The sequence below is a fragment of the Lynx rufus genome, unplaced genomic scaffold (assembly GCF_022079265.1).
Source record: "Lynx rufus isolate CCGP_SWC_20201006 ecotype Redwood Valley unplaced genomic scaffold, mLynRuf1.p SCAF_10, whole genome shotgun sequence".
In the NCBI taxonomy this organism is placed as follows: Eukaryota; Metazoa; Chordata; class Mammalia; order Carnivora; family Felidae; genus Lynx; species Lynx rufus.
This window is the reverse complement of record NW_025814824.1, coordinates 86,614,854-86,678,193: the sequence shown is the minus strand read 5'-3', so window position 1 is coordinate 86,678,193 and position 63,340 is coordinate 86,614,854. Positions and strand designations below refer to the sequence as shown.

General features: G+C 50.5%; 2 protein-coding genes and 1 long non-coding RNA gene across 5 annotated transcripts; 2 read left to right on the top strand and 1 right to left on the bottom strand.

Annotated features, from left to right (window-relative positions):
- Positions 1-3,156: 3,156 nt before the first annotated feature.
- On the bottom strand, positions 3,157-38,747 carry SLC25A25 (solute carrier family 25 member 25). 3 transcript variants are annotated; one of them, XM_047070111.1, is made up of 10 exons: positions 38,415-38,747; positions 11,166-11,292; positions 10,987-11,074; positions 9,928-10,039; positions 8,601-8,759; positions 6,698-6,850; positions 6,311-6,418; positions 6,030-6,197; positions 5,359-5,509; positions 3,157-5,255 (listed from the first exon to the last, which is right to left on the bottom strand). In XM_047070111.1, the coding sequence occupies exons 1-10, from the start codon at positions 38,667-38,669 to the stop codon at positions 5,071-5,073; spliced, it is 1,506 nt and encodes a 501-aa protein (XP_046926067.1). In that variant the 5' UTR covers positions 38,670-38,747; the 3' UTR covers positions 3,157-5,070. The 3 variants fall into 3 exon arrangements, with proteins under 3 accessions (XP_046926067.1, XP_046926076.1, XP_046926084.1); XM_047070120.1 differs by lacking the exon at positions 38,415-38,747 and adding an exon at positions 20,545-21,391; XM_047070128.1 differs by lacking the exon at positions 38,415-38,747 and adding an exon at positions 13,955-14,184.
- A 1,097-nt stretch (positions 38,748-39,844) lies between these two features.
- On the top strand, positions 39,845-44,588 carry NAIF1 (nuclear apoptosis inducing factor 1). The gene is made up of 3 exons (XM_047070098.1): positions 39,845-40,381; positions 42,068-43,769; positions 43,853-44,588. The coding sequence occupies exons 1-2, from the start codon at positions 39,871-39,873 to the stop codon at positions 42,538-42,540; spliced, it is 984 nt and encodes a 327-aa protein (XP_046926054.1). The 5' UTR covers positions 39,845-39,870; the 3' UTR covers positions 42,541-43,769; positions 43,853-44,588.
- Positions 44,589-51,296: 6,708 nt separating this feature from the next.
- On the top strand, positions 51,297-52,553 carry LOC124526856 (uncharacterized). Its single transcript, XR_006965756.1, has 3 exons — positions 51,297-51,383; positions 51,729-51,947; positions 52,516-52,553. It is a non-coding gene; the product is annotated as an uncharacterized LOC124526856 (long non-coding RNA).
- The last annotated feature ends 10,787 nt before the right edge of the window (positions 52,554-63,340 follow it).

The following is a 63,340-nucleotide window of genomic DNA, read 5'->3' as shown; positions in this document are numbered from 1 at the left end:
ACTTTTTGTTATTATTATTTTTTTTAATGTTTATTTTTAAGAGAGAGAGGGAGAGGGAGAGAGAGAAAAGGAGACACAGACTCCGAAGCAGGCTCCAGGCTCCGAGCTGTCAGCACAGAGACCGACACAGGGTTCAAACTCAACAACCATGAGATCATGACCTGAGCCAAAGTTGGACGCTTAACCGACTGAGCCGCCCAGGCACCCCTAATTTCAACTTCCTTTTTAAAAGAATTGTCATTGGGGCACCTGAGTGGCTCAGTCGGTTAAGCATCCAACTCTTGGTTTCAGCTCAGGTCATGATCTCACGGTTCATGAGTTTGAGCCCCAAATTGGGCTCTGCATTGACAGTGCGGAGCCTGCTTGGGATTCTCTCTCTGCCCCTTGCTTGCTTGTGCTCTCTCTGTCTCTCTCAAAAGTAAATAAATAAATAAATATTTAAAACGATGATCATTGAGGGGCACCTGGGTGGCTCAGTCAGTTTAGCATCTGACTTGATTTTGGCTCAGGTCATGATCCCAGGGTCATTGGGATCAAGGCCTGAATCAGGCTCTGAGCTGAGCCCAGAATCTGCTTGAGATTCTCTCTCCCGCTCTGCCCCTCCCCCTGCTAGTGCACATACACCCACTCTCAAAAAATTTTTAAAATGAGTATTTTTAAAATTTGAGTATAGTTGACACAATGTTAAATTTCATCCCAATTTTATTTTTATAATTGATGTCTCACATTTTTTTAAACAATTTGCTTTCTTTTTTTTTCTTTTCTTTTTTTTTAGAGAGAGAGGGCACCAATGAGCAAGGGTGGAGAGAGAGAATCCCAAGGGAGGCAGAGAGAGAGAGAGAGAGAGAGAGAGAGAGAGAGAGAGAGAAAGAGAGAGAGAGAGAGACAGAAGCAGGGCTCGTGTTCACCCGAAAGCGGGACTCAAGCTCACGGACGGTGAGATCATGACCCGAGCCGAAGTCAGATGCTGAAGCAACTGAACCACCCAGGCGCCCAAGATTTGATTCTTAAGTAATCTCTACACCCAGCCTGGGGCTCAAACCCACAACCCTGAGCTCCAGAATCGCACACTCCATTGACTGAGCCAGCCAGGCCCGCCCCCCCCCCCCCTCCCGTCCCTTTCCAGCTTTCTAACAGCCCTTCCAGGCAAGTCTTAATTCTTTTTATCTAACAGACAGACAGGCTCAGACAGGTGCTGTGACTCTCCCAAGGCCAACCTGGGCCACACTGGGGCAGGGATTTCCACTGTCCCACTGTCAACCCATGAAAAGTCAGACAGGCTTTCTATATTTGTTCCCTATTGCTGCTGTAACAAATTAGCACAGACATAGTGACTTAACCAATATAAAAGTATTACCTTGCAGTTCTGGAGGTCAGAAGTCTGAAATGCGTCTCACCAGGCTAAAATCAAGCAGGGCCGTGTTCCTCCTGGAGACTCTTGGTGGCGAATCCATTCCTTGCCTCTTCCAACTCCCAGGGGCCACCCACATTCCTTGACTCGTAGCCTTGACAACGACCTTGGGCCGAGTCCTTCCTGTGCCGGCTCCCTGACTCTCCCTGATCCCCCATTGAAGGACCCGTGTGATTACATGGGGCCCACCTGGGTAATCCAGGATAATCTCTCTATTTTAAGGTCAGCTGATTAGCAACCTCGATTGCCCGGTGCAATGTAACCTAATTCACAGGGTGTGGGAATTAGGACAGGGACCTCTTTGGGAGGGGGCGTAATTCTGCCTACGGCACTCGGGAACATTTATTTGGTTGGGAGAGCAGGTTCTGGGTGAGGGGACCCACTTGCCAAGACCTACTGGTCAGGAAATGGTTTATGCCCGTTACCCTGGCAATGAACAGCTGAAGCAGGTGCCATATTAGTTTCCCAGCTGCTAACAAATCACCACAAACTTGGATGACCCCGAACAACAAAAATTCATTCTCTCATAGTTCAGGAGGCCCAGAGTTTGGGATCCAGCTGTTGGCAGGGTTGGGTCCTTCTGGACAGTCTGAGGGAGAAACTGCCTGCCACTCTCTTTGCCTTGGGTGGCCCCCTGCAATCCGTGGTATTTCTTGGCTTGTAGATGCATGCCCTGTGGTCACATGGCCTTTTACCTCTTTCTGGGCATGTCTGTCCAAATCCTCCTGTTCTATAAGGACACTACTCATTGGGCCTGGGGCTCACCATAATCCAGGTTTTGTTCTTTAATAAAAATTTTTTAATGTTTATTTTTGAGAGAGAGACAGAGTGTGAGCGGGGGAGGGGCAGAGAGAGAGAGACACACACAGAATTCGAAGCAGACTCCAGGCTCTGAGCTGTCAGCACAGATCCCCACACGGGGCTCGAACCCACCAACTGTGAGATCATGACCCAAGCCGAAGTCGGATGCTTAACGACTGAGCCACCCAGACGCCCCCACTGTAACCCACTTGATTACATCTGCAAAAGTCCTATTTCCAAATAAAGTGACATCCTGAGGTTCCCAGGGGACATGAATTTGGGGGGGATGCTATTCAACCCAGTACAAGTGGTATATACCAGTTTCAAAAATGGGCACACTTCCGTGCCTCCCTACAGCCTCTGAATGCCACAGCCCCCTGATGGAGTCCCCAAGCTGCTTCATACTGTCCCCTGCTGCCCTGACATACCTGGGGCCATCAGGGACAGAGTGTGGATTGTTATTTAATGAAAATGGTACCAGGCACGGTCTTAAGTGCTGGAGATAATGCTACAAACGCATTCCGTGCCCCAGAGGGCCTCACCCTCTCCCGGGGAGACAGGCAGAAAGCAAATCGAGAACATCAGGCAGGGCCCCACAACGTCTCTGTGTGCCAGCTGGGTGGGAATGAGCGGTGAGGCTGGGGAGGGGCACCCAGGGCAGTGGATGATGGCACTGCAGCACCTGGAGGGGCTTCAGGGGCAGGGAGTGACCAGCTCTGCCCGAGACTCAGAGGAGGCCTGAGGAAGAAACATCAGGCTCAGGGGGCTCTGGTGACCTGTGCAGAGCACCCCCAATCCCATTTTAAAGAGGGAGTGCCTCCGAGAAGCCCGGAGAGGGTAGCTTTCTCATTTCCTCTGATGAGAAAGGTGGATTCTTTCTCAGACGTGCAGTTGCCCCCCCACCCCCCCAGCCCCTACCAGAAAAAAGTCACGTGGCTCCATCATCAGCTTTGAAACAACTTTATTAGAAGGCTGTTTTAAAGGACAACTTCCAATTCTGTCTTAATTTGCTTTTTCACAAATTCCAGTTATCCCTAGATTTAGATAAAACAGTAATTTTTGCATTGATCTTTGCATCCTATTTGAGTTGTCCTCACCAGGCCATTCTGGTGGAACAGAAGCGCGACCGTGAAGTCGCCAAGTTGACCAGCATTGCTGAGCAGGAGTGGTGGGGGGGAGGGGGGGCCTGGGGGGGAGGGAGCCCACTTCACAGGCGGGGGCGGGGAGCTGGCCGCCCTCTCCTGGAGCCCCCACCCCAAACTCACAGTGATAGGCCCCTCAGCGCCTAGTCAGTCTAAAGGCTGAAACAAGAGATCCTCCCAGCCCAAGAAATGATCTGGACTTCCACGCTCAATGGAGTGGAGATTTCTGCCACTCTTCCTGCCCCCGGTCAGACCCTCAGATCCTAAGGCTCTTCCTGGGTGCAAGCCCTGCTCCAACCTGCCAGGAGCCACCTCCCCATGACCAGGGCCCTCCTGCCCTGACCTTTCTTCTGTCGCCAGTTCCGAGGCATTTCTTTGGACAGACTTGACGACAGTGCGGCCAGCGGCGGGAAAGATCACTCCCACGGCCCCTCCTTCCTCTCCCCACCCCACCTGGAGGGTGCTAGGAAGGTACAATCAACCATGAACATAAATATGAATACAAAATGAACTTGAAAATGACAGGCTATTAATTAAACAAATCTATAAAAATAGTTAGGACAGAACTCTGTTCAAATAAATATGAAATAAATAGGCTCCAAGCACTGTGACGCCCTGCATCGGTGGAATGTGAGGCTGGTCCCACTTTGCCCCGATTGGGATTGGACACAAATCCCCAGGGGCGTCAGAAACAGACTTTAATGCAGTCGGCCAGGCTTTCTACCCCCTTTGTCTTCCCTCTGGAAGCACAGAACTTGCACATTTGTCCAGTGTGCCCTTCTGAACAAAACCCTTTTCCCAACGATACATAATTAAGGCCTTTAAAAACCTTTTCCTTCTCTCCCCAGGACGCGCGGACCCCCGGCAGCGGCTCCCCTTCCCGCAGCTACATGACGCCTCACCGCTCTCACTCCAGAGCAGGGGACGGGGGTTGGTTCTGAGTTGGTGCCAGTCCTGACGGAGTCTGGGGCCAGCTCAGAGCACCAAGACACCCCGGCAGCAGGAGCAGAGGCTTTCTGCGTTGCGGGACCCAGCACGTGCCTTCCGTGAAGCCATGCACCAGGATGCCAGGCGGCCAATGGCGGGGCGTGGCCTTGCCCCCTGCATGCACACGCACACCCAGGTGCCCGTCTGTTGGTGAGCTCAGAAGCCAACAGCAGGGCTCAGATGAGGGTGCGCACAAAAGCCAGACTCCTCCCTCTTCCCGGCACAACCTGGCCAGAGGTGACACTGTGGGCCAGGAAGCCAGGTGTGAGGTCCCCACGGACTGAGGCGAGAGGAGCAAGCAGTAACATGGGGAGTGGGCTGGTAGCCCTCCTCCTACCATATTAACACAGCAGCGAGGAAGGAAGGAAGGCGGGCGCGGGGTAGGCGCCCAGCAGGCCAGGGGGCAAGGCCCGCGGCTGGTGGTCTGGCTGCAAGATGGAAGAACCAAGCCGGTTCCGAGCCCTGCTATCTCGGCAGGCACCGCAGGAAGCGTCCTGTCCCTGTGTGCGTGTGCCTGTGTCCTGCTACCCCCCCGCCGGAGCGGACGTGACAGTCGGCCAGGGTCAGCGGGACACAGCCGGTGAGCGGGCGCACCCCAGGCTTTTCACAGCTTGGCTTCAGTCAGCTTAGTGTTGGCACATTCACAGAATGAGACGGCTAAACATCCCGGGGCTGCAGGCCCAGGATCCGTGAGTCTGCCGAGCGAGGCGGGGTCGCACCCCCGTCCCATCACCGCGACTGCACGCCCAGGGTGATCTTCAGGTTCTCGTAAACCACGTAGCTGATGCTCACGGCTGGGATCACCTTCATGAAGTTGGGGGCCAGCCCCCGGTACAGGCCAAAGGCGCCCTCGGTCCGCAGGATCTGTCTGAAGAGGCTGCTCATGGTCACCTCCGGGGCGCCCTCGATGGAGGCTGTAGCGAGAGAGGCACCCATCAGAGGCTTGCCAGCTCCTCCCGAGAGCCTGACCTGCCCTGGGAGATGGGCCCCTGGGCACTGGCCCAGGACCAGCATTACCTTGGGCCTGCATCCGGGTCCTGACCAGGGCCAGTGGGTAGCTGGCCAGCTGCCCACAGGTGCTGGACATGGTGCCACAGGCCAGGAGCACAAATACACCAGGGTCGGCGCTGTTTACCGCATAGCGCTGCAGCCAGGCGTTCTTGAGCGTCTGAAAGGGGAAAGGGGAGCAGGGATGAGCCCAAGTGCCTCTGAGCCTCACAGAGACCTTGTGAGGCCACAAGAGACAGGGGCGCTGGGGGTGGGGACACAGTTATTGGATCCACACAGGAGGCACTTCCTTGTCACATGGGATCCTCGAGGCTACTGTAACCTGATTCGCTTGGCCTGCCTGCCCTTTGTTTCTGCCCTCACTGGGGGCTCCTGGATAAGACTGGGAGCAGGGATGACGCAGGGGCAGCAGCACCTTCCCTACACAGAGGGCCTGACTCCTGGGGTCTGAAGTCTTCCGGGGGCACAGTGGACCCCCACAGAGTTGTGCTCTGACAATGTGCCCACTGAATCCCTGAGGGCGTAGGACTTGGGGGCTGCAGTGTGACAGGAGACCCTTGCAATGACTTGATGACTCTGGGAGGAGACACTGGTGTTCCTTGTCGCAGTCATCCCCAGTGTCTTTCAGGAAGTGTGACAACAGATGGGGGGGGGGGTCCTGGCTACTAGGGGTTCCTCACCTCGTAGACGGCTAGGTCTATCCCAGCGTAGGGGATGATCCCCAGCATGTTGGGAACATAGCCTTTGTAGAAGGCGGCCATCCCTTCTCTGGCCAGGATCTTCCTGGCACAGTCCAGCATGCCCGAGTACTGGCCTGTCTTGCGCAGGGCCATCCGGGTCTTCAGAACCTGGAGAACCCAAAAGGAGCGACGGGAGGGTGAGCATGGTCCCCTCCTCGCCCTCAACCCCACGCACACTGCTTGTTCTAAGAGGCTCTACCACAGACCAACGCGGCCCTCACCTCCATTGGATAGATGCTACTCTGCGCGATGGCCCCAGCCAAGGACCCTGCCACAAGTCTCTCGTGAATCCTCAGAGTCTCCTGGTCACTCCCCACAAGACGCTTGATCTAGAACAGAGAGCAAACGGACTGATACACCCCAGAGATCAGCGTACTGGCCCCTGCCCCACCGTTCCTCCCAGAGCCAGTCAAGTTTAACCAAGACCCGGTGTCCCTGGCACCTGTGACACCGCCCCAAAATAGAAGGAACTGACCCACAGTGGAGCTGGCAGCAGGGTGGGGGCCGGACCCAGCCGCCTGCCCCGCCCTGCTGTCCCCAGTGACTGGCTCCAAGTTCCAGGGCATCAGCAGGGCAGGGACCTCAGCCCAGGGAAGCTGGGTCCTCACCTGTTCATAGGCCATGAATTTGATGGCCGACTCAGGGGCAATTTTGAGGACATTGATGCCGTTGCCCCGCCAGAGGGATTTGGCCCCACCTTCTCGAATCATCTGGGTGAACCCGCCCACGATGCACATGTTGTTGCTTCGGGAAGCGTGGACCTGAGGAGGGAAGGACAAGCGGTCAGAAAGAACCCTGCGGCCAGAGGGCTGCCATTGATGGACAAAGAGGCTCTATCACAGGCCAACACACCGAGGTCAGCGGGCAGCTCTCTGTTTCTCGGTTTTCAGAAGGGTAACGCAACACCGTGACAATCAAACACGGCTACCCCAGCTCCTCACTGTGCACCCACTGTGTGCCAACATTGTGCTAAACACCTTCACAATGACTACCTTAAAACGTTTCTTGGGGCGCCTGGGTGGCTCAGTCGGCTAAGCGTCCGACTTCGGCCCAGGTCATGATCTCACGGTTTGTGAGTTCAAGCCCCACGTCAGGCTCTGTGCTGACAGAGCCTGGAGCCTGCTTTGGATTCTGTGTCTCCCCCTCTCTCTGCCCCTCCCCAGCTCATGCTTGCACTCTGTCTCTGTCAAAAATAAATAAACTTTAAAAAACGATTAAAGGGGCGCCTGGGTGGCGCAGTCGGTTAAGCGTCCGACTTCAGCCAGGTCACGATCTCGCGGTCCGGGAGTTCGAGCCCCGCGTCAGGCTCTGGGCTGATGGCTCAGAGCCTGGAGCCTGTTTCCGATTCTGTGTCTCCCTCTCTCTCTGCCCCTCCCCGTTCATGCTCTGTCTCTCTCTGTCCCAAAAATAAATAAACGTTGAAAAAAAAAAATTAAAAAAAAAAATAAAAAACAATTAAAAAAACAAGTTTCTTAAACTGAGCTTTTTCTTATCGCAAAATTTCAAACACATGCAAAAATGCACAGAGATATCATGGGCTTTCGTGAGCCCATAATCAGCCTCAACAAGCATGAAACCACGGCCACTCTACATCTGCGTGCGCTCCCCACCCCCACCTGTTGGATCGCTTTAAGGCACATCCCAGGCACGATCATTCCACCCACGCACCGCTTTTCATCCCTACCTCGTTTCCTGGGAATTCAGTTAAGAAACACAAATCGATGAGGCAATTTGCTGGAGCCCCTTGGTTTTTATTTTTAGAGGACCTGGACGTCCCGGCACTAAAGTGACTTGCCCAAAGTGCCACGGCTCTGAGGATGGGGGACCCCCTAAAGCTCTTCTCCCCACACCATTCTGCCTCCCCACTTGGGCACAAGAAGAGAGTTCACATTTAACAGGCTTCAAACCAATGCAGGCTCAGGAGGGCAAGGAGAGGGGCGCGGGGGAGGAAAGGATGGCACCTTTTCTGAGCAGGGCTCAGAAACACAAGTGTCAGCACACAAGCAAGGGGACAAGCAGGTGACTGGCCATATTCAGGTGACACTAAAGTCCAACAGGGCGTCCTCGTGCAGGTCGATTTCACAACCCTGTCCCTGACACGGGCCTAGCTTATCTCTGCCCTGTGGACGTGGAGTCAGGCACCCGGCCAAGGTAAAGGTCTCCGGGCCAGGTGGGGGTCCACTTACTCCGACCACGTGTGATGTCTGTGCAGGATGCACCCAAGGAAACAGGTTCCTGTCACACCCGGTTCTTGGTGGCCTCACTTGCCCCCATCACGGCCCTGTAACGTGACCCCTGGCTTGCTTGACCCAGATAAAATGAGATAAACTATGTGCAAAAGGGCACCTAGATCTGGACCTTATGCTACCCTGTCTGAGCAGTAATTCCGATCTAATTTAATGGGTTAGAAAACTGTAAGCCAAACAGGGTTATACAAAGGAGGGGAAAACCAACCCGCTGAGGAACCAGGGGATAGAACCCAGGCAGTCTGAGGCCCGCTTCCCCACATACCTGCATAAGCACCTTGAGTCTGTCCAGGGGTGCCGTGCAAGTTCTGGACACGGCCCCTGCCCCGCCTCCAGCCACGAGGTGTCTCCACCACATCCCCGTCTGCCTCTCCTCCACTGTGAATTCGTCGGGGACCGTCAGATTCTCACCCACATCGAAGATCTGCGAGGAAGACCAACAAAGATAAAATAAGCAGGCTCCCGACTCTCGTGGCCAAGCTGCTGGCAGACAGCTAGGTCCGTAACGTTCCACCGTCTAGAAGGGCCGAGCCCGAGGGGCCACACAGATAGTGAGAATGCCAAGGGCCCAGGGTCGGAGACGGGTGTGCCCCTCCCCCTTCACCGTGTGAAGGTGGCACAGCTCCGATCCCTGTCGGAGCCGTGCAGAGGCCCAGGGATAGAATCTGAGAGCGCAGCTGGAAGAAAGCAGTTATAAAACCACTTGGACGGCTTTTCAGATACTGCCCCTGGCTCCTGTAAGAATGGCTTACAGAGGCATTTCAGCTGAGGATCACCAGACTGCCTGTACTGAAAGGGTCAAGTCAGGGGTAAAAATTCTTCTGAAACCCGATGTGTAACCAGATCACGCTGGCAGAACATTGTGCAAGGGCCTCAGCAAATATCAGAGGGGTTGCGATGCCTACGTAATGGCCTCTCTCCTGGGCGGCATCCTGCCGAGTCCGCACCAGCTCTGCTCTGACGCCTGGAGCAGGGCACCTAACTTCCCCCACTGAGAGCCAGGCGCGCCCTGAGGGTGAGGCCCTGACCTGGACACAGTGGGAGACAGATTGGAGGTGAACCCCAAGCGAACGGGCTTGCAGGCGGGGCACCAACATGGCCACGACCAGGGAGGTGTGGGTCTTTCTGAACAGCGGCGCTGACAGGCGTGAAGGAACACTATGAACAGGACCGTGGGGATGTTTTCTTTTGATAGAGAGAAAGGACACAAAAAGTGGGGAGGGGGGGAAGAAACTTAATGGCTCTGTATTTGTTCTCTGTACAGTGTCCCCCGCCGCCCAAGGCACACTCCGGCTTTGGGAGAATAAGCCGGATCGGGGAAGGGGTGTTAGGAGTGGACCCTGAAGAACAGGCGGTGTGTGGGGCAGGAAGGCACCCCTGGCAGAAGGAACCCATGTCTGGGGAACGGCTGCGTTGGCCGGTATGTGGGAACGGAGGGTGCACGTGGAGGGCTCTGGGGGCCGCCGGCGGAGTGAGCAGGAGGCAAGCCAAAAACCCCGCCCTCACCCCCACGCCGGGGTGGGGGCTGACGCCACACGAGGGGACCCTTGAACGGAAGAGGCGGAAAATCCCTCGGGGGACAAGGGACTCACCGTGGAATGCTTCCAGTACAGGATGATCTCGGGGATGTTTTCCACGGGATGCAGAAGGTGGTAGTCTCTCCACTCGTTCCAGTCGATGGTCATCGTGCCGTTTTTATCCATGCTGCAAGACAAATGCACGGTCGGTTTCCCCCGGTAAACAGGCCCACGTGCCAGCTGCACATCCCCCCTCCAGGCGAGCCAGGGGCAGGCGCGGGGCCACTGACGAACCCACAGGAGGTGCCTCTGCCCCAGTGAAGAGGCGAGGTGGCTCCACACCCCACTTTGCACAAAAACGGGAATTATCGTGGCCCACAAGAACCCCGTTCCGATCAGGCACAGAGGTCAAGGAGGGAGGCAGTCACCAGGGTGACACGGATACTTACTAGGTGACAGGGCCCCAGAAGTGGCCCGTTCGTATTCTGACAGACAGACAAAGGAGGATGCAGAGGAGAGAGGAGAAACACAGATAAGTGCTCGGAGCAGATGTTAGTGAAGCAGACACACGCCACGGCACAAACGCCCGGGGAGCGGTACGAGAGGCAGCTGGCCCTGACCAGCCCCTTCCGGCCCCGGGGATCTGGAAAAGGCGCAGGCAGGACGGGAAGCCGCTCCTAACACAAACCTGCATGACTTCCTGGCAGAGTCACTACGCTAACCCCCCAGGACCAGGGCTCCCCTGTGAGCCGTCTCGGGGCAGCACATCTGAGGACAGGGGGGAGAAAAGTCGGCCTTCTCAGGAAGAAGTCCACCGTAAACAGGCTGCCCGAGCCCCTTCCCCGCCAGGCAGTGCTCGCCCTTCACCCACTTGAAACGCCCCCAACTAGTCTTTGGTCTTCACAGGCCACCGGTGAGCGGGCACGCTTCCAAGTGATTTGTGACCCTGGCCTGGAACCCGGGGAGCAGCGGCTCTCAGGGAGAGGCTACCTGGGGCTCGCGTCAAACCACCAGAAGCCAAAGTTCAGAGAAACAGGGTCAGTACAGTGAAGGGCACCACAGAGTTGGTCGGAGAACGCCTTTCTTTTGTCACACGCTTGTTAAACCAAACGCGGAGGCTGACGAAGCGCTCACCTCTTGAGAATTTTTTCTGCCTGCTGTTCGGAGATCTTGACTCCCAGGTCCCGCAGGGACTGCATGATCTCCTGAGCGTCGATTCGTCCTGCAACAGCAACAAAGGCTTCAGCCGGGGGCCGGGCCCCGCAAGAGGCCTGAGACCCGGGGCAGCCACTGGCTCTGGAGGCAACGCTCACCATCATTCTTCTTGTCCAAACTCTTGAACACCAGCCTCAGCTTCTTCTCATGATCTTGCAGATAATGGACAAATTCTTCAAAGTCGAGTTGCCCGTCGAGGTCTTTATCTCCAGCTTGCACGATTTTCTACAAAACAAAAGGAAGGTTTGGTCCATTAGCTCGTGCACTAGCTCTCCCTTGTCCCTCACGGTGCCCCGTCCCCAGGAAACAACTGTGCCAGCCCACGAACAGAACAGAGGTGGCCCCAAGGACCTGAGATGCTTCCCTCGCTCTACTCCCAGAGCCACCATTCAGACTCCTGGGGGCTGGCCAGAATCCAAGCAAGAGCGCATCCTGCTTCCCTCACAAGCAAAGAGGAAAAAGTACACCCAGGAGAAGCCCTTCCGCAAGAGGCTAACAGTGGCGGGCTTGGCACTTTCTCATCCCGAGTGTCCTGAAGACTAACTTGTTGTACCCCAGGGTCAGCTGCGTGGCTCCCCGGCAGCACTGTCCCTGGCACCAGGCCTCAGCCTGCATGCTCTCTGCCCAAATGTGGGGACGGCCCTGGGTGCTCCAGATTCCCCCAGCAATGCTGTAGCCTGCTCTTTATCCCTATAGGTGGCACTGGCCCAAGAACAAATGGGTGACCAGGGTAAAGGTATGGGGCAGAGCTGGTCCCTGCCAATGCCTGCTTGCCGGAAACACTGCCAGAGAACCCTGGTATGAGCCAAGGGGGGACTATTCTGGGGCTTGGGCTTAATGGCACCGCCGGCCTGATCCCAGGTGACATAACGGACTTCAGCTCCCTCAACGAGGTACCAAAAGGCAGGCCAGCTCTTCTTAGTAGTTTACTGACCCAACAAGGCTTGAAGAGACCCCGTTCCTTAACAGCACTCTGTGCCTGCCCTTAGAGGTGAGCCTTGCTCAGCAGCTGCCATTGGGTTTTGGATGCCCAGCACCTGGAAATTCTCCCCAGACGAGTGAGCACTTGGCCTGTGCCATAGGACCTGCTAAATGCTTTACTTCTAGTAACCTGCTGAACCCTCTCAAGCAGCTCTAGGAGGCAGGTACTGTCATTTCCCCCATTTTACAAAAAAAGGAAACAGAAGCTCAGGGAGGTTAAGTAATTTATCCAAGGTCACACAGTTAGGGAAGTGGTGGGCGGGATTCAAGCTGGGCCTGCTGGACTGCAGAGCCACCTCCCTAGAGATCCTGCTGCCGCCCTAAAAGTTAATCTCAAGAAGGTGGGGGACACACATGAGTCACTGCAACCCAGCAACACCCCAAAATCTAGACCGAGAATCCCCTAAGGAAAATGGTTATAATCTTCCTGTGTTGCCCAACTCTCTCAGTGAGAAACACATTCACCATTCACGAACCAATATGGCTTTAAAAGTCTCTGAGCCGGGGCGCCTGGGTGGCGCAGTCGGTTAAGCGTCCGACTTCAGCCAGGTCACGATCTCGCGGTCCGTGAGTTCGAGCCCCGCGTCGGGCTCTGGGCTGATGGCTCAGAGCCTGGAGCCTGTTTCCGACTCTGTGTCTCCCTCTCTCTCTGCCCCTCCCCCGTTCATGCTCTGTCTCTCTCTGTCCCAAAAATAAATAAACGTTGAAAAAAAAAAAAATTAAAAAAAAAAAAAAAAAAAAGTCTCTGAGCCAACGGGTTAGGAAATGGATGGACCATTGGGCGAGCTGGTGCCCTCCAACGATTACAATCAGGGTTACTCTCCGAACTAGCTGATGGCTCTTTGCGACCGCTCAGCCACTAAGGGTGCTAGGAGGAGGCCTGGACAGATACCATGTCACCTAACATGATCCAAAGAACAACTCTGGGGGTGTGGCTGGAATGTGAGACAGATGCTGGTACATATTTTATCTGTTATCTGGAGTTAACTTCCTGCGGACATTTGCGCTCTCAGCCAAGAATGGTACGAATTACATATAGGGTTATCAGTCTAGATTTATGACAGAAATGGAAATAGACTCTAGGAGGCTTTGGCATCTGGGCTCTTCTGCCACCAACGCAATCCATGTGCCTTGGTGTGCGGGGTGCCTTGTGATACAGAAAACCCAAGGTTGTGTTCATGGCAGCTGATTTCAAGATATCTTCAAAGTCATTGGTTCTACCTCAGAACTACTGGGCCTACTTTCTGGCTCCTTCCTCGGATATGCTAATCACCACCCCTGGCACACCATCCGGCCTCCACTGCCATCAGGAGCACTGAAGGGACAGCGTGAGATGTAACAGAGAAGTCAGGGTGCCCCTTCAGGAGGCAAGCAACCCCCACAGGCCGCGTAGCCATCTCCCCCCGTCTTTAAAATGTAACGATTTCTGCTGCCTCCCTGCTCCCAAGGGAACTCTCCCCCCTTCCCAGGGCACAGCACCCCCGGCTCCGACCTCTGTAACACGACTTCCAACTCCTGGGCCTCCAACAGGAGCTTCTCTGCCTATCCGTCCCTCCGTTCCCCCAGCTCGGAGAAACAGCCCCACAGCATGTGGGCTGTGCCCCCACCCCCGCCTGCCCTGTACTTCTCCGGAACTACCCACCCCCCCCCCCACCCCCGGCAAGAGAATTCCTTTCCGTCTCCCACAAGTATCTTCCCGGTAATTCCGGCCTTCCTTGGAAGTCACATGAAAGCCAGTCATTCCCGCGACGTGACATAGCCCTTTCCCGGCTGCAGCCGCAAGAACTTGCACATTTCACACATTCTTTCCCCCACGGCGGCGGGGAGACCGGGCAGTTAGCGCACGCGCACCGTCTACCACCACTCGCGCATTCATTCACTCCGCCGGCCCCAAGGCCGCACAGACCTGCTTCCACTGGCGGTAGGTGGAGAACTCCTGGGAGGGGATAAAGACGCTGAGTTTGAAGATGGACTTCAGCTCGGCGGGAAGCCCCTTGGACTCGAAGTACTGGAATTCGGTCTGGGTCTCCCCGATGAGCGGCACGTAGAGGCACAGGCAGAGCATGCTGACGGGGAGCCGGGCGCGCGGCCGCCTGCGAGCCAGGGAATGCTTGCCGGCCGGGCACACACGCACCAGATCTGCCGGGGCGCAGCTGTCATTGGCTGCTCAGGCCCTGCCCTTTTACTTAATTGAGAAAAGCCTGCCCACAGGAAGCCCTGCCCACAGCCAATGAGCACCGGCCCCCGCGAGGAGGCGGCGATTGCTCAAGCGGAGGCGTGTAAAGATCAGGACTGACGTCACCTGCGCCCCGACTTAACTCTTCGCCAGCGGGCCTCTCCGAGAGCTGTCGGTCGGAGCGAACCTTCACCCTGCGCTGCCAAGCCCGCCAGATGAACAAACAGCCTTCAGCATGTTTTTCCACAAGGTCCCCAAACGCGTCACACAATACAATGGTTTTCTCCCCTTTAGTAAATCATTCCCGACAGAAAAAGAAGCGGGTGTACAGACTGGGTCGATGCTAACTGGCAATGGGTCTAGTTCAGCTGTGAGGATAGCAGTTGGCAGGAGCTGCCCGAGAGCCGGGTGCGCAGCCATCCTGGAAGCGGCCCCATCGCGGGCTCACTCATCCGCAAGGGGGCTGCCCCTGGGCAGGCTGTGCCCTGGACTCAGAGTGCCTTAGTCGCGCCACCTTCCAGCTGGCTCCAGTGACCTTTTCCAGGCCACTCTGCAACGGGAGCACCTCAGAACCGACCCATTCCCCTGCAGGCTTCCTCCTGGGGGTCCTACAAGCACCGGGGAGCTGACATGATGGGGGCGGAGGGGATCCCCGCTAAAGATCGTTGTGCTGAGGGACTTCCCAGGAGCATCAACCTGGGGTCAGCCAGCCCCTCACTGAAGCCTCCAGATGGCCTTCAGGGCCCACCCTCAGAATACTTCAAAGTTCGGTATAGTCCTAGCTTTCTGGCCTAGGTCTGTCCTATTCAAGAGGGAAGTTTTAATTTTTAAATTAATTAAAATGAAATAAAAAAAATTCAGTTCCTCAGTTGTGTGACCACATTTCAAGTACTCCACAGCCACGTGGACTCACTGAGCATTTCCATCCCACAGAAAGTTCTGTTGGGCACACAGCTCCAGAAGATCCCTTTTAGGCGAGGATAAGGGGAAAATCTCAGGTCCTGGAAAGTCAGGTTTGGGTCATCAGTTAAGGGCGATCCATCCTCTTGAGGCCGGCCTACCACCTCCACATCATCCCCTTCCCCAAGGAGAAGTGTCAGAGACTCGTGCTGCGGAGGCAGACCACATCACAGAGATGTTCCTTCTATAGTGCGCCATTTCCTAATATAGACTAAATCTCACTACCAGGATGGATAAAAATGGATGGTTATTATTTAGAAATCACAAAAGTAAAAGGAATTTATCAACTCACTAAAAAGCTTTTTGCTAAGAACTAGAAAAAATAATTTTAAGATAAGATGGGGTGCCTGGCTGGCTCAGTCAGAAGAGCATGTGACTCTTGGTCCCAGGGTCATGAGTTTGAGCCCCACGATGGGTGTAGAGATGAAATAAATAAGGCTTAAGAAAAAATAAGATGTTAATGCTTACATGTAGCATTATGAAACATTTTAATAACTTATATGACATCTCAGCCCCTCTCAAAGAGACCTGATGATGAGTCTGTAATGACAGGTCTTGGACTACACTGGAGAGGATCTGATGAGGACTCTAGAGGCAGCTTGGATTATCCAGAAGATTTCTGTTCAGCCTCCACCTAAATCCATGGCACTCAGCTACCTCTAGAATTGCGCCATCTAGAATTTCTGGTTTGGGCTATTTTCACATACAACTTATCTCTGCTACTGGGGTCCCTGAAGGCAGACTATTGTTTTGAACCTTTGTACCTTGACTTGGTCACGGAGGGTGCTGATATAAATAGCATGATCACTCGTGATGAAGACCTCAAGTGTGTTTTTCTGAGTGTCTGCAAACATAGTCGTTGGGGTATTTCATCCACCTCAACAAGGTCGTGTATTATTATTTTTATTTTAAAGGAGGCTCACACTTACAGGGGTGCCTGGCTGGCTCAGTTAGTAGGGCATGTGACTCTTGATCTCAGGGTTGTGGGTTTGAGTGCCGTGTTGGGTATAGAGATTACTTAAAAACAAAAACTAAAAAAATAATAATAATAAAGGAGATTCACATTTATAAATACAGGAGCTATATTTTGAAATGCTGATCTTCCTTTGTTAAATTATTCATGTTCGCCTCTGAAATAAAAATAAGTTACAGACATATGTTGAAATATCTCATTTCTTGATGACTGCAGTCATTCCAATATGGCTTTTTTTTTTTTTTTTTTGAGAGGGCACACGAGCAGGGGAGAGGGGCAGAAGGAGAGAGAGAGAATCTTAAGCAGGTTCTATGCTCAGCACAGAGCCCGACAAGGGGCTCAACCCTATGACCCTGGGATCATGAGCTGAGCCAAAATCAAGAGGTGGGACACTCAACCAACGGAGCCACCCAAGCGCCTCTAGTATGGCAAATATTTTGGTTGAAAAAATAAGTTGTTCAACTTGGGAGATGTTCATTTTCTAACAAGTAAATATAACTGTACTACGGAATTTTTCTTTGTGTACTATCGAGTTTCATCATGTATTTACAGAACATGCGAAAATGTTCAAAAACAATACCAAATAAAAGGAAACCCATATTCTATATTTTAGGGAAAAACTGATTAAAGCATTACTAGATAACAGCAACTGTTTTCTAGGGAAAAAACAACAACAGGACGAAATCTCCTTGGTTATAACAGAGCTTGTTACTCCACAGCCCAATGGTATCATGGGGGTCAAGAAATGTTCTCTGAAAAGCTCTGCATGTGCTTATCAAAATGTTATTTTCCAATGCTAACGTTAATTCTATTCCAACGCTGATTTTAAAAAAGGGTTCCAACGTATTTTTATTGTGCAACTGTGAAGGAGTCCAACAGAATGTTTTCATTAGACAAACTGGAATTGGGTGTTTGCTTACTTATTTAAACCAGCCCTCCTCTTGAGTCCCACAGGTCAGGCAGAATTCCACTGTCGCACAGAAACTGGAAATCCCACCCAAGTGAGCCAATCTCGAAGCACCTGGGATGCAAGGTAAGTGCTCTACCCCTGGGGTTACAGACGGCGGGGCCCAGAGGGGCTCTGGGGTCACCCCCTTAATCTCTGAGATGAGCAAACAGACCTGGAGAGGCGCCCTGGTTCGCCCGGGGCCCAGAGCCTGTTGGCGGTAGGGCTGGGCCTCACCCAGGACCCAGCTCTTGTTACATCCACGGAAAACAGCGCCCAAACCTGACGCTGCCAGGAAGAGATTTTAGAACTCAGCTTCCAAAGAAAGCCTGTACACGCCTGACATGGAGAATTACAGTACGCAATGCTTCATACTGGAAGGTGGCAGGTGTGTGGGAAAGGTGTGTGACCTGAGCGAGTTCAGGCTTAGGCTTAGCTTTAAAAAAAAAAAAAAAAAAAAAAAAAGCAAACCCAAAACCGATCTGTGTGAAAGCTTCTGAACGCATACCAGGGAAATACAAATACGGAAGACTGAAGCAGGGCTCGTGTTCCGATCCTCCTGAGTCACACCGGCTCACAGCGTCACGTGCCATCCCTCTCCCCGTCCTGCCATCTACCATTCTTTGCTCTTTGGACTTATTTGAGTTTTGTGGCCCAGATCTACTTTTGCGGGCCTCTTCTGATGTCCGTTCCTGTAACAAGTGGCATGCAAAGCCAACGACAGCAACTCTGGATCCCTTAGGATCTAGCAGTCTCAGGTTCCATTTCATCTGAAAAGTAGAAGTTCCTCTCCCCAGCATCCTGTTCTCCTGGAGTCTGCCAACGCCACTAGAGGCTGTCTGCCCCTGTTCTACTGCTCTGGTTCATGCCCCCAGAACAGGTGCTTCCTGTAAGCGCTGAATACCGTGAGTAGGAGAAGAGCAGGGCAGGTAGAGTGCCTCTGGGAGTGGAGCATTAGGTCATAAAGTATCTCTCCCTCTTCTGCAATGACTCAGACCTGGCCAAAAATGTTAATGTGCAAAGGAGCCCCGCCAGCATCCAGCCTGCTCTAGCCCCACCCACCCGTAAGGTTCTCGAACCTCATTTGCCGCTGTGGCTGGGAGTGTCATTTGATGATCAGGTTGCCATGACAGCCCAGCGTAGCTGGGTTTCCAATGAAACCTGCCTGCACTTGGCAATTAGACACACAATGGGCAAAATTCTCTGAGCTTCTGAGGAGCCGGCCCCTCAGGATTTGCGAGCTTGAATGGCCCTGAGGGCGCCTCTCTCGCGCCACACTAAATGGCTTTCTTCTCCAACTGCAGATTAACAGTTAAGACAAAGATAAAGGGGCAAACTGGAACAGCTCCTAGAAGAAAAGCCTGCAGGAACCTGACTCCCTAGCAGACAGGAGGAAGTGACAGCACAACAAAGTAGTGGGAACTGAGAAGCTGAGGTCCCATCGGCCAAGCATCGCAAACCCCAAACCCCACCTTCAGGAGTCGCTGCACTGGCCAAGGACACACGCTGCAGAAACACTATTCTGTCCGTTTATCTGCAGAAATGCTCCTGCTATTCCCAGTTCTCAGTTTACCTGCTTCTCAAGAGTCCACACTGCCCAGATGTGCTTGCTTTCTTGCTTCACACCAAACTGGCTGCTCTGTCTCCCCCCTGGGGCTGCCCCCACCCCCAGCCAGCTGATCTGTCTCCCTCTTGGAGAAAGGGAAAGGTGTGGGTCTCTGGCTGGGCCCCGTGACCCCACCCCCTGGCCCCACTGGCAGGCCAGGAATTAAGCTGTTCAGAACAGAAAGTCCTGACATGAGGCCACCCAGGGGCAGGGCTGGCAATAGGTGCCAGGATGAGTTTGGGAAATGGAGCAGTTAATTATTAAAGTCCAAAGTAGGTGAATTTAAAAGGGAGCCAGCCAGTCTCTTAATCCCTTGGCCATCAGGCAAGCAGGTCTGTAGATCTAAAAAAAAAAAAAAAAAAAAAAAAAAAAGGTTTGGGGCGCCTGGGTGGCTCAGCCGGTTGAGCGTCTGACTTCAGCTGAGGGCATGATCTCACAGCTCCTGAGTTCGAGCCCCGCATGGGGCTCTGTGCTGACAGCTCGGAGCCTGGAGCCCGCTTCGGATTCTGTGTCTCCCTCTCTCTCTGCCCCTAACCCACTCGCATTCTGTCTCTGTCTCTCTCAAAAACAAATAAACGTTAAAAAAACAAAAAAGGTTCTCACAAAGGAGAGCGCCACCGCCATTTCTGAGCTCGTCCAGGATGACAGAAAGGTAGAAAGAGACGGGGCTCAAAGCACGCCGCAGGCGGAACACGGATTCTGAGGCCCCTGCCCACCAGGACAAGCCCGTGGCCTACAGAGGCTTCTGCTCAAAGCTTGCACCTAAATGCCAGCAGGAGCTGTTGTCCCTCCCACTTGGCAGAGAAAAACCCAACATTTAATTCTCTGATACAGCAGTTCAATTCAAACAACATTTTTGGGGAATCTACAATGTGCCAGACACAGGGCAGAATCTCCTTCTCTCTTCTGGTTGATTTTTATCCTGAGAAAGGAGAACAGATTCAAAACAACCACAACTCAGGAGGTCAGCAAGGCTGCTCCTAACGCAGGCAGGAGAAATCCCAGGCAAGCTGCACTTTCCATTCTAATCCCAAGAATGCACCTTGGTCCTGTTAAAACTGCTTTCTTCAGGGAAAGCGAGGCCAAGTACAAGGCAAAGTTCCATACAGATTTCGGGGTGAAATCTCACCTCTACCCCTCTGGAACTGTTGAATCCTGGGTAAATTATTCAGCCTTTCTGCATCTCCGTTTCCTCATCCATGAAATGGGGGTGCTACAACTTACCTTGGCTCTTGTGAACATGAGGCGAGGTGACCCACACTCACAGCACCAGATGAACAGATGGCCCTGGGAGACCCGCAGACCCGCGAGGGGACCGGCCTCAGCACCTTGGGACTCCAGCCTCTCCTGACTCCTCCTTCTCCTCCCTTCCTTACAGACCCAAAGGTCTGACCTTAGGGATGCAGGACAGGCTGGCCCTCCCCAGCTCCAAGCAGTCTGGTTCAACTTTAAAGGTCCTCCCTGCATTGTTCAGACAAGCTAAGACACAAGACATAGCGTGATCGTTTGTGTGATCGTTTGTCTCTTCCTTTCAAACGGCTTTCTGGGACCAAAATGACAAATCCTAAGGTAAATCCTCTATGGCCTTCAACCTTCCTTCCCCAAATGGCCACACTGAGCCGGTCATGATAGGGTGATAAAGCTTTTACCATGGCCACAGGAAGATTCTAGACTGGAGACTTGGGTTTCTTCATTGTCTAACACTTCTCCCCAGGCCTCAATACCAAAGTGATCGATTTCTAAGTCCTCTCTTCCTCCCCACACTCCAGTTTTCTCCAGGGAACCGATCCTAGAACAGCCCCTAAAGTAGGAGGTCCTCTTGAGGTTGCCATTACCTTAGGAAATTGCTCTGCAGGTCCGACCACCAGCAAAATGGTGGGTCTCTTTTCCGTGGCCTCAGCCCTTCCGTCCTGTTTCCCCAAAAAGCTTGACATCTGGTCTCCCCGAGCTGGAGCCGGGGTGCCTCTGACTTCATTATCGTTCCCCTCTCTGGAGCCTTGGCACCCAGCCCTAGGGAGAAAGCTGGACAGAAAAGGCCACAGCATCTGCAACATCACGGCTTCCTCCCAGTGTCGCCGGCGGTTGACTGTTCCACTTGTGAGGAGGGATGTGACCACAATACCAAAGATCTCTGGCTACGCGGCTGCTCGGAAGACTAGCCTGGGGGGGCTGTGAGGCTGAAAGCTCGGCATGCAGTGGCTGTTTCCTGCTTTTTCAAATTTCCTAGCACTGCTGTCCTGCCTGGCCTGAGAAGGGGCTCCCTCTAGGAAGAGCCCTGCCGCCGAGCTGCTGGCGTTGAGAGAGAGCAAGCAGACGGAGCTACTTCAATAAAAACTCACTCTTGCAGATGGATGGTGATCGAATGTTTGGCTTTTTTCAAAAAGCTAAAAGCAATAGCCCAACAGATCTCTCCTGGAGGCAGAAGCAACTCGGAAGTCCCAATTATTCAGCAGTCCTCGCTCAACTAATGATCATCACACGAGCCAGGACCCGGACCCGAGCACCCCGTCTGCGTCTGCAATCTCACTGCAGCAGGGCGCGGCCAATCACCTCTGCCGACACTACCGAGTTCATTATCCCAACCAGCAACGGCCCTCCAATCACAGGCGGCCGATTCCCTGCATGCGGCCGGCAGTTCTGCAGGGAGGTGCTGATGGCAACCGCCAGATGAGCCTCCCATCTCGCAGGACCCTCCCGGTGCTGCACCCACCGCCCCCACCCCCGCGGGAGCCCAACTTCCTCCTCTCCGCCTGCTTGTTTCCGGGATGACTTTCACCATCAAGGTTAACATGATCAATACACCTTGGCAACACCTCCTGACGCAGCTAGCAACGCTCTTCGTTGCCCCATTAGCCTGTTCTCTCCAACTGCCGAGCACAACGCACGCCATACCGGCTACTCACTCTCCCATGTCTTCCTCTACACCACGAGCTGCTTAAGGACGGGGGCTAAGTCACACATCTTTCTCCCTCTAGTACCCAGAACCAGGCACAGATGAAGTCTGTAGACTGGAGGGAGTGGATGATCATGAATAAAAGTGAAGTTACATTTGTTTAAATGTTTCTCAATTTACTAGCCAACATAAGCAGTGATCAGTCCCCCCCCCCCCCGCCCCTGCAAAGCGACGCTTTGATAATGGTGTTGGCACAACCATTCTTTTAAAAACACAAGCGTGAGAAAATGTTCATGAACTGTGTTGGGGAGAGTGTACGGAAACACGCACCCTCACACGCTGCCGTGAGCGTGTAAATCAGTACAACCTCTCCCACGAGGAAGTTAGTCATGGCTTCCAACATGTCAAAAGCACAAATCCTTTGATACAACAATTCTGCTTTAAGGGGCGCCTGGGTGGCTCAGTCGGTTGAGCAGCCGACTTCGGCTCAGGTCATGATCTCACGGTCTGTGAGTTCGAGTCCCGCGTCGGGCTCTGTGCTGGCAGCTCAGAGCCTGGAGCCTGTTTCAGATTCTGTGTCTCCCTCTCTCTGACCCTCCCCCATTCATGCTCTGTCTCTCTCTGTCTCAAAAATAAATAAACGTTAAAAAAAAAATTAAAACAATTCCGCTTTTAGCGATTTATCCTGCGGATACATTTGCACCTACGGGAAATCACATACCCATATATGATATATGTGTGATACATACACATGTAAGGATAAAATATGAGGATATATATATTTTTTTGCAGCTGTGTTTATAACAGTACAAGTTTGGAAACAACTTCCAGGTCCTTGACAAGAGGAGCAGGTACGTAAGATTCAGGCACACCCACACCTATCCAACTGTTATTAAGACATTTCTACCTACTGTTATGGAATGGCTTGAACATATCTTTTTAAATGAGAAAAGCAAGGTGCAGAAGAAAGGGGGTAATACTCTGCCATTGATTTCTCAGTGTGTATATGTGACAAATTATCTCTGGAAAGACACATTAAAAATTAAAGAGGGGCGCTTTTTAAATATTAATAAATATTAATAAATATTAATAAAAATTAAATGTGTGTTCTCTCAAAAACGAATAAACATTAAAAAAAATTGAAGTATGGTCTGGGGCACTTGGGGGCTCAAGAGGAGAAAGGCAGGTGGTTTATTTTCACTAAATATCCTTAGATCTTGTGAAACTGAATCATGTGCATGTTATGACCACACATGCGTGCATATGTACGTAACTACAATTGTTTAAAAAGAAAACACGAGAAGCGAAAGCAAGATGGCCAAGCTTGCTCTGAAAGCTGAGGGGCCTTCATCAGTTGCCTTCTCACTGGAAACATGGACCAACCTTATTTTGAAGCAGTTTTGTGTGTTGACTAGATGAATAGTCTTTGGAGCCAGACCCTACATGTGAATACTGGCCACCCCTTACTAGTCGCGTGAATAATGTTGGTCAAGCTACTTTAGCTCTCTGTGCTTTAATATCTGTGCAAAATGGAGATGGTAAAAGAACTGTATTATTACTTCACAGAATTTGTTAACCATGAAATTAGATAATTAGCTCTCAGGACATCTGGGTGGCTCAGTCGGTTAAGCGTCTGACTCGATTTCAGCCCAGGCTATGATCTCAAGGTTCGTGAGATTGAGCCCTGCATCCAGCTCTGTGCTGAGTGCATATCCTGCTTGGGATTCTCTCTCTTCCTTTCTCTCTGCCCCTCCCCTGCTCACGTGCTCTCCCTCTGTCAAAACAAGTAAATAAACGTTTAAAAAATGTATCTATAAAGCATGTATAAACAGTACATGCTATTTTATTTTTTTTTTTCAACGTTTATTTATTTTTGGGACAGAGAGAGACAGAGCATGAACGGGGGAGGGGCAGAGAGAGAGGGAGACACAGAATCGGAAACAGGCTCCAGGCTCCGAGCCATCAGCCCAGAGCCTGACGCGGGGCTCGAACTCACGGACCGCGAGATCGTGACCTGGCTGAAGTCGGACGCTTAACCGACTGCGCCACCCAGGCGCCCCATGCTATTTTATTTTTTAAAAGATATTATTTTTAAGTAATCTCTACACCTACTGTGGGGCTCGAACTCACAACCCCGAGATCAAGAGTTGCGCACTCCACTGCGTAAGCCAGCCAGGCGCCCTCACACTAGCTATTTTATTGACAGAAAGTGATTGCGAGTTCATGAAATTAATAGTTTTAATACTGAAGAAGAATCAGTCCAGAGCCCCAAACCCTCAACAAATTAGTAATCCTTTAATGAAGATGAATCTTGTTTTTAGGCACAAGGGGTCTGTCGAATTGGACATAGCAGTGTTTTGGGCCCCCATGTGCAAACACAAGAGAAATCGCTTATGTAATAGATTACTGGCGTTTCATTTTATGGGCTCTTCCATCCCACAGAACTGAGCAAAAACTCTAAGGCTTTCCAGCCTAGATGGAATAACAGGGACTGATTCATCTTTCTGCCAACAGGCAACAAGACAGCGACTCCTGAGAGAGCCACACAAATGAGGCAAGCCCTACAACCTGCCCCAGCTTCATGGCTGGAGTTAGCAGGCTGTGATGCAGGGAGAAGGCACCCAGGTAGAGCCCAGCAATCTCCCCATGCTGAAGGCAAGCAGCTGGGGGGCCAGGAAGGTCAGGGCAGCTACAGCAGGACCAAGGACCGGGGAGGAAGGAACTGCACAGACAGTGAGCTCTGGGGAGCTGCTGAGGGCCCTCCTAGAGTCACGCAGCCTGCCTGTGAGGACACTGCCTGAGGGTGGGAAAAGAACCATCCAAAGGCATCCTGTTCCCACAGGACAGAATAGAAAACCTCACAATATAGGGAGGTTTGGGAAGGGAGCCCCAGAATGAAGCTCAAAAATATTCACAGTAATATGAGACTATCCAGCACCTAGTAAAATAAAATCCAATGAAAAATTAACAGGAATGCAAAGAAACAGGAAAAAATGACCCATATGGAGGATTGAAATCAACCAGTTGAAAGTGACTCAGAAATGACATGTATGATAGAACCAGTACACAAGAATACTCATAGGGGCTGGGTGGCTCAGTCGGTTGCGTGTCCAGCTTCGTCTGGGGTCATGATCTTGTGGTCTGTGAGTTCGAGCCCCGTGTCGGGCTCTGGGCTGACAGCTCAGAGCCTGGAGCCTGCTTCGGATTCTGTGTCTCCCTCTCTCTCTGCCCCGCCCCTACTCATGCTCTGTCTCTCTCTCAAAATTAAATAAACATTTAAAAAAAAGGAAAAATAAAAGAAAAAAGAAAAACACACTGGATGGTTTTAGCAGCAGATTAGACGATGCAAAATAAAAGAATAAATGAGCTTGAAGACACAGCAATCGAAACTTTCCAAAACGAAAGAGAGAAAAAAGGCAAAACCAAAAATGAACAGAGCATCAGCAAGCTGTGGGACAACCGCTAACAGGTTAATATGAACCAGAGTTCACGAAGGCAGGGACAGAAAAAACATTTAAAGAAATAATGACTACATTTTCCCCAAATTCATTGAAAACTACAAATCCACAGATCGAAGAAACTCAACAAACCCCACGGATAAGAAATATAAAACAAACAAACAAACTACATTCAGGCACATCAAATTAAATTTCTGAAAACCAGTGATAAAGAGGAATATCTTAAAAGCAGATACAGAAAAAAAGATCCAATACATACAGAGGAACAAAGATAAGAATATCTGGGGACTTTCCCATCAGAAACTGTTAACCCAAAAAAACACCTACTGAAAGCAAGGCAAAATAAAAACTTTTCAGACTTATGAAAGCTGAAAGATTTTCTCACCAGCAGATTTGCATTACAAGAAATATTAAAGGAGTCCTTTAGGTAGAAGGAAGATCTAGATTTACGCAAAGGAATGAAGAAGACCAAAATAGTAATTGTATAGGTAAATATAAAGGACTTTGTTCTTATTATTTAGATCTCTGTAAAAGATAAGTTTAAAGCAAAAACAAAACAATGTATCGCGGGCTGATGACATATGTAGAAGTAAAAATATATGAGAACAACAGCCCAAAAGCTAGGAGAATAGAAATAAAAGTATGGTTGGCCCTTGAACGATGCAGAAGGTTGGGGCTCCAACGCTGAGCAGTTAAAGATCCACTTTTGGGATGCCTGGGTGGCTCAGTCGGTTAAGTATTCGACTTTGGCTCAGGTCAGGATCTTGCAGTTCATGATTTCAAGTCTGGGGTCCAGTTCTGTGCTGGCAGTGTGGAGCCTGCTTAAGATTCTCTCTCTCTCTCTGACCCTCTGCGCCCTCTCTCAAAATAAATAAATAAACTTAAAAGAAAAATCCACTTTTAGGGCACCGGGGTGGCTCAGTCGGTTGAGCAACCGACTCTTGATTTTGGTTCAGGTCTTGATCTCATGGTTTGTGAGTTCAAGTCCCACATCTGGCTCTGTGCTGACAGTGCGGAGAGCCTGCTTGAGATTCCCTCTCTCCCTCCCCTTCTCTCTCTGCCCCTCCCGTACTCTCTCTCTCTCTCAAAATAAGTACAATAAATTTTTCAAAAATCCACTTTCGATTCCCTAAAAACATAGTAAGTCTACTGTTGACCAAAAGCCTTACCAATAACATCAACAGTTGATGAACACATATTTTGTATATGTATTATATACTGTAGTGTTAATAAAGCTAGAAAAAGCAAATGCATTAAGAAAATCATAAGGAAGAGAAAATATATTTACAGTACTGTACTGTATTTATTTTTTAAAAATTCATGTAGAAGTAGACCACCGCAGTTCAAATTCATGTTGTTCAAGGGTCAGCTGTATACTAAGATTCCCCCCCACCCCTTTTAAGTTCATTTATTTATTTCGAGAGAGAAAGAGAGAGGAAGCACGGGCCCAAGCGGGGGTGGGGCAGAGAGAGAGGGAGAGAGAATCCCAAGCAGGCTCCATGCTGTTAGCGCTGAGCCCAGTGTGGGGCTCCATCTCATGGACAGTGAGATCATGATCTGCGCTGAAATCAAGAACTGGATGCTCAACCAACTGAGCCACCCAGGCCCCAAAGATTCTTAAAGTATTTAAAGAATTTTTTGTCACGTTTATTTATTTCTGAGAGAGAGAGAGACAGACAGACAGAATGGGAGTGGCAGAGGGGCAGAGAGAGAGGGAGACACAGAATCTGAAGCAGGCTCCAGGCTCTGAGCTGTCAGCACAGAGCCCAGTGAGGGACTCAACTCCACAAACCGTGAGATCATGACCTGAGCTGAAGGCCGGTGGGTAACCTACTGAACCACCCAGGTGCCCCTCTTCAACTATTTAATATAATATCGGTTAAGTTAGGCCGTGGTAGGTTAAAAATGTATGTATATTATAATCCCTAAAGCTACCATTAGAAAGAGAGTTACAGCTAGTAAGGCAACAAAAGAGACCAAATGGAATCATAAATCATACTCAACTGACCCAAAAGAAGGCAGAAAGAAAGAGAGGAGTAGATGGCACACATAGAAAACAAATAGCAAATAAAAAGGTGGTAGATTCAGGGGCGCCTGGGTGGCTCAGTCAGTTAAGCGTCCGACTTCGGCTCAGGTCATGATCTCAGTTTGTGGGTTCGAGCCCCGCGTCGGGCTCTGTGCTGACAGCTCAGAGCCTGGAGCCTGCTTCGGATTCTGTGTCTCCCTCTCTCTCTTCCCCACCCCCACTCTCACTTTGTCTCACTCTGTCTCTCAAAAATAAATAAATGTAAAAAAAAAATTTAAAAAAAAAGGTAGTAGATTCAAACCCAATCATATCAATAACAACAGTGGATACAAGTGGTTTAAACATCCCAGTTAAAAGGTAGAGATGGTCAGTTGGGATTAAAAAAGCAAGATCTAGCTATATGTTGCCTACAAGAAACATTTTTTTAAATACAGAGATACGGGGCACCTGGGTGGCTCAGTCAGTTAAGCGTCCGACTTTGGTCCAGGTCATGATCTCACAGTTCATGAGTTCGAACCCGTTATCAGGCTCTGTGCTGACAGCTCGGAACCTAGAGCCTGCTTCAGATTCGGTCTCCCTCTCTCTCTGCCTCTCCCCCACTCGTGCTCTGTCTCTCTTTCTCTCTTAAGAATAAATAAACGTTAAAAAAATAAAAACATATATATAGACATAAAAATAGGTTAAGAATAAAAGAATGGACAAAGATATACTGTACCATGTTCATATTAATCCAAAGAAAACTGGAATGGCCATATTACATTAGACAAAGTAGATTTCAGAGCAAAGGATGTTATGGTGGGCATTTCATAACAAAAGGGTCAATGCATCAAGAGGACATAAGAAGCCTAAATGTTTCTGAATCACATTGTAGAGCCTCAAAATACATGAAGCAAAACCAACAAAAGCGTTAAGGAAAAGGAGACAAATGCACCATCATAATCAGAGATCTTAACACCATTCTTTCAGTAACTCATAGAACAAGTAGACAGAAAATCAGCAAGGGCACAGAAGGCCTGGTTGGGCAACATTATCCACCACCTTGACCTAACTGGCATTTATAAAACACTCTACCCATCAAGACTGGAATACACATTCTTTCAAAGTATCCGCAGAACAGATTCTGGCTCACAAAACAAGTCTCACTAGATTTAAAAGGGTTCAGCTTGTACCAAATATGTTTTTTGACCACAGTGGAATCAAATTAGAAATCAATGGCAGAAAGATACCTGGAAAATACCTAAATATTTGGAAACAATGTAACACAACTCTAAATAATCCATGCGTCAAAGGAGAGCTCAAAAGAGAAATGAGAAAGTATTGGGGCACCTGGGTGGCTCAGTCGGTTAGGTGTCTGACTCTTGATTTTGATTCAGGTCATGATCTCACAGTTTGTGAATTTGAGCCCCGCGTTGGGCTCCGCGCTGACAGTGCAGAGCTTGCTTGGGATTCTCTCAAAATAAAAAAATTTTTAAAACTTAAAAAAAAAAAAAGAAATGAGAAAGTATTTCAAATGGTGTGAAAGCAGAACACATAAAAATCTGTAGGATGTTGCCAAAGCAGTAGTTAGATGGGAAAGCCCATACTAGAAAAGAAAGCCCTCAAATCAGTGACGTCAACTTCCCTCTCAAGAAAGCAGAAAAGAACAAAATAAACCCAGACTAAGCAGAAGGAAATAATAAAACTAGGGAAGGGAGGGGCACCTGGGTGGCTCAGTAGATTGGGCATCTGACTTCAGCTCAGGTCATGATCTCACAATCCAGGGAGTTCGAGCCCTGTGTCGCGCTCTGTGCTGACAGCTCAGCCTAGAGCCTGCTTCGAATTCTGTGTCTCCCTCTCTCTCTGCCCCTCCCCTGCTTGCACCCTGTCTCTCTCTAAAATCAATAACCACCACCAAAAAACAAAAAAAACAAAAAACAAAAACCAAAAAACTAGGCAAGGGAGAGACAATGCCTTCTTTATCTTAAAATCTGCACCTAAGACAGATCAATGAAAATTTGTTCAATTGCATACTTTGCCAGTATTTTTATTTTAAAGCACTTTCTCTTGTATCTTTGGTTTCCTTGTGGGTTAATGTGGTACACTGCTCTCCTTGTATCACACATCATCACCGAAACCAGGGGTACCTGGTGGGCCAGTAGTTTCTTTTGGGTTACATGCAATTCCTATAATACAATTCTTCCACACTTAGCTTTCTTGGGTAAGAGAGCTCACCCATATCCAGAGACCGGGCTAGCAAGTATAACCCTCCCATAATTATTGCTTATACACATCAACAGAACCTAGTGAAGAGGGGGCTAATCACCAGCAGAAGTTACCCACTCTTCCAAGAATCCAGAAAACCAATTTTGCCGGATAAAAACAGGATCTCCCATACTTTTATTTTTTTTTTTTATTTTTTTTAATGTTTATTTATTTTTGAGACAGAGAGAGACGGAGCATGAACGGGGGAGGGTCAGAGACAGAGGGAGACACAGAATCCGAAGCAGGCTCCGGGCTCCAAACTGTCAGCACAGAGCCCGACGTGGGTCTCGGACTCACGGACCGCGAGATCATGACCTGAGCTGATGTCGGCCGCTTAACCGACTGAGCCACCCAGGCGCCCCTCTCCCATACTTTTCAAAGAAAACAGATTCCAATGGAATCGACGCCCCCGTGGGAGCCCATTCCACATTATCCTAAGGAACTGCCCAGGGTGCAAAAGGCCCCTAGAGCAGGGCACAGAAGAACAGCTAGAGATTCCTGAGGAGTCTTGTAACAAGGCAGAGAGGGATTTCCCACGACTGGTTCCAGAGCCACGTTCCACGTCTGTGTCTACCAGTTTAACTACCTACTACCTATCTTAGCATTATTTACCATTCAGAACAGCTGTTGCCAAAGGGAAGCCTATTAACACTTTTTTTTTTTAACTGAAAAATGAAGCCAGATTTTATTTGACAGAAAGCCAGACCGATTTGCCTTGAAAATGAGGACTGGCTTGGCCAAGTGGGTTATATGGAGACAACGAGGCGGAGCCAGGCACTTGCCTCCTTTGGCATCCGTGAAACCAAGGCATCGAAGATGACAGCTCTGCAGTGATGACAAAGGTGAAATCCCCCAGTTTATCTCCATTTTAGGAAGTAAAACCAAAAACGCTAGCTTTGGCGAGAAAAAAAAAAAAAAAAAAAGTCCCCGAAGGACACTCCTTTGACTGTGGGAAAGCGAAGTGCACTTCTGGAGAAAACTCCTGGGAGGGCTTCTGTCTACTCCTGGTGAACAGCCAGTCCCCACTGAGGCCCCAAGTTCAAGGTCAATGCCTACGAAGATGTCTTTTTCTCTTCTCTAAAAGAAAGTTAGAGGCGTACAAGATTAACCCGATTTTCAAGCATAGGATTTTGAGATGTGACCCGTAAATTAAAGGTCTATGGAAGCAAGAGATCACGTGGAAACACGGCATAATATTTCTGGGGTGTGCTTTTAGAAGGGCAGGATTCTCCTTGCGGCAAGCGTTAAGGGGGAGGGGCAGGATGCGGTACTGAGGCCAGCCAGTGAAAACCCAATCACCCAAAATGATCAGAAATTTCTCAACCAATCCAAACTTGATCAGTGGGAGCCAAACCCATGGGCACATGCTGAGTCAAATTTCTGCACCCACTTTATCTTTATCCACACCTTCTCTTCTCCCACTCAAAAAGGCAAACCAGCGGATTTATTATTAAAGCAACATTAAATGTTTTCAGTTTCTTAAAACTGATTTCAAGATCACAGACTCAAACTGAGATTGGATGAATGGTGCAAAAATAGCTCTCCCCAGCTGCTTGCTCTGTACCGAGTGAGGACTGCAGAGAAGAGCCAGGACAGGGGTGTGAAACCCAGCCACCCGCTGCCTTCAGCAAAGACACTGCTTGAGGTGTGAAGGGCAGCCTTGGGAATTCTGTGTAAGCATAACTGGTTTATACCAAACCAGTTCTTAGGAAACAATTCAGAAAAGGCATATTTTAGCTATAGATTTATTAGATGCTACCTCTTATATTGGTTAAAGAAACTCTAGCAAAAGTAATAGCATCTCCCATGTGAATGAATGAAATAAGGAGTTAACTGCATCCATAAATGCATTATCACTAAGGGGTGCTCCAGGGACCTTACCTTCCCCCCTCTAGTGCATCTGTTGACCCTGGACAAGTTGTATTAGCCTCTCTGGGCTGCCAAGAGGGGAGACCGAACTGGACAAACCTTGAAAACCTTGCCAGGGGCGCCTGGGTGGCGCAGTCGGTTAAGCGTCCGACTTCAGCCAGGTCACGATCTCGCAGTCCGTGAGTTCGAGCCCCGCGTCGGGCTCTGGGCTGATGGCTCAGAGCCTGGAGCCTGTTTCCGATTCTGTGTCTCCCTCTCTCTCTGCCCCTCGCCCGTTCATGCTCTGTCTCTCTCTGTCCCAAAAATAAATAAACGTTGAAAAAAAAAAATTAAAAAAAAAAAAAAAAAAAAAAAAAAGAAAACCTTTCCAGTTCCAACATCGCATGGATTCAGACTCAGCCTAAAGGCATTAACCAAAAGGAGAAGCAGGTTTTGCACACGAGGGACGGGGGGAGGGGGGGGGGAAGGCCAACAGATTAATGAAGGTGGGGGCTGTAGCCGGCTGGTTTTAACCAACAGGACTATTCAACTTTGTCACCCACAGCCAAGATTTCACAGTTTGTGCTCGTTCTAAACTATCCTCTGCCCGCCTCTTTTCACCATTGGCATTTCAATGGCCTTTGAGAGTTTTCCAACACAATATAGGTGGTTTTCTTTGTGTTTTGGTAAGAAGAGTCACACGCCGAGGAGGGAGGGCTGGAGGAAAGAAGGCATGAGGCCAGGGGTTATTGGGAACAACGTGGAAGGCTTCACAAAGCAACAGCAGGAACAGGGACAGCCACCATCTCCAGTTTCCCCTTTGGCCCTAGAAAATGAGTCATGACTCACCTCCTTTTCAAGCTTCCTGGCCTAGAGTTTAAAGCAGATAAGAATCTCCTTAAGCTCTACCTTTGTATTCATTTATTTACTTTATTTTTTTTTAAGAAACTTTTTTTTAAAGTTATTCAGTCCTGAGAGAGGGAGACAGAGCAGGAGCAGGGGAGGGGCAGAGAGAGAGAGGGAGACACAGAAGTCAAAGCAGGCTCCAGGCTCTGAGCTGTCAGCACAGAGCCCGACCCGGGGCTTGAACCCATAGACTGCGAGATCATGACCTGAGCCGAAGTTAGACACTTACCCGACTGAGCCATCCAGGCACCCCAACTTGGAAGGTACACCTTTAAGACAAAAATTTCTCCTTTTTTTTTTTTTTTTTCCCTTAAGGTATTGTGTTGAGTCTTTTATATCTCATACTTAGGAAGAGTTTACCTATCATTTTAGTCACTCCTTCCTGGGCACCATCAGGGGTCCTAAAATGCTGAGCGGGTGTTATAGGCAGATGCGTCAATGTCATGAACTGGGAAAATAAAAGTTGCAAAGCCTTGAGGTCTAGTGAAGTATCCACAGCCACGGAAGCAAGGAGGCAGCGCGTGCTAAGCTAAATTAGGCGGAGTCAAAATCCTGCACTCTGCTACTGCCTTTGCCTTAAGCCAGCCTGACCTCTGAGTCTCAGTCCCGCTTTTGCAAAATAACGAGGTTGGCGAGCTTATCTCCAAAGGTTTGAAGTCAGCTCCACTTGAGCTTCCATTTTCACAACTTCAAAGTGAACTTCAGACGTCAGAGAAGGCCATCCATGGCTCACGAGGCGGGCAAAAGGCTTGTGAGAGCCCATAAGGGCCCAGTGCCATCCAGGGGAACATCTGGGCTAAAAAGACTTCCTTAGCTGTAGAGTGAGTCTACCATTTCAGTAACTTAAGAGATTTCCTGCCAGCAGGGTTTCTTTGTTTCCATCTTCCTCAAGTCTGCCGGGCCCAGCAACCCACATTCCTTCTCGAAAACAGAAGGCCCTCTCAGCTCAGAGGAAGGAGACCTGGGTGCTATACAACCTTAATTACCGATGTCCCCAGACATTCTCTTTCCTTCTGTTCTGCTCTTCACCTAGGCAATCTGGGAGACACTGTAGCTGACTACAACCAACGCTGGGCATCTTATTTTCAAAGACTCAGTGGACGAGAAAGTTACTTTGTGTTGAACATCTAGGTATCAGACACTCTGCTAGGCTCTTTATTTACTTTATCTAATTCAATCGCACAACAACCTTAGGAAATAGGTATTCATACCGCCATGTGTCTGATACAGAAACTGAGGCGCGGAGAGGTTGAGGGATGTGTTCAAGGTCACATGGCTAGCAGGCAGCAGAAACAAGTTTTGCACCCAGGTTTTGTACCACGAATCCTGTGCTGGGCTTTTTGTTGTTGTTGTTTTTAAGTTTATTTATTTATGTAACTAATCTCTACACCCCACGTGGGGCTTGAACTCCCAACCCCAAGATCAAGAGTTTCATGCTCTTCCAACTGAGCCAGCCAGGCGCCCCTGTACTGAGTTTTTGAAAACAGTTTTATTGAGATAAAATCTGCACACCATACAAATCACCCATTTATACAATTCAGTGGTTTTTAGTGTATTCACAGATAGGTGCAACCATCACCATGGTCAACTGTAGAACATTTTCTCACCTCAAAAAGAGCCCCCAAGACCTTTAGTTATCATCTTCTTATCTCTCCGTTCCCTACCCCTCCCAGGCCTAGGCAACCACTAGTCTACTTTCTGTCTTTATAGCTTTCCCTATTCTGGCCTTTCATATAAATGGATCACATAATACATGGTCTCTGTGACTGGCTTCTTCGACTTGGGGCAATGTTTCCGAGAGGAGTCTGTACTCCCATGGTATCCTGCCTCACATGAGGGACCCCGAAAGGTACAGACAGCATATCAAGAAATGCATGATAAAACCTGCCTTTAGCAGCAGCAGAGATTATAGAAAGATAAGACAGCTGTTTTCAGATACTTACAGAGTCCTTGGATCACTTGGGGCAAATGGGTAGCATCTGCAGATGCGAGCAGACTGTCTGACATAAGAAAGAACTCACAATGACCCCGACGAGGTCCACAATGGAATGAGCTGGACGGCCGTCTATGAAGGATGCCATAGGAGGAAAGCTCCCCACACTAGGTGGGGAGGCTGGCCTCTGATGGCCAGTGACCCTCCCAAGACTAAATTCTTTGATTCTGCCAAATTCACATTAGTATAAGAAGAAATGGTTAAAAATGAAAAGTCTGCCCAGATTTAGGTTAATGAGACTAGTCCAAATGGATAAGTAGAGTTGTGTTCACCAGATTCACCTTGAGGCTGTACTCAGCAGGACTGGAAATGAATACCAGCAAAGTTACTGTTTCTCTCAGTCCCCTGTGGTTTCTGTGAGGCTCCAACAATTAATGACTCTTTGAACATCAAAGGAATCCAGCTGCAGATCCAGATGAGGCCCACTCTGGTATATTCCTGTTTTATCATTTGGTCTTAGGATCGGGGTACCTCATTCCACCTTTCCAAATGGTAATGAATTAAAAAAAAAAACAAAAAAACCCTTCTAGTTGACTTGATAATTACTGCAAGCCAGGAACCAATTTTGCAACAATAAAACACAATCAGTTTAATATACGAATTCAATCCAATCTGCAAATAGCATTTTTCTTTTTCTAATGGGCCATTATATCATATTATATTATATTATATTATATTATATTATATTATATTATATTAAATGTTGTCCATCCCCTTTCTATGATAAGGCTCTTTCTTCTGCAGATGATCTCACCTAAGTCTGGCTATTTAGGTAAATACCTTCCTCACAAAAGGCCAAACATTTAAAAGGTATAGAGTTCGGGGCGCCTGGCTGGCTCAGCGAGAAGAGCGTGTGACTCTTGAACTCAGGGCTATAAATTCAAGCCCCACATTGTGTGTAGAGATTACTTAAAAATAAAACCTTTGGGGGCGCCTGGGTGGCGCAGTCGGTTAAGCGTCCGACTTCAGCCAGGTCACGATCTCGCGGTCCGGGAGTTCGAGCCCCGCGTCAGGCTCTGGGCTGATGGCTCAGAGCCTGGAGCCTGTTTCCGATTCTGTGTGTCTCCCTCTCTCTCTGCCCCTCCCCCGTTCATGCTCTGTCTCTCTCTGTCCCAAAAATAAATAAATGTTGAAAAAAAAATTAAAAAAAAAATAAAACCTTTGAAAGAGAATAAAGTAAAAGGTATAGAGTTCAACAGTACCTTCTGGGATTAAGCAATACCATCTTGACATAGGTAATCTTCTATTCAATTATTTCAAGTCAACAGATATTGCCTCACTATACGCCGCTCAGGTCAAGGGGAGAATTAGGGCAGGGTGGATTCTCAGTTTTGGATAGGATAATCTCTGGATAATCTTGAAATCTATTTGGGGAATAACAGATGTGGTTCTAAATGGATCTCTCCTCATCTTTTGTGAGTCCGGGACGGAACTCTCTGTGTGTCCCTCGGAAACAGGTAGAGTTAGAGAGGAGTGGAGCAGGAATCAGAAGACAGTTCCAGTTGCTTCTCTGGCGTAATTCCTCAGTGGCCAAATGGTCTTTTCGGACCTCTGTTCCTTGCTCTGTAAAATGGGGTGAAAACACGGTCTTGCTTCCTTCACCACGTCATTGTGGAGCTCAAACTCCATGGCGCATATGCCAGTCTTTTGAGTGAGCAAACTCAACAGGTCTTCTGGAATCCTCACCTGCATGAAACACCAGTCCCTTAAGAGGGCCCACAAGCCTCAGCTGAAGGACAACTGTTTCCATGTCACCCAGTTTGCGTTCTCTAATTGGCTGCCTGAGCTCTAACCGAGGTTTCAAATTTGTTTTAAAACAAAGATGGTGTTTGGTCACATGCAACTGCCGAAATAGGCAATCTATAATTAGCTCCAGCTGAAGCCTCATCTCCCAAAGTCACTACTGTTGTCGTCATCCCTTTTCTTTCTTTAACAAGCCCTGCCCCTCTTTTGTCCTAGGACGGGCTTCTGGCTCACATGCCCTTTACAAAGAAGATTTCCCTGGCTGGCTGCCATGGGTTTCTCTGCCCACTTCCATTTTAAGTTATTTTCCCTCAGCTGTCCCAATTTCTTCTGAAATAAAGGCAGGTGCCAAAAAACGGCTGGTTCGTGTCTAAAGAAAACTTGGCTTGACCTGTTGTAAGCCAGCAAGAGGCTTTGTGTAGTCACATGGCCTGGGTTCACCACCACCCACTGATAAGCACTCACAGTGGATTCCTGCACAAACCCTTGCATCTCAGACTGGCCCTCTGGGTCACGTGAAGAAGCTACCAAAATTTGATATGGTGTTTTCCAATGCCCCGTTTCGGACAGAAGGGCCCCCAAATTCTCTTTTGGTTTTGCTAGTTCTGCAAAACTGCAACACCGCTTTTTCTGTATGTAGCATTAGCTGATAGAATTTCGACAGGAAGTGGTATGGGGGGGGTTCACGAGGGAGTATGTCTTCCTGTGGCCCACTTATTTACAAAAAAAGGAGGTTCTCTAATACTTCAACCATTTGCCACAGGATTAACTTGGATGTAAGTGGCTCTTGGATGTAAGCGGTAACTTGGATGTAAATTGGTTCATTCTGTGTCTCTCAAGCTGAAAGAGTTGTAGAAATAGAGTTCACACTAAATCTACACACCAAAAGAGTAATAAGGAATTGTTCCATGTCACAGAACTGAGATAAGCCAGAGTCCAAGATTTTAGAGCCAATGTGACCCCAAGGGGCAAAGCTCCCTTTGGTTAATTGAAAAAGTTTTCTTTCAACACCTGAAAGAAAAATGGTCACTTTCTCCTTACATGCCCTTACAAATTTACTACCAAAAAAAAAAAAAAAAAAAAAGATGAGCATCAATATCAGATGTATCATGAATTACAGTTGTGGCACAAAGCATGGCATAAAAATATTGAGTAACTCCTGCAGCCAGATGCCCTCGATGTGCCTGGCAACATATGTCAGGTGGGTAGGTCCACGAAAGCAGAAAGGTTCACATAGGCTCACACTTCACTGAGCCCAGACCCTCTGAGTTTAGCCATCCTGTCTTTCCAAGTGACTTATTCATCAGATATGTATGGGAAAATATCTAGCTCACAATGCCATTTTGTGTAAAACTCAGAAGAAGAAAAAAAACTTAAACTGGTCTCTAAGCCTCTTGGACTTACCCTCTTGCACATTGTTACTTTTGGTCTTCCTAGGCTGATCCTAAGTGGGTTAAATACCTTAGATGTTGATCCAATATACTGTGGGCAGGAGTTAAAAACACCTTACAGATACCCACCCAACAAACAAATGGATTCAATTCACTGGTGTATTATCAGACTTTTTTTTTCATACTTGGCGATGAGAGATTCTCCAATTGTTTTACGTGCAAATGGTCCAAACAAACTAAACTCACAAGAGAAACAGGTTACTAGGTAAAGCACTCGGAAGTTCTAGTCCAGGCTGGAAATCAGGTTCAGCCACACTGAATCAAACACTTGGGAAGAGTGCCTGAGACTACCAAGTCAGGCCGGGCCGGGAAAACACCATGAGAGACAGAAGGGGAAGGGACAGCCTCTGCTTGAGGTTCTTATAAAGAAAGGACAGCACTTTTCCTTATGGCCCCCCATCCATCTTCTGTCCCCCCATCCTCCTTGGCCAAAGCCCACTCCAGAACAGGAATAACAACATCCGAGGTTTGCAACACTTTCACTTTTAGGAAGACTTTCCCCCCAGATTCTTTCACTCTAGATCACTATCCCATCTTCTGGATAAGCACGTCAATGGGGATGAGCCTAAACGATGAGAACTGTCAGTCTTCACCCACATCCTCACAGAGCTGCCTCAAACCCCAGTTCCCATTTTTTCTAACTCCCACATGCTTCTGAGAGGAACCAGATCAGGGCCCACGGCTGGCATGGAAACGAGAAGGGAAGGGAGGGGTGCCGCTGGAGGATGGATGAAATAGTCCGTGGGGGGTAGGGGAGAGCATCAAGCTTAGCTTGGAAGGTCAGTGGGTGACAAAAGGCGACTCCCGAGACTTGGCCTTCTACTCTGGGGAAAGCCTAAGCAAAAAGGGCTATTGCCCACCAGACAACCCCAGACGGTGCCCACCTGTGCCCACGGAGAGCCTTTCCCCCTGGCCCTAGCACCCACAGAGGTCGAGAAGCAGCTCCACTCCCACCAAGGCACAAATTGGGTGTTCTACCCAGCCCAACAGGCGGTCCACCAGACCTGCCACGCTCCCAAGGGCTGCTCAAGAAGCCGGGCTATTCAGACCTGTCACCAAGCAGCCCAGACCTGTCACCCCGAGCCCCCGGAGCTGCGGCGCGAAGAAGCCCCCTCCCAGACCGCGCGGACTGTGCGCGCCGCCTACCCGAAGCTCGCCCTCGGTGCGGTGCAGTCCCAGGCGCCGCAGTCCCACGGCCAAGTCGTTGACACACAGGCCGCCGTCACGGTTGACGTCGAGGGTCTGGAAGAGGCTCCACAGGCGCAGCCGGTGGTCCGGGCCCCCGCAGACGGCGCCGCCGCACGGGTCCACGGACGCCGGCGACGAGGCGGACGACGAGGCGGCGGTGGCGGCGTCCGGCGGCGGGGAAGCCACGCAGCGGCACAACACACTGCTCACCATCGGGCGCGAGACAGGGGCGCCGGGCGCGAGGCGGGGGCGGCTGGCCGGCGGGGAGAACGCGGAAGACACGCTGGAGTCCCCAGACCGCGAGCGCGGGATGGAAGAAGCCGGCAAGGGGGCGGGAGGGGCCGCTTCCGGGAGCCCCGCCCCGCCGCGCGCCGCCTTGTTGGCCACGCCCCCAGGCGCGCCGTGGGCCAGTCACAGGCCCCGACGGCCACCTGGGCGGGGCGGAGCCTCCCCGAGGACCGCGCACGCCGCGGGCACTGCGCGGATCAATGGAGAAGGCGGGGCGATCCCTGCTCAGCCTGCGGCCGATTCAAATTGAAAGAGGTGGGGATTGGCTGAACTGGGCCAGAGAGAGGAAGTCACGCCGTGATAGGCAGAAGTTATGTGACTAGCAGGCGGAAGGCCCCGTGTCCAATTTCCATTGAGAAACGCTGTTTAGGCTGAGGAATCGTAAGGCTGGGAGGAGCGGTCATGTACGGAGATATCGTAGTCTCGGGTGGGAAGTAGGATTTGTGTGAAGAGCACTTGTGAGCTGAGGCTGCAAGGCAGAGTTGGCCCCCGTGAGTAGAATTAAAAATTAATTGGCCAGTGACTCAAGGCCAAAAGCACTAGGTATCCTCAGGAGGCCGGGTTTCGGTAATCGAACTCCCTAAACCACCAATAAAATAGCTTAATTTAACGGCGTTTAATAGTCGTAATGCTGACGATTGAAGGACAGAACGATTTTCCAATGGAAGTGAATAAAGGCAGGTGGGCGGAGCGCTCTGTAGCGACAGACCAATGATCAGGCCAATTCCAGCAAATAGGCGTGTCCTTTAGCTGAGCGACAGATCACAAGAACCAGTGATCGACGTGATGCCTGAGCCGCGGCCAACCAGGAGGGCACGTTCCCCGGGAGAAGGTCTGGGAGGCGGGAAAAGGGGAAGTGGGCGGATCTCCGCACGCCCCGGCGGAAGAGGCAGATTCAGGAAGCCATTACGCAGCTGGCTGGCAGCGGCCGGGCCGGTCGGGGCTGGGCCCTACGCACTTTGCGTAGCGAGGGGGGTTACCAAAGGCCTGGTGCTTGGCCTTGGGCAAGCCCGGCCTATCCCCTGTAGGGGGGTGGGTGAGAGGCGAGGTTGAGGAAGAAGAGAAGGGGAATTGGGGCGGCTGGGGGGATTATAATTTCTTTAAAAAGGGAGGGTGGGGAGAGGCCATGGCCGTCCCAGCCAAGAAGAGGAAGATGAACTTCTCTGAGCGAGAGGTGGAAATCATCGTAGAGGAGCTGGAACTGAAGAAGCACCTGCTGGTGAACCACTTCAACGCCGGGGTCCCTCTGGCTGCCAAGAGTGCGGCCTGGCACGGCATCTTAAGACGGGTCAACGCGGTGGCCACCTGCCGCAGGGAGCTGCCTGAGGTCAAGAAGAAGTGGTCTGACCTCAAGACCGAGGTCCGTCGCAAGGTTGCCCAGGTCCGGGCAGCGGTGGAGGGTGGCGAGGCCCCAGGGCCCACTGAGGAGGATGGAGCCGGTGGGCCTGGGACAGGTGGTGGCAGTGGCGGCGGTGGCCCAGCTGTAGCCCCCGTCCTGCTCACCCCCATGCAACAGCGCATCTGCAACCTGCTGGGCGAGGCTACCATCATCAGCTTGCCCAGTACCACAGAGATCCACCCCGTGGCCCTTGGACCCACAGCCACTGCAGCCGCAGCCACGGTCACCCTGACACAGAGTGAGTGACCTCTCCCGCCCAGTCCGTCGTGCATAAATGGGAAGGGCCAGCCAGAGCTGGGGCAGCCCGGGGAAGGTTGGCTGCCAAGGGTCAAAGGTCAGATGGGAGTCTTGGAAGACCACCCGGCCTTCCAAGAGCTCCACAGACAGAAGTGATCTCACTCTCTTTGGGACTTCCTCAGCACACAGTCTGGACTTCTGATGGGCTGGATTGCTCTCAACTGTTTTGCCATCATTCGTGTCCATGACTGACTGAACTCTGTGGTCCTTGAAGACAGAGACCATGTCTGTATCCCCACGGGACTTATCACAGGGCCTGGCACATAGTAGGCAGTCAGGACATATTTGTCAAATGGACAGATAGATGGGAATAATAATACCCAAGTAAGGCATCGATTCTGGACAAAGACGTTCTGGGTTTTCAGTGCGGCAAACGTTCATCAGGCATTGCTCAGAGACCTCATGGTTCCTAGCGTTAATCTGTTCGTTCACTCCTCAAACACCAGCACTTACTCCATTCAAACATTGTGCTTGGCACCGGGATTTGGATTCCCAAGGTGTTTAAAATACAGGCCAGCTATATTCTAGTAGGACAGATAAGACACACATGAATAACCGTAGTGTCAGTCAGGAGAACCTAAGGACTCAGAAGGAAGGGGCTTCCTGATCGGGGTGGGGACCCAGAGCTGATGTTGGCACTGAAGGATAGAGAAAATTGACCTTTCCCACAGGCGTGGAGGCCCAAACAGCCCACCCAGAATTCCTTCAAAGGTTCACAGCTATGAATGACGATGGTTTGGTTGGATTTTTCAGTTCAGATAAGGGTTTGTACCAGTGACCGTGAACTGCTTGTTTGTGCTGGGCTATTGGCCTGTATCAGTCAGTGATTCTCAGTGGGGCTCTGGGGAATTGGGTGTGTGTGTGAGTGCCATCCCCCCCTGCAGCCATATTTTCTAAGGATAGCAAGGTGGGAAAGAGGATCGAACGCTAGTCTAAAGCAGTTGCTCCTCTAGAACAGGAAGGACCTCTAGGTATTCCTTTGGCCAAGGAGACAGGAGGCATTCATTGGGCACTTCAGCAACTGCTTGGCCATAAAAGAAGGAGGGAGATAAGGCGAGTGTGGCTGCAAACGCTTCAAGCAGAGTCCCACCCAAGATGGCTGCTGAGTGCTGGCACTGGAGAGCATGTGGCCCTGCCTTTATCGGCTGGAAGCATCCCGGTGCGGTGGTTCTGAGCAAGTTGGACTCCGGTGTTAGGGAGACCTGGGCTTGCTTCCTGGGCCTGTTGAATAAACTGCGTAACCTTGGGCGAGTACTCCACGTTTTTGAGTCTGTTTCCCCATCTCCAAAACGGAACACGACAGTGCCTGCCTCTCTGTGTCATTCTGAGGATTCGTCGAGCTAACGCGTGCAAAGGGCTTAGCACGGTGCCTGGCACATAGTAGGCGCTCTGTGCACCAGCATTGTTATCAGCATCTTTGCTTTTGCCTGATCTGGGACTGGTCCTGTGGTTACCAAGTAGATTCTAAACGCTTTAGATTCTAGATTTATGCAAGAAGAGCTCTAAAGCCAAAGGACCTGAATTCTCCCAGAATAGGGCTTAACGGCCTCCTCCCTGCCCTGTGTGGCCAGCTTCGTTCTTTCCAGCAGGTGACCTGCCACTGCCTTTGCTCTTTCTTCCCCCACAGTCCCCACGGAGACCACCTATCACACGCTGGAGGAGGGAGTGGTGGAGTACTGTACCGCTGAGGCGCCCCCACCCCTGCCCGCCGAGGCCCCCGTGGAGATGATGGCTCAGCACGCTGATACCTCGGTCAAACCCCAGGCGCTCAAGAGCCGCATCGCCCTCAACTCCGCCAAGCTGATCCAGGAGCAGCGAGTTACCAATCTGCACGTGAAGGAGATCGCCCAGCACCTGGAGCAGCAGAACGACCTACTGCAGATGATCCGCCGCTCCCAGGAGGTCCAGGCCTGCGCCCAGGAGCGCCAGGCCCAGGCCATGGAGGGCACCCAGGCAGCGCTGAGTGTCCTCATCCAGGTCCTCCGGCCCATGATCAAAGATTTCCGCCGCTACCTGCAGAGCAACACGCCCAACCCCACTCCCGCCTCTGACCCTGGACAGGTGGCCCAGAACGGGCAGCCCGACAGCATCATCCAATGAGGACGGGGGTGGCGCCAGCCTTCTGCTCTGTTTGGATGACGTCACTGTGGTCTTGTACGTGGGTTCTGTGACTGGCCACGTGGACAGCTCTCTCTTTGATAGACTGTTAGGGGTCCGCGGTTTCGGAGGAGTGAGAGAGACCGAGAAGAACTTGTTGGGCTCCTGGGACCCGCACTCTCTTACCCTCACCACTTGAGCTGCCTGGCTGACAGCCTGAAGATTGGTTAGGTGGGCGGTGGGCGCTGGTGAGGCTCCACACCTTGTCATGAGCCGGGGCTTGGGACACGACCCAGACCCTGTCTAGGACAACTGTAAGGGAGGTTCTCACTGAGGGCCGTCTCCCAGCTAGGGTCTGTGCTGAAATTCTCCCCCCTCCCCCCACCCCCCCCAACCCAACCCAGTGTCATCGTTTCGAATAAGATGTCAGTGGTGCTGGCAGTGACACAATACCTTCTTCCTCCCTAGGGAGGCAGAGTGACTAGGCCTGAAGAGGAAACTCCACCCTTTTCTCCTTTGCACTGTGCCTCAGTTCTCAGGGGATTCTAGTCAATCTGTGCTCTCCCCACCCCCCACCCCAGCCCGGGCCTGACAGGGGCCCCCTTGGTATATACCCTGAGCTGCCTCTGCATTACACCCAGGATGGGGCCCGCTGGGCTCAGGGATGCTGGGTGCGGTGGGGACAGCTTGGCCACCGTCTTGTCCTCCACTGCATCCCTGGGCAGCCCTTTAGTGGTTTGTCCTGACAGCTCTTGACTCAGGTCGGGCATCAGGCTTTAGGTGCTGTAAATCGAGAGAAAACAGACCGGCGTGGAAACGTGTTGTTCCCCCCCCCTCCCCCCACCCGCCCCTGCAGTGAATCTGAGGTGACCGGTTGGCTTCTTCCAGAAGGCTTGCTTCAAGCCAGTTGTCTTTATTCTGTACCACGGACCCCTTCTGGGAAAGGGCGGGGGGCAGCTCTGGCCACACCCTTCCTCCTTTCCTCTCTACTGACTCCACGATTCCGAAACTCATTGTGGGAAAAAGCCTCCTCAGCATCACGCCCCGGACTCCCTGTCCCCATTATTCAGCGCCTCGTGTTCCTGCGGGACTCCCACTGCCTGGCTGGGCGAATCTGAAGGCCTGATTGGCCCCGAGTGTCTGAGGTGGGAGAGCCAGAGCTGACCTAAGACGCGGGACCTTTGACTTCTGTGCTCGGGGAAGAGCAGACCGACCTCGGAGTGCGGAAGGAGGTAGTGTTCCCTGTTCCGTCTTGACGCTCTGTCACCTTCTGTAGGGAGTTTACCCAGATGGCATTTGTCTGTTTCATTTTCAGAATCGCCATCGATCACCGAGACGCTCGCATCTCCCCAGATCATTCCCCGGGATTGCCATTTTGCTGCCGGTGCCTTGGCCACGCGTGACCAACGGTTGCAACTCGAGGCTCCGGATCTCAGCTAAACCATGGAGGTGCTGCGCTTCTGGGCACGTACGTTTGGAATTGCTTGCTCTGCGGTTGCAATCACCGGAAGATGCTCCCAGAGATGGTCGGGAGGTGACCGCAGTACAGTACGGTCCGCCCCCCCTGTGGAGCACGGGTGCAGCGTCGGCTACAGAGCAATGGAGAGGAATCAGGCTGGTGAGGGGGTGAATGGCGGAAAGAAAGCTCCGCGGGCTGGAAAGCAGCAGCCCCTGGCAGCCAGGGCACGCTCCCTCCATGGAGCCCGACAGCCCTGGCCGGGAAGCTGTGGAGACTTCCTGAGGACTTGCCGCTTGGTTTGGTTTTTCTCTGGGGTTGGCAACCTGAGCCAGTATTGGATCTGTTCCAATTGGGTATAAGGAGGAATCCTGGATCACTTAAACTGACTGCTTCTTTCCAGGTCATAATTTTAAATTAAAAAAATGTATCACTTTTTTTTTTTTTTTTTTTTACACATATCCGTGTCTTTATTGGTTATAGGTGAAAGAGATATGGGCTGGCAGAGAGCAGGGGCTGGCACAGTATGGCCCAGAGGTCATATCTGGCCCACCACCTGTCTTTGTAAATAAAGTTTTATTGGACACAGCCACAACTCTTCATTTACTTAATGTCTGTGGCAGATTTTGTGCTACAATAGCAGAGCTGAGCAGTTGTGACAGAGACATCTGGCCCACAAAGCCAAAAGTATTTACTCTCCTTTATGGAAAAGTCTGCCTATCCTTGGTTTAGGGCAATGTTTCAGACTCTGGCTGAGAATTACTTGGGTAAACATATCCCAAACCTGACCCCCACGTAAAACCTAAAAGAGACTCCTGGAAGGAGAGCTCTAAGAATCTGCTTTGTAAACAAGCTCTCTGGGTGATTCTGGTATTTCCTGAAGGTTACAGATGAACTTTGCTAGAAGACTTAATCTCAGCTGGAATCACAGATCATGGAATCATGGAGCACGCTTCAGTGAGGGTGGTTCTCAGGAGTTGCTGCTGACAGTTGAGAAGTCCTGCCTAGCACATATTCTCACTTAAGAGTGGCCTTAATTCTGGAGGGAGCCCAGCCTTCTTGGATGTAGTTATCAGTCTCTCCCATAGTTAGTAATAATAAAAACAGAATTAACCAAGCCCCTGCTCTGTCTAGGCATTACCTCATTGGCTCCTTGCAATAGCCCCACGAATTAGGTAATAATACTGTTCTCAGTTCGCAGATGAGGACACTGAGGATCAGAGAGGTTAAGCCATTTGCTTAAAATCACACAGCTACCTGATTCTCTGGGGTGGCCTATGGTCTTAACTCTTGTTCTTAACCATGCTAATCTTGCTGCCAGTCAGATGTGAAATCACCTAGAGACCATTTGAGCCTAACCTTGAGAAGTCTCTAGGTCAAATGAGGAGGCCTAGGAGGCACGATGTGCTAAATTGTTCTTGGCACTTGAAAGAGAAACACAGTGACCTCTCTAATTCTCTGCAGGCTTTGGACGTTCATATTAAGAGGGAAAGGGGTGGTTTAACAGAATTAAACCCACCTCACCTTGATGCTGCTACTGGAGAACTGTCACTTACATTGGGGGTGACTGTTTTGGAGTCCTTCCTGAAATGTGGGAGATCATCCAACCCACTGAAACTTACTGGTTCAAGGGGTGGAGACCTTTTGCGTTTTAAACCATTTTGATGGCAATCTTTCAGAAAGGTGTCCTTTGTGAACTGTAGTTTGCCCAGCAGGACCAAGGGGCCAGAAAAAAGCCCCTGGGCTCAGGCAGGTTTGGGCTTGAGCTGGGTTCCACTATTTACTCACTGTGTCTCTTAACTTTGCCGGACCTCAGTTTTCTCAGTTCTAAAGCGGGGATGATGAATTACAATCCCCACGTGCTGGGGCTATTATGCAGTGTTATTCAATGGAAATGGCTACTATTTATTTTCTGTTGAAATTTTTAAGTTTATTTCTTTATTTACTTATTTTTGAGAGAGCTAGCATAAGCGGGGGAAGGGCAGAGAGAGAGGGGGACACAGAATCCCAAGCAGGCTCCCCGCTGTCAGCACCGTGAGATCATGACCTGAACTGAAATCAAGAGTTGGACACTTAACCGACTGAGCCACCAGGTGCCCCAAATAGCTACTGTTTATTGAGCACTTACCATGTGCAGACACTGTCCTAAGCACTGTAAGTATTAACCCATCTCATGAGATCAGGTACATAACACTTAGCGTGTGCCTAGGACGTGACGTGTGCTCAATAAATACTGGCTGCTGTCATCATTATTGCAGTGACTTGATACTCCAAAGGGGTAGCTAGTGAGTCTTGAGATCACAATGGGAGCTTTGTCAAAAGTGGTTTGGGCGTAAAACAACAAGCATTTATTTGTTTGTGATTTTGCAGTATGAGCAGGGCTCAGAGGGGACAGCTTGTCTCTCTCAGTGTCTGCCGGGGCACCCTCCACTTCCAAGAGAGCTCACGCACATGTCTCACAAGTTGATGATGGACGTGGGCTGGGAACTCCATCCTCTCCATGGGCTTCTCCACGTGGCTGCTTGGGCTCCCTCACAGCATGGTGGCTGGGGTTCCAAAAAGGAGAACCGGAAGCTGCCTCTCCTCTGAAAGATTAGGTTTCCATCTGGCACAGCAACACTTCACTTTTTCTCTTGGTCATGCAGTCACCTGGTAGCCCAGATTCAAGGGGATGAAGGACGAGACTCCGCCTCTTGATGGAGCTGTGGCTCTCGCAGACGGGGAGGGGAGGAACGGATGGAGGCCATCTCTGGAATCAAGCTAACTTGCTGCTTTTATTATAAATGGGGGTCAGGACTCCTGACCCATGAAAGACAGCCTCTCCTCCACATTCCAGCATTCGACCAGTCAGGAGGGAAGGGAGCTCCCCAGATTTTGAAAGAGACCCTATTGAACCTATTTTCAATTTCCTGTAGCTTTGAGCCAAGAGATTAGAAGCAAAAACCCTTGGCAGGTGGCAGTGCGGCGGGGCGGGGGTGGGGAGGGTGTACTTTGGCTCCTTCTACTGTGGAAGTCTTTGCACACTAGAAAGGGGCCCATCTGTGCAGACCTGCTCGGAGATCTCCCTGAAAAAGACTTCCTGACCCCTGGGGAAATTCCAGACAATTGGTCAGGGCTGGAGAGAGTGGCAAGGTGCTTGCGGAGAGGAACAGGCAGAGACAAACCCACTCTTTTAATTAGAGAAGATGAGGGGAGCCTGGGTGGCTCAGTCGGTTAGGCACCCGACTTCAGTTAAGGTCATATCTCACAGCTCTGGGTTTGAGCCCCGAATCCGGCTCTCTGCTGTCAGCACAGAGCCCGCTTTGCATCCTCTGTCCCCTTCTCTCTCTGCCTCTCCCCCCACCTCTCTGTCTGAATGAATGAATGAATAAATAAAAATAAATAAATAGGAGAAGATGAGCTGAAGTTGTCATGGCTGGAATGTGTTGGTTCTCTGTCAACTCTGGGCCATCAACCTTCTGTGCCCCACCTCTTCCTTGGCCAACTCCTGGGTGGCCCTTGGGGCTCAGCCTGGATATCACTTCCTGGGTAGGCTCCCCCACTGCTGTGCACCCCCATGGCTCCCCACACCATTCTCCCTAACTCTAGTCCACATGGACTCTCTTGTTTTCCAACGGTCCCCTCACTGGGAGCCACTCGGTTTCAGCAGCCTTGTCCACTTTGTTCCTGGCTTAGCCCAGCTCTGAGAATGGCACCCTTACTCCCCAGCTGCCCGAGCTAGAAGCCCAGGTGACATCCTTGTTTCCTCCCGTGGCCTCGCCCCTCACATCCTCCAGATGTTAAGGCTGCTTCTAACCCTCAAATCTATCCACCTGTCTCTCACCTGGGTTACCCACAGCAGCCTCCCTGCTTCCACACCCTTCCAGAGTCTTCAGAAGTAAATCAAACCAGGCCACTCCCTGTTCTATTCTTTCAAGGACTTCCCTTAACTCTCAGGCTGAAGTATAAGCTCCTGCATGTGACCTACAGGGGCCTTTCATGGTCTGATCCTGCCTCCCATCTTGTACTTCATTCCAGCCACCGTGAAAGTTTACTTCCTTATTGTGAGAAGTAAGCGATTCATTGTTAGAAATACCAAAGAAAAGTTGTGCTGTCTGGTTAACAATAGGATTACAACATATTGGAAATATGTACGAACCCCTCCCCGCTGCACAATGGAATCCCAAACCCTCAGATGCTTTACTTCCTGGTTCTTCCCCTTTTCCACTTTGGGGGCTTATGTTTCATGGGCTTTGCAATAAGTGTGCGCCAAAGGACTTCAGTTCTTCCTGTGTCACCTCAAGGAATGTACATTTGTTCCAGTCAGATTGCTTTTTGCCTTACACGGGCATAGACGACACCCAGGTAAGGCTGTGACCTCTGCAGTACTCAGCCAATGAGGAACCAGGGGAGGGACTTGCCTCTGTAGTACTCAGCCAATGAGGAACCAGGGGAGGGACTTCATGCTAGGAGATAAATTGTCTGCTGTTGCCTCCTGGAGTGTCTGTCCATCAGACACCAGCTCTTGCGAGAACGCTGATTAAAGCTTCGCTTCACTGTGCTCCGAGTCTCCGCGTCCCTCCTTTGATTGGGTCAGCGGGCTTATTTCTCACATTTGTCCATTGATTGTATCTCAATAAAACCGGAAGGAAAAATAAAGTTTACTTCCTTAAAAATGTCAGGCTCTTTCTACCCTCCAGACCTTTACCTTTGCTATTCCTCTTAATCAGAACAACTTTCTTCCTCATCACTTTCCTAATTTCTATTCATCCTTCACATCCGGCTTGGGTGTCACTTCCTCCAGGGAGTCTTCTTGAGTCACACCCTGTGCTTTCTTTCTCACCTATTTTTCGCATTGTAGTGCAATAGCATGTTTAAATGTCTGGGCCCTGCTGTAGAAGGATTTCTCAACCTCAACATGGTTTTTTTGTTTTGTTTTGTTGTTTTTTTATTTTTTATTTTTGAGCGAGAGGAAGGGTACAAGTGATGGAGAGAAGAGAGGGAGAGAATCCCACGAGGGGCAGAGAAGAGAGAGAGAAGCAGGGCTCACCCGAAGCAGGGCTCATGCTCACCCTTTGAAGGGCTCATGTTTACCCAAAGCGGGGCACGAGTTCACCCGAAGTGGGACTCGAACTCTCAAACCAAGAGATCGTGACCTGAGCCGAAATCAGATGCTTCACTACTGAGCCACCCAGGTGCCCAGCATGATTGTTTTCTTGCACTGGATCATTCCTCAGTCCAAGGAATATAGGGGGCAGCCTATGTGCTGTAGGCTGTTTAGTGGGATCCTGACCTGTGCACACTAGATGCCAGTAGCACATCCCATCCGGTGGTGACAGTCAGAACTGTGTCCAGACATTGCTAAATTGCCCCCCACCCTGTGCAAAATCTCCCTCCAGTTAAGAACTGCCCTATGGCAACAGCATCAGTTTTTTTTTTAAGTTTATTTGTTTATTTTGAGTGAGAGAGATAGAGAGAGACATGGGAGGGCAGAGAGAGGAGAGAAAGAGAATCCCAAGCAGGCTTCACACCATCAGCAGAGAGCTTGATTGAGGGGCTCAAACTCACGACCCATGAGATCATGACCTGAGCCGAAACCAAGAGTCAGAACATCACTCTTCTTCATAGCTACTTTTCAAGCACGTGGGGCAGCTCACCAACAGGTATTTGACAGACTTTTTATTGCAAGCGTCAAGTGAATTGAACAGTGGCAGCATTTCCCATGAGATGTTTTGCATTTGACGGATAAAGAGACTAAAGCAAGACTCACCTGATGGCATGCAATTTGTAAGTGGTGGAGTTGGGAGTCCACCCCAGGTGTGCCTGGCTACACAGCCTCCTCTTTGTGAGTCAATCTCCCGTGAGCATGTGAGCGTGAATCAGCCTTCTGGAGCTGTGGCTTGGACCCCGGTCTTGTGACAGGTGCATCAGGAGCTCTGCCCTGAGAGGACACACCCCACCTGAGTGCTGTGACCTTGGGCAGATCCCATCACACCACCTGGCTGTGGGGTTTCTCCTCCTGTGCAACCCCTGCCTGCGGGGTGGGGGGGGGGGGGAGATAATGAGAAGATTAAGTGAGGAAAACGAAGCAGATGAATCACGTGATGGCTGTGCATGGGCCGGGAGGAGCCCCAGGGCTCCACGCAGGGCCTAGGTCGTGGCGGGTAATAGATAGGAAGACATCAAGAGGCAGGAAGGGGCTCACCTAAGGACCCCTCTCAGCACGTTCTCCAAGGATTCTAATCCCAGGGTCACAAATTCAGGCCTACAACCACTCAGATAAGAGTCCTCTGGCTCAGTTAACAAGTCCCCTGCCGGCTTCCGCATCGGGTTGGCTGGATGGAGGCTGAACTCGGCCTCAGGCAGGTCTGACAGTCAGGAATGTGGGCCCATCCTGCCAGATATTTCCTTTTTACAAAAACAGCCAGAAATCTGGGCTTTCATGTGCAATCTCCCCGTTTAAACATACACTGACTACTAAATATTTGTACACTCTGTGCAAGCCAAACAAAACACACCTGTGGGCTAGAGTCAGCCCACAGAAATCAGCTTGTGAGCTCTGTACTTCACCCTTTGGGGCCAGCTTGTATCCCTTGGGAAGGGCCAGAGGAAGGCAGCTGTAGGCAGAGGTTGGTAAGCCGGAGGCCTGGGTGCCAAATTCCTGTTTCTCTCCGTGCGTATGACAGGGTTGTCCATCCTAGCTGGAATGATGCCTAGGGTGAACCCCCCTCCGGGCCACCCCTCCTTTGCCCAGGCTGGGCCTGACTCACTGGGAGGATCTGGGTTGGGCTCTTTGCTTGGCTGGAAGCTGAGTCAGTCTTGACTAGTGGTAATGACATTCACATGCCACCTGCCTGTCAAGAACCAAGCGCAAATGGGGGCCGGTCATTGCAGGGGACCACCACGGAGGCTGAGGCTGGCAGAAATCGTTTCCAGGCAGGCCTCCAACCGGGTCCTGTCCAGATGGGAGGTTGGGCCAAAAGACATCCATGATCTCTGCGGGTTGTTTTTAGTGCCCGCTCAGCACCCAGGGTTCTTCTTGGTTGCGACACTCTGGTTTGGTCCTGACTACGCAACCCTCTTCCATTTGATTCCATGCAATATGAGGGAGGGATCCCAGTACGGGCTTCCGCGGTAGGACTGTGGCCCAGAATTGGTCCAGGAGAGCAATGCATCCCTCTGTCCGCAGTGATTGGTTAAGGGTGAGCACGTGACCCACCCGAACCTAGGCGAGTCTGCCCCCAGGAGGTCACCCCAAGGAGAAAGTGCACCTATTAACGAAACCAATCCGGGAAAGGCTCAGCAGAAGGTGGAACAAGATTTCAGTTGGGGTTTCGGGACTTCAATCCGGCAGTTCCTGGAACAATGATCTACCCTCCAGGATCCAGTCACAGCACCTGCAAATCTCCAGGTTTGCTTCCTCCATTTTAAGCAGGTGTCTGTCATTAGCAGCTGGGAGACCTAAGGGTCCCACCCTGAGGGTTCGCGATTCAGATTCCAGGTCCAAATCCCTTCGGAGTATCTGCCTAGAGTAGCTGTTTCTCAAGCTGTAACCCGAGGAGTTTGCGCTTTAGCTGTTAAGGCACATTGCTGAGCCCCCGTCCCGACCAACGGAAACGGATCCCAGGGTGTCGGCTGCGAGTGGGGCGGGTGAGCATGTTTTACAAGCTCCTAGGTGATCTTAAGGCTCAAGTTTGAGAGCACTGGCCGACCTCAGCTCTACCTTTCCACTCTCCTCCCTCTCGGTCCGAACCAGGTGATCCCGCCCGTCTGGCCACAGCTGATTGGATGAAGAGACGATACCCGTCCGAACCGAGCCAATCAGTTTGCTTTCCCCCAAACACGGAACTGGGGTTTAGGAACCCACGGAGTCTTGGAGGCTGTTTAAACCTCTCTCCCCAACCCACACCAAGAAGTGGAAAAGGTAGCTCAGCAGAGGCAGGCGAAGGAGGGAACAACTGAGAAGAGGCAGGACGTAAGTGACCAAGGTTCCATAACGTTCCTCATCCCCATCTCCGCCTCGCGAGCCCCCCTTTTGCCACTGACTGCGGGACCCCTGTGTTTTTACAGACCCTTCCACTTTTTGCAGTGGGTAACTAACTCGAGTGATGTCTGTTATTTGTAACCAAGAGACCCTTACCTAAGAATCAGTTTATTTCTGAAGATCTCGGTTTTCTTATCTGTAAAATGACCAACATTTTGTGATTCAGGACACCCCCTCCCCATATGTAGCAGGTGCTCACAGAAGAGGCCCCCCCTTAAACGATTCCTTCCTTCAGATAAGGTCTTGGTAACGTGGGGTATAGGTGGCAGAGACATTTTGCTGCAACAGGGCTTCTCGAGCTCTGGTGTGCATTGAAATGACGTGGAGTCTGTCTAAAATACAGATTCCTGGACCCCACATGTGCACGCTGTGATCATTGGGTAGGTCTGGTAGGGCCCAATTATCTCTATTTCACAGGGTTTTTTTTTAGGTATAACTGACATACAATAAACTCCATATGTTTAACAATTTTTAAAATTTAATTAATTTTTTTTTTTAGTAATCTCTACATGTACCCAACTTGGGGCTCAAACTCAGGACCCCAAGATCAAGTGTTGCATGCTCTTCCCGCTGAGCCAGCCAGGCGCCCTTAACAATTTAATGAGTATGTATGTGTATCTGTAAAACCATCGCCACAATTAAGACAATGAGAACTGCCATGAAAATCTCCATCACCACCAAGTTTCTTGGTATCTCTTTATAATCCTCCCTTCTTCCCCGCTGCCTTCCCCTGCTTCCCCAAGCAACCACTGGTCTGCTTTCTGTCACTATAGATAGTGTGCATTTTCCAGAGTTTTACCTAAATGAAATCATGCGGCCTGTACATTTCCTTTGTCTGCCTTTTTTCACTCAGCCTAAGTATTTTGAGTGTACGTGCATGTTGATGCGTTTATCAATAGCTCACTCTTTTATTGCGGAGTAGGATATGCTATAATTGATTTATCTAATCATATACTAATGGACACTTGAGTTTCCAATATTTAACAATATTTATTCCAATCCAAATAAAACTGCTGTGAACCCTTCTGTACAACTCTGTAGGTACAAATGCTTTTGTTCCCTGGGGTAAATACCTAGGAGTGGAATGGGGCGCCTGGATGGCTCAGTCGGTTAAGGTCCAACTTCAGCTCAGGTCGTGATCTCACGGTACGTGGGTTCCAGCCCCGCATCGGGCTCTGTGCTGATAGCTCAGAGCCTGGAGTCTGCTTTGGATTCTGTCTCCCTCTCTCTCTCTCTCTCTCTCTCTCTCTCTCTCTCTGCCCCTCCCCCCGCTTGCGCTCTGTCTCTCTCACACACACAAATAATAAACATTAAAAAACTTTAAACCGAAATACCTAGGAGTGGAATGGCTGGATCCTACGGTATGTGTATGTTTAATATTTTAAGAAACTGCCAAACTGTTTTTCAAAGTGAATGCATTATTTTACCTTTTCCCACCAACTGTGTACGACAGTTCCAGTGGCTCCCTATTCTTACCAACGTTTGGTGGGGTTTAAATTTTGACCATTCTAGTAGGTGTGAAGCGGCACCTCGCTATGGTTTGAATTTGTATTTCTCTAAGACGAATGGTGTGGTTGCTTGCCGTCTGTAGATTTTCTTGATGGGGTGTCTATTCTATTTAAATAGTCTTCTTATTAATAAGCGTTTAGAGTTCTTTATACATCAGATACAAGTCCTTTGCTAACTCTTACTTTTGCAAATATTTTTCCCCCAGTGTGTGCACGCCTTCTCGGTTTTGTGACAAAGGCTGTATGTAGATTACTTCGATACACATGAAGCCTGAGAACCCCTCCTCGATGACAAACAGTGCAAATTCAAACATTAACGAGAGGGGCTGGACTATCCAAGTAGCAAAAATTACAAAAAGAGAGCTCTCAGGCATTACTGGTGACAGACAATGGGGGGAACACCCTTTATTCTCCTTTACAAGGAGTGGTAATTGGTGCAAAATCCTGGGAGGACTATTTGCTGATAGTTCATCAAAAATCTTTAACGTTTATTTGTTTTTGAGACAGAGAGAGACAGAGCATGAGCAGGGGAGGGGCAGAGAGAGAGGGAGACACAGAATCTGAAACAGGCTCCAGGCTCTGAGCTGTCAGCACCGAGCCCGACGCGGGGCTCGAACTCACGGACCGTGAGATCATGACCTGAGCCGAAGTCGGACGCTTAACCGACCAAGCCACCCAGGCGCCTCATCATCAAAAATCTTTAAATGCAGGTTTCTTTGACACAGCAAGTTCAGTTCTAGACACGTTCTTCCGGAACAAATAAACAAAAACAGTAAGTTGTGTGTCCCAGGATCTTCAGTCCGGGGATTGTGCTGACAAGTGGGGCTGCAGACATGCCTGGTCGGTTGGCCCCATTTCTTGGTACTGTGCCCCCATGTGCTCGGAGCACTTTTGCTTTCAAGCCTAGGTGGAAGGCTCAGGGGGACTGGGAGGTCAGTGGGACTGGAATTTGACCCATCCCTGGCAGGGTGGCCAGAGGAAAGTGCAGTGCAGGTCTCACTCAATTACCTCAAGAGTCTGGGTCCACTTGTGAGCCTGGCGTGATCTTGGAAGGCTCCAGGATTCAGGTTTTAACCAACCACTAGTGCAAATTGGGAAACAGGGATACCTGGCTGACACAGCTACCCGGGGCCTAAGAAGCGATGGCCCTTTGCCCTCCACACGTCAATAGTGTCCCTGGGGTTGGGGGGTGGGGTGGGGCTTTGGCTAAGGCTGGGCCAGGACTGCTCCAGCTGGGTGCAAGAAGGGAGCTGGGGGCCTGGAGGTCTGAGTTCTAGATTAGTCCCTGTTCTGTGCCACTTAGGGCCAGCCTGTTCCCTTTCCTAGGCGACAGTCTCCTCAGCTGGACAGCGTGGAGGTGGATGAGATAGTCCCCTCTGTCCCCTCCAGCAAGGAGTGAAAGCGTGAGTGCTAGAACCAGCCAGACCTGAATTCCATTTCTGTCTCCAGTGCTTTCTGTGACTTGGCATGTTGCTTAACCCCTTTGTACCTCAGTTTCCATCTCAACTTAAAGTCCTGCAATGGCTTCCCATTGTGCTTTGGGAAAAGGCCCTCGTGATCTGTCCCTTCCCACCTCTCAGCTCTAGTTCCCGCTACTCTCACTCTCGTTCATCACACTCCAGCCACTAAACTCCGCCTCCTGACCCCAGGGCCTTTACACATGCTGTTGCCTCTGCCTTGCATGCCTTTGGCTCTCTCCCTACCTAGGTCCTGTTCATTTATCAGAGCTCAGATGCCACTTCCTCGGGGAAGCCCTCCCCGACCCCAGACTCAGTCACGCCTACTGCTTCTCCTTCTCATAGCACAACTGTCGCCAGTAAGTAGTTATCTCTGCGTGATTATTTGTCTGATGTCTGTCTCCCGGGGGCATTGTGAGCTCCCTGAGAACAAAAATGGGACAGTCTTGTTTGGGCCCCTTGCACAGGCCTGGCAAAATTACAGGCACCCCAGTAATTTTGTTGAACTAGTGCTGACACCATTTTTCATCCATTCTAAGATGCGTGTCCCTCCGCATTTAAACATCTCTGAGGGGCGCCTGGGTGGCTCAGTCGGTTGAGCATCCGACCTCGGCTCAGGTCATGATCTCATGGTTCATGGGTTCAAGCCCCGCGTCGGGCTCGGCGCTGACAGCTCAGAGCCTGGAGCCTGCTTGGGATTCTGTGTCTCCCTCTCTCTCTGCCCCTCCCCCGCTCATGCTCTGTCTCTCTCTCAAAAATAAACATAACAAATTAAAAATAAAATAAACATCTCTGAAATCAGAACGTATTTCACAAGTGCAGTTAACAGTAGCACCCATGACATATTTGTCAATGCCTGTGGAACAAAATTGTAGCTTGGAAGGACATCTCGAGACAAGAATGACATGCTCGGAAGAAAATCTGTGTCACCCACGCTCTTAATGACACAGGACAGTGTTGTCTGGAACGACACAGACCTCAGTGACCCTGAAGGAAAAAGTGAAGCAGAAAAGTTAGACGCTACATGTGCAAAAGTTTCAGGCATATCTTCACTAAATTATCTTGATCATAGGTATGCGCAATAGTGATATGATAAAAAAAAAAGTCTAAAAGAGCACCTTCAGTAAATAGCAATGACATTTCTAAGTGATGAGTGCTGTGTCATATTTTACTTGGTAGTGCTTTTTTCCTTTTTAGTGGCACAAAAACGAATGCTGCGTCTTTCAACTGAGGCCGTCTTAGATTTGATTCAATACTGCAAGCTCCTACCTTGATGGGACTGTGGGGCAATTCCAGCAGAGACCGGAGGAAGGCGCAGAGCCCTGGGTGGCCACAGGGGGCGCTCGGTTCCCAGGCGCCTTCCGAGTCCGAAGTTTGAGGAATCTGGGGTCCGAGAAGCCGGGCGGTGTGTCGTTATCCATCTGTCCTGTAGGTGGCGCTAGAGAACCGCAATCAGGCGCAGCTCTGGGTATAGCCCAGAGAGTTCTAGGCTGAAGGAAGGCCTCAGGAATGTCCTGTTCAGGCAAGGAGTAGGCTCTCTTGCCACCCCAGGGAGAGGACATAGTCAATTCTACCAGCCCATCTAGCCCACAGGCAGCTCGGGGTGTGGAGAGAGCTTAGGAACAGAAATGGGGAGCCCTGTCTTGTCTGGACAAGCTGTGTGATTTTGGTTCCCCTTTCCTTTCTGGCCTCAGTCTCCCTCCCATGCAGTGAGGGTGTGAGAGCCTGCCAGACCTGACCCCTGACAGTAAAGGTCTGCAGTGGCTCAAAGACATCCACCGGCTACCACTGGCTTACCTGCCAAAGCCCTGGGACAGCCCTCTCCCTACTTGACCTTGCCACCTCCCGCTCAGGTCAGAAAGCTTCCCTTCTCCCTGGATTGGGAGAAGAGATTCAGTGTCTTTCCCAAGACTACAGAACTGTGAGTGGTGGGAGCCAGGAGTGAAAGCTGGGTCTGCTCGCTCCTTCTACCATGACCATCTGACGTCCTGTGATGGAAGGGGACACAAAAGGCAAGACAGGAGTGAACTTCCCACCAAAGAAAGAAGCTAAGACATGTTCTTTGGCAAGATGATGGATCAATCATACATGCCTAAATTTGTCTCCCTACTAAAGCCACTTAAGTAAAGAGATTTTTTTTTTTTTAAGCCATTGATTTCTCGGAAAAGACACAGACAGCACAAACTGTGAAAACTTGATAAAGTAGAATCTACCAAAATGTAAAACTCTGGCTCGTCAAAAGTCGTCGTTAAGAGAATGAGCAGGCAAGACACAGACTGGGAGAAAAATATTTACGATACGCATCTCTGACAGAGGACTTGTATCCAGAGTATACAAACAATGCCTACAACTCAATAATAAGACAAACAGCGCAACCTAAAAATGGGCAAAATATCTGAACAGTTACTTCACAAAAGAAGATGTACAAATGGCCAATAAGCCCATACGAAGACGTTCAACATCGTTAGTCATAAGGGAAGTACAAATGAAAACCACATCGAGAGCCTCCACCTGCCCACTGGGTTGGCTACACTTAAAAAGACGGATAATTCCAAGTGTTGGTGGGTGTGGATCAACTGGGTCTCTCACATCCTGCTGGTAGAAATGCGAACGGGGCAGGGGGCGGGGGGCTCAGTTAGTTGAGTTCACTCTTGATTTCGGCTCAGGTCATGATCCCAGAGTCACGGGGTCGAGCCCCGCGTCAGGCTCTGTGCTGAGCGGCGGAGGCTGCTTAAGATTCTCTCTCTTCTCCTGCTGCCCTCTCCCCGACTCGCACTCTCTCTCTTAAAAAAAAAAAAAAACACAACAAAAAAAGTAAAATTGGGAACACCACTTTAGAAAACAATCTTGCAGTTCTTGTAAAATGAAATCTACCCTTCCTGCACACCCAGGAAACCCACTCTTGGGTATTGACCTGAAAGGAATGAAAACATATGTCTGCCCAAATGCTTGTTCCGGAGTGTTCATGGCAGCATTATTCACAACAGGCCAAAACTAAATCTATCCAGTGAGTTGTGTAAAAAAGTGCATAGATCTGAAGCGTGATGAGTGGTTTAACCCCAAACTGCAACACTGCTTCCACAGTGGATGATGGGGGGGGTGTGGAAATGGGGGTGATGCAGGAGCGCGAAGTCCTTTGTCCTAACAGGTAGTTAGGCAGGTAGTATAGGGGAGACAGGGAGACAGGGTAGAGAGTAGATGATGGCTAAAATGAATGTATCAAAAGATAGCCGTAAGTGCATATTACTTGGAAAGAAGAGAGGTGTAAGTGCTAGAGAAAACCAGCAACCGCGGTTGCATTTGGGGAGATGGGGCGGGGGGACAGGGAGGGGCAGACAGGAAACCGCCGTGTCTTGTTACCCCCCTTCAGCACGCGCTGATTTTGCTCTCTGTGCACACGCTGGGTTTCACCGAGTCCGAGATGCCCATTTATTTACATTTTAACGTCTTTAAAATGAAGATCTGTCTTCTTAAAATCAGTGGTGCACCTGACAGCTGTAATCGGCAGTGTTTTTCGTTTCTTGATGGTGCATACGTAAGGGTGCATGTTACAATTGGTGAGGTCTTAGATTCACTGAAGTATGGCGTTCGTTTTATCTTCCTTGTTTGTTTATTTTTAGGTAAACTCTACACCCAACGTGGGGCTCAAACTCACGACCCCCAAATCAAGAGTCGCATGCTCTATCAACTAAGCCAGACTGGTGTGCGTGGGTTGTTGTTTTTTTTTTTTAAGTTTATTTATTTTTGAGAGAGAGAGAGAGAGAGAGCGAGAGCATATGCAAGCAGTGGAGGGGCAGAGAGGGAGGGAGAGAGAATCCCAAGCAGGTTCAGCACTGTCAGCGCAGAGCCTGATGCGGGGCTCGATCTCATGAACCCTGAAATCATGACCTGAGCTGAAATCAAGAGTCGGACACTTAACCGACGGAGCCACCCCGGCGCCCCTAGCATTCTTTTTATAAAGAATTATTTTTAAAAGTGAACCAATTGGAACAGCTAGTGTTTAGTGAGCTCCTACTGTGGGTCAAGCACTGTGCTTCCTGCTTTTACTTAGTATTCTCAACAACCCTGGCTTACGGTTCAAGTTTTTGAGAAGAGGAAATTGGGGCTCAGAGAGGTTAAGTGACTTCCTTAATGTTACCCAGCCGGTAGGCGATAGACACAAGTCAAAACCGAGGGGCCGTCTGACTCCTGAGTACGTCGCCTCTGTTTTGATTAGCTCGAAAGAGCTCTATCTGTGGTCCCTCTGGCTGAATGGTCCAGAGAGTGACAGGGATTTCTCAAAATCACACAGCAACAGTAAGGCTGAGTTGGGCCTCGACCTGAGCCTTTGAGCCCCAATCCAGTGTCCTTCTCTTGACCCCGGCCCCTCCCTCCCTTTCTGTCACCACAATGCTCAGGACACCACCAAGAGCTCCTAAATGCGGGCAACGCTTAGGGGGCCAAGCAGAAGCCTGGGAGGTGGGGGGCTCAGCAACCCTGTGGCCTGTGAACATAGCTGTGAACACCTGGATCAGCAGCTGGGCAAGACTGGCCCCAGGACAGGACAACCCCCACCAGGAGGAGCCTGAGGTCACCAGTGTGGAGGGAAACTGTGAGGAGAGACCAGGGGCTTGTCTGGAAGCTGTACTTGCCCGGGGAGCTCACTCTTTTAATGCGATGGTGTCTTTGGGGTGGCTGGGGCACAGGGTTGCTGGCTCTGATAACAATGGGGACGGGGATAAAGCCAGCCAAGTCGTCTGTGGGCTTTGCCTCTCCATTTACTGACCGTCTCACCAGCCGCCCTAACGGAGGCCCAGAGAGGTCAAGCCCTGCATTTGCAGTCACACAGCCAGGTGCCTGTCTGACTCCCGACCCTTAGCAGCGCTGCTTCTCCCACAGCATTTACATCTATCTGACGGTACGTGTCTACTTGGGGCACCAGCCCCGTAAAGACAAACCCACATCCTGTTTTCTGGTTCTGCCTCAAAGATACGAATTTTTTTTTTTTAATTTTTTTTTTCAACGTTTATTTATTTTTGGGACAGAGAGAGACAGAGCATGAACGGGGGAGGGGCAGAGAGAGAGGGAGTCACAGAATCGGAAACAGGCTCCAGGCTCTGAACCGTCAGCACAGAGCCCGACGCGGGGCTCGAACTCACGGACCGCGAGATCGTGACCTGGCTGAAGTCGGACGCTTAACCGACTGCGCCACCCAGGCGCCCCAAAGATACGAATTTTTGATAGTGGGGCATCAGGAGCTAATCTCTCACGTAAAGCCCTGCCTCCTCTTTCCTTCCTCTCTCCCCCGTCCCCGACTTGCACACGGCCGTGGCCTGCCTGTGGCTTTTGCAGCGTTTCCACACCTCATGTCTCAGAGCCTCACTTTCCTTTTCTGTCAAGTGAGAGGAAGGACGAACCTGACTCCATAGGGTGTTTTTGGAGATTAGCCGAGATGTGTTCCGTGCCTGGCATTATGCCTGGTGGGGGTCTGGGAGGACAGTCTTAGGAATCGAGGACATGGATGTGCCCCTGGTTCTGCTACTGACTAGCTGTGCAGCTGGAGGCAAGCCCTGCCACTCTGCACCTCAGTTTTCCCCATCTGTGTGATGGGGGCTGTGGCCCATTTCATTTACCTAAGGCAGATTCCGGATGAGGCTGACCTTACTGTAGCTCACCGTCATTGTCACCACTCAGTTTCACTGACCCTCTTCTCCCATCAGAAAAGTCCAGCTAGAAAGTTCATACCAAGGCTCCTCTGTTCCCGAGGGGGCCAAGAATCTTCATGGGTCTGAGCCGCGTGATTCTTCATCTGCAGAGCGGGCTCAAAGACTGCACATGCCTCACTGCAGTGTGGGGAGAAGTCAGTGAGTGATGCACGTAGATAGTCCAGGGGAGATGATCCGGCAGTAAGACCTCCCTTCCACACGATTCCAAGACACGTGAGCAAGGATGTGCACTGCCGCAGAATTTGCAATGGAGAGAAGTGGAAATCGCCTCGTTCTCCTGTATGCACCTACGGCGGCAGACCCCAGATAGCCCAGTGTTCCTCGAGGCCTGGGATTCTCGGCCTTGGGAAGCCCCTCCCACACGTACCAGAGTTGGGCTGAGAGACCAGTGGCAGAGTGGCCTGCCATTGTGGAATGTCACCTCGTGACAATGTGGAACCATCATAAATGACCAGGTTATGAAAGACTGCCACTTCTATCTTGGGTTTTCTGCTTACTCTGGGGAAGCAGCCATCACGTCATGGGGACACTCAGCCTGTGGCGAGAGACCCACGGGACTCAAGTCTCCAACTATAGGCAGCAAGGAACGAAGGCCTGTAACAGTCAAAGGAGGGAGCCTGGAAGCCGATCCTCCAGCCCCTTCAGAAGACAGCAGCCTCCAGGAGCCTGGGTGGCTCAGACGGTTGAGCATCTGACTCTTGATTTCGGCTCAGGTCACAATCTCACAGTTTGTGAGATTGAACCCCACGTCCAGCTCTGGGCTGACAGCGTGGAGTCTTCTTGCGGCTCTCTCTCTCCCTCTCTCTCTTTGCCCCTCCCCCACTTTCTCTTGCTTTCTCTTTCTCTCTTTCTCTCTCTCAAAATAAATAAACTTAAGGAGGAGGAGGAGGAGGAGGAGAAGGAGGAGGAGGAGGAGGAGGGAGAGGAGGAGGGAGAGGAGGAGGAAGAGGAAAGAAGACAGCAGCCTCAGCCAATAACTTTCTGCCACCCCAGAGACCCGGAGCCAGAACGACCCAGTTGAGTGACTGCTAGATTCCTGACCCTCAATATCTCTCCCATAATAAATGTTTGTTGTTCTAAGCTGCTGACTTTTGGGAGAATTTGTTATACAGCGGTAAATAACTAATACAGGGCCCCATAAAATATATTTATTCATGTGTTACAGAATGCCAGACCAGTGTGGAAAAGAATGAGATAGATCCCTGCACCCAAACATGGAAAGATATCCAAGGTACGCTGCTAAGGAGATCTTGCAGAACAATACATATCAATGGATGCTTTTTGTATAAAAATATGCTGTTATGGCACAGCAAAAAAAAAAAAAAATCTGGGAGAATATCTAAACTATTAATAGTAGTTGTTTCTCCTTGAAGAGCAGGGAGGGTGCACTGAGGGACTTCATTCATTTCTGTGAGGTTTGAACGTTTTATGATGTCTTAATTTGGTAAACCAGTGGAAAAATACAGCTTTTAAAAGATTTGCCTAGGAAGATCCTGGTAGAAAAACATAACAAATCAACTTAAACAACCAATAACCCATGCAATCTCAGTGTTTTAACAGATGAGGAATTAATTTTGTGGTCTTTTTTTTTTTTTTAAGTTTATTTAGAGAGAGAGAGAGAGAGAGACCACGCAAGTGGGGTAGGGGCAGAGAGAGAGAGGGAGAGAGAGAATCCCAAGAAGGCTCCATGCTGCCAGCACAGAGCCCAACATGGGGCTTGAACTCATAAAACCGTGATATCGTGACCTGAGCCTGATGCTTAACCAACTAAGCCACCCAGGGGCCCCGAATTTCTTAGTCCTGTAAAGTTCAATCATCAGCTGGGAGGGAAGGGTGGGAAGGACTTTCCTCCATGGAGCTCTCCAGGCTTCTGGCTGATGGGGACTTTGCTGTTTTCACATGTGGCTTCCTCGGTGGCCCTGGGCATAGATAGACATCCGGCTGGCAGAAGGGGGAAGTGAGAGGGTAGGTAGAGGATGAAGTAGAAGCTTTTTTGTGCGACAGATCTGAAATGATGCTCAGTCACATCTGCCCACGTTCCATTTGGGCCAAAATTCAATCACCCTCTGGCCACGGCTCCTACTTGATGACCTCAGGGTCATCTACCCCTTGCCCACCACCCAGGTTGACTGTCCACTTTCATTGTGTTCTTCTATCTGAGAACCTTCTTTTCCCCCAAGGTTTTATTTTTAATCACTACACCCACCGTGGGGCTTCAACTCCCAACCCCAAGATCGAGAGTCACACGCTCCACTGACTGAGCCCGCCGGGCATGCCCCCCTATCTGAGAGCCTTAGCCACAAGAATCTTAAGGCAAGGCCTCCTCCTTCTCCAGATGCTGCTGGCCACCCAGAGGGAGGAAGTGCTGATACAGCACATTCTGGAAGTGTTAACTCTGCTGAGGGTGGCTCAGCCTGTCCAGTGTGGTCCATCAGTCAGGAACACAACCTTCGACCTGGTGCCCCTCCCGTCTCCCCCTCCCAAGGGCAGGGCCCATCACCTAGGGTGGAGCTGTTTGAGGATGAACCCAGGGTCACGGAGCCCCAGGAATTGTTTGCAAACTGCTGTGTGCATCCGTGCGAATCTGCAAGCCAGCACTGCCAAGGTCAAGAAGTATGATGACGGGTGTTCCCCGTGCCCCGCCCTACACCAAA

Bases quoted from the DNA above. Each gene is read 5' to 3' on its own strand.
- SLC25A25 (XM_047070111.1), bottom strand. From the start codon at position 38,669: ATGGTGAGCAGTGTGTTGTGCCGCTGCGTGGCTTCCCCGCCGCCGGAC. The intron at 11,293-38,414 runs GTAGGCGGCGCG...TTTGTTTTGTAG, and splicing joins GCACCGAGGGCGAGCTTCGG to AAAATCGTGCAAGCTGGAGA. The intron at 5,510-6,029 runs GTGAGGAACCCC...TTCCCCTTTCAG, and splicing joins TAGACCTAGCCGTCTACGAG to ACGCTCAAGAACGCCTGGCT.
- NAIF1 (XM_047070098.1), top strand. From the start codon at position 39,871: ATGGCCGTCCCAGCCAAGAAGAGGAAGATGAACTTCTCTGAGCGAGAG. The intron at 40,382-42,067 runs GTGAGTGACCTC...CTTCCCCCACAG, and splicing joins CACGGTCACCCTGACACAGA to TCCCCACGGAGACCACCTAT.